At 37.9% G+C, this 72,089-nt stretch overlaps 2 protein-coding genes across 2 annotated transcripts; one reads left to right on the top strand and one right to left on the bottom strand.

Annotated features, from left to right (window-relative positions):
* Positions 1-16,970: 16,970 nt before the first annotated feature.
* Positions 16,971-62,537, bottom strand: GPR141 (G protein-coupled receptor 141). Its single transcript, XM_043589274.1, has 2 exons — positions 62,440-62,537; positions 16,971-19,233 (listed from the first exon to the last, which is right to left on the bottom strand). Exon 2 carries the CDS (start codon positions 19,217-19,219, stop codon positions 18,314-18,316), a length of 906 nt encoding a protein of 301 aa, XP_043445209.1. The 5' UTR covers positions 19,220-19,233; positions 62,440-62,537; the 3' UTR covers positions 16,971-18,313.
* A 2,434-nt stretch (positions 62,538-64,971) lies between these two features.
* Positions 64,972-67,275, top strand: LOC122488109 (60S ribosomal protein L10-like). Its single transcript, XM_043589276.1, has one exon. It carries the CDS (start codon positions 66,505-66,507, stop codon positions 67,069-67,071), a length of 567 nt encoding a protein of 188 aa, XP_043445211.1. The 5' UTR covers positions 64,972-66,504; the 3' UTR covers positions 67,072-67,275.
* The last annotated feature ends 4,814 nt before the right edge of the window (positions 67,276-72,089 follow it).

Here is a 72,089-nt window from a genome sequence, read left to right as displayed (position 1 = left end):
CATGCAAGTTTAGTTTTATTAACTTGGGAAATGAGAAAATATGAAGGGAAAATATGTGGTAGAATATAGGAGGGGCATAGAGCTGAGACTCAGAAGACTGAGCAATCCGTCTTGCCTCAGAATTATAATCTAATCTCCTTTGTTAGGCAGAAGCACATTACTGGGTATCATCACAGAAATGCATTCCTGAAGACAAATACTGTAAACAAAGCCTTTTACTGAGAAAGACAGCAAAGCCAGTCCAAGGCACAGTGAGGTAAGCTGCTCCTTCTTTAGCAATAGCAAAATACTGAGGATGAAGAGACACCATTACTAAGAACAGAGAGTGGAGCATTTGGTTTTAACAAGTAATGTTTGGCACAGGAGAAATTGCTTCCAAATTTAGATTAAGTATTCCCACAAATCTCCCCTTCCTGTCTTTCTTTTGTTAATCTGGGCAGAACTGAAACAAGAACTTCATGGGTGGTGGGGACTATGTATCACTGAAGAACCAGTTGCAATGTCACCTTTTCCATGTGGACACACGTACACACACACACCGCTTAGTTTTTCACTCCTCTGTCTTTACAAACTCTATATCATTATAACTAGATAATTCTTTGTTGTAATTACCACCTTACATATCAGGTCTCTCTGATTACATTGCAAGTTACTAAGAAGTGGAGATTAACACTTACTCATCTTTGGCACTATAGGGGAGGAAAAAATTTCTCTGCCTTCTTAGATTGAGTGTGTGGGCCTGTGAAACAAACTGACAAGAGAAAAACAGTTTATTAGCACATTAACACGTGCATGGCACATACATGTGGGATAACTCAGCAATGGGTAACTAAAACGGGTGGTCAGAACTTGGGGCTTATATAGCATCTTAACAAAGAGAAGTGAGGGGCACCTGGGTGGCTCAGTTGGTTGAGCGTCTGACGTTAGATTTTGGCTCAGATCATGATCCCAGGGTCGTGGAATTGAGCCTTGCATTGTTGCAGAGCCTGCTTAGGATTCTCTCCCTCTACCACTCTCACCCACTCATTCTCTCCCTCTCTCTCTCTCTCTCTCTCTCTGTCTCTCAGGTAAAACAAAAAAACAAAGAGCAGTGTAAGACAAAGGTAGAGGGGTTTAGGTCCGTAGGGATGGCAAGTTATGGCAAGGTAAATATATGGAGGAAACTTAGGGAAGATAAGGGTTGTTTTAGTAAGTTGTTTTATGTAGCTTACTCTGATGCTGGTAAGTCTAGAGTTGTCTCTGGTAATTACGAATTATCCTGTTCTTCCTAATATAGGAGAGAGCCAGAAGGTTTTGTGTGTGTGTGTGTGTGTGTGTGTGTGTGTGTGTGTGTGTGTCTGCTTCTTCTCAGTTGTCCTCAACTGAAAGCAAAGTGATATGTTTTGGGGTGACATAATCTGACCCCCTTTAGCACCTAGTAGGCCCTCAATTAGTTTTGGGAAAACACAATAATATGCTGTCTCTTGTGGCTATATTTGAATGACGGATGGTGGATAAAGTATATAGCATTATGCTTATGTCTAATTACTTTTAAATGCTATAGAACACTAACTTAATAAGAATTTTAAATTGCTCAGTTTCAAAGCCTATTCTAATTCAGTGCTGGCTCTTTTGCCCTAACGTGTATCTCAAATTTACCTGTTAACAGCAAATAGAAGTTTAAGATAGTTAAGAATAGGGATATCACTCTTTTCAATTTGAGGCCTCATCTAGAAAGTCACAAAATATTTACTCCAAGATTTCAGTTTTCAATTGCAATATGTAAAATGATTTAAAAATAAATAAGACTCAAAAATCTAAAATCTAGTAGTGCTAAAGATACCTTACTGGTGATTACTAAATCTTCCTTATGTTGGATTTACCTAAAATCTAAGTTGAAATTTTTTAAGTCAAGACTTTAATTCTTTATTAATTATCGTCATCTTAAGTAATTTACCTCTTGATTTAGATTTTATTTTATGAAGTTTAAACTTCACCTACATTTATTCTATAACTTCAAATATATATTATTTCTAGAAGTGTTTATTTTAGTCCGTCTTGATTTTCACAACTGAACTGAGAGCATATTAAGTGTACTTTGTTTGAGCTTTATAGAGAACCTGCCATTTGGTCTTGTTGCCATGGAATGTTTTCTACCGACTCTCTTAAAGTGACACATATTTACTGTTTATGATTGTTCTGGGAACTACACTTACCTATTTAGACATGAAAAATCACTTTCATTACACTATAATAGAATATGGATTTTCTGAAACCTCATTTTAACCTGAATAATACTTTGCTTCATTTGCTTATCTTAAATCTTGTATCAGTTCATTTTCTGGAGTAATTCAACTGTTTTGTCATTCTTAGAAGTGTGTCTATTTTTTTTAAATATAGCATCAAATCCCACATAAACTATGGCAAGTTACATTTCTTTGAATAAGGCAAAATGAAACCAAATATAATTTGGAATTATCTTTCCTGAGACATGTATCTAGCAAGTTTGACTATCTCTTCCTCCTAAACTTGTTTTACTGCATTTCCTGTGTTGGTTTTATTTATTTGTTTATTTGTTTGTTTATTTTTAGAGACAGAGAGTGCAGGAGCATGCATGAGAAAGTGGGGAGGGGAGGGTGAGCAGTGGAGGTGGTAGAGGGAGAGAGAAAATCTTAAGTAGAAGAAAATCTTTACGCCCAGAAAGTTTGTTTCACACTCATTCTTACAACTCCTTTGGTTTTTTGTCTTTTGTTTTGTTTTTTTTTATCTTATTTTAATGTTAATGACCTTTTTTATTTAGACGATTGAAAGTTTTGGAGCACCTGGATGGCTCAGTCAGAGCATCCAACTCGTGGTTTCGGCTCAGGTCATATGATCTCATGTGGTTTGTGGGTTTAAGCCCTGCATCGGGCTCTGCGCTAACAGAGTGGAGTCTGCTTGGGATTCTCTCTGTCCCTCTGTCTGCCCCTACCCTGCTCTCTCTCTCTCTCTCTCTTTCTCTCTCTTTCTCTCTTTCTCTCTCTCTGTCAAAATGAATAAATAAACTTAAAAAAAACCCTGAAAGTTTCAATTATGGATTACCTTATTTTCTCCCTTTAATATTTGGTTGCAAAATTCCCTGGACCTAAAGGTTTTGTTTTGTTTTGTTTGTTTGTTTGTTTGTTTGTTTGTTTGTTTTTAAAGAGGTTTCTGAGAACAAATTCATTTTTTTTTAATATTTATTTATTTTTGAGAGAGAGAGAGACACAGAGCATGAACGAGGGAGGGGCAGAGAGAGAGGGAGACACAATCCAAAGCAGGCTCCAGGCTCTGAGTTGTCAGCATAGAGTCCAATGCAGGGCTTGAATTCACGAACCGTGAGATCATGACCTGAGCCGAGGTCAGGCGCTTAACCAACTGAGCCACCCAGGCACCTCTCAATTTTTAAAATAGAAATGAGGCTATTCATATTTTCTTTTGGTCATGTGTTTGTTTTGGAAAGATCTGTTTTTCAAAGGTTTTGTCCATTTCATCTAAGTTGTCAAATGTTTTGTTCATAACACCCTTTTATTATCTTTTTGATGTCTGTAGGATTTGTAATGATATCTAACCCTTTTTTTATTCCTGTTATTGATTGACCCCTGCATTAAGTAACATCTTTAACCCCCTTTACATGTGGGAAAATGAGCCCCAGTGGTGACTTACATAACTTGCTGGCTCAAGATGGTATGGTTTGTTATTAACCTCTGATTTGCGGTGCACTGTGTTTTTCTGTATATATGTTTACCTGAAATATCTCACAAAATTTTATTTGACAAGCAGTCAAAACTATAGCTGGGATGAAAAATAACATGAAGGAAAATTCATGCCATGTAAGTCTTGGATAACTGTTGGCTAGAACAATTCAGTATAGCTATCAAAAATACTTGGAAATATTTCAGACCTAGAATTGAAAAACTAAAGATAACAGTTGCTATAAGTTGCAGAATTTTAAAGATAACTTTTCTTTTGGAAAGTAATCATTTGGTGATGGACTGCTTGGCATTGGTCTATAGTCATAATGATTCTAGTACTATCATGATGGTAGATGGCTATCATCAATTTTTCCCTCTCCATATAAGCACGTCATACTCCCATCAAGAAATAGCAGATAGAGCCTATTCCTTACCTTCCCTTGAATCTGCGATGGCCTTAGTGACTTGCTTAATGAATAAAATGTGACAGATGCAATGTTCTGGGACTTGCACAGCTAGGGCATAAAAAGCCTTGCAGCTTCTGCTTGGGCCTCTTACAACACTTTGTCTTGGGGAAACCAGTTACAACATAGGAAGTCAGAGTATCCTGATCTCACCACATTCTAGAAGCTATATGAAGGTACTTCAGTTAATAGTCTGAGCTTAGAGTTCTGGCCATACCCACCAAGGCACCAGACATGTAAGTGAATCCACCTTGAACCCTCCAGACTGGCCCGTCTGCCAGCTGAATGCCACCAAGTAACTTCAGTCAATGCCATATGGAACAGAAGAAACCAAGCTATGCCCGAATACCTGACCCATGAAATTTTGAAATGTAATAAAATGCTTATTGTTCTAAACCACTAAGGCTTAGGACTGTTACACAGAGGATAACCAGAACAATGACTATTATGTAAATGATGGAAAACATCCCTAACATTTAGCTTTATAAAGACTTATGTGAGACTCCTGATTAGTTGAAAGAGAACCTAGAAAAATACCATCAAATCTGACATGCTAAGTGGTATATCCTAGACAACTTTGTTCTCCTCCACAGAGCTAAGATGACAATACAGTTTCTAAAATTTATAACAGTTCTTGCCAACACAGTTATTTCAATTTAATATTATTGACTATTTCTGGTCTTCAGCCAGTAAAGACTTGTTTTTAGGGGCAGCTAGGTGACTCAGCCACTTGAGTTTCAGACTCTTGATTTCGGCTCACATCATGATCTCGAGGTTAGTGGGTTTGAGCCCGCATCAGGCTCCATGCTGACAGTGCTTGGGATTGTCTCTATCTCCTCTCTCTCTGCCTCCCCACCCCACCATGTTCTCTCTCTCTCTCTCTCTCTCAAAATAAATAAACTTAAAAAAGAAAAAAATAAAAAGACTTGAAGGGCACCTGGGTGGCTCAGTCGGTTAAGCATCCTTTGATTTTGGCTCAGTTCATCATCTCCCAGTTCAGGAGATCGAGCCTCACATGGGGCTCTACACTGACAGCATAGAACCTGCTTGGAATTCTCTCTGTTCCTCTCTCTCTGCCCTTCTGCATGCACATGTACACATGCTCACTCACTCTCTCTAAATAAATATATTTTTAAACTTGTTTTTATGTTTAAGATATTAAAATTAACAAGACTTTCTGATTATTCGTTGTCATCTTGGAGAGAAAATAAAAACATCTTCATGTGTAAGGATATATTCGAGTTGTAATGTAAGGCTTGAGCTTTTAGATTTTGGCTCTAAACATACTGGACTAGCTCATATTTCATGATGCTTTGAAACAAATCTCTGTGAATGAATGGATCTGTAATAGAGGATTTGCTTTCTGAGATAATTATCTCTTCCTGGAGTGTTAAAAAGCTTTATGTTGGATATCCATGGTGTCTCATGCAACTTAAGATTAGTCTGTGCTTTGCAGCCCCTTTAGCCAATAAGATCATAAACAATATAACAAAGGTTAACATATAAAAAGCAATGACTGCTAAATTTAACCAAATATCTAGTGCTTTTTAAACAACATCCTGGATCATAAATTACTTTTAGTAAAAGCCTCATACCTAATTTGGCTTGGTGAGAATTTAATTGGAAAGTGTATATAAAGTAATTCAGTGTGTCTGTCCTGAGTTTTTAATCCTTCTTTTTATTCTTTAATGAAGAATAATTGTATAGCAACAGAAAACACAGTCAATATCTAAAGTCATTGATTCCTTCTTGGCTCAACCAGGAATCATTCTCATTAAACAAACAAAAATACATGTGGAGAAATAGTTATTAAAGAGTCCTTTCCTTGAGGCATATTAAAAATCATTATAAGCCTTCAATGAATGCCACATTTCTATATAGCTCTTTTTATGCAGCTTTAAAGTGCTACTATCATAATTGTTCAGATCTGAAGAAAATAAGAGAAGGTGAACTGGCTCACATGCCCACTGAAAGGAAACAGCTGAATGACTGAAATTTCCAGCCTTGTTTTTAGCTCATTAGGCAATTGTTAAAGTGTTTTTCCATTGCCATAACAAAAGTAATTAAATCCAGGACAGACTTTTTAAAGAAAATGGCTTGTAAACACTAAATCATATCTATCCCAAAGCCCAATGGCTTCATTAGTTCATAATAGTCACCATAGAATACATCCATTTCTCAGGATACACAAAGGCCCATATCAATAGTCAAGTGGCTTGTATTTGACAACTGTTGTTGGCAAATGAGTAGAAAAGCTATCTTATCACTTAAGGCTAGTAAAATATAGATATACTTTACTTACTGAGCAGACCAAATTGTTTCATGGCTTATGATTACATTGCAATGCAATAAAAGCCATAATAAAAGCTGTTACTTCTGGTTATTTATGTATATATAAAAAGGTACATTATGGATTATTCCTGTGCATTGTGGAAGCTATTGCTCCCTCACGCACCCTGGAGGATTCATTAATTCATTTGTTCCTTTATCAACATTTAATGAGCATGTATTGCTAAAAACTGTTCTATATTCTGAGTTTGCAACAATAAACAAACCAGAAAAAAAAAATTCCTGTTATCTTGAGGCTGACATTCAATCTAAAGAGAGAAAATTAACTTAAAATTTCAAATAAATGAATTATATAATGCCAGAGAGTAAGAAATAGTGTGAAGAAAAATAAAGCAAGGTATGGAATAGAATGTAAAAGGACTACATTTTTGATGAGATGATCAGTGAAGGTCTTTCTGGAGAGGGGACACTTCTTTTTTTAGATATTTGTGTGTTTTGTTTTGTTTTGTTTTGTATGGAAGTAAGCTCTGTGCCCAATGTGAAGCTCAAACATACAACCCCAGAGATCAAGAGTCACATGCTCTACTGACTGAGTCAGCCAGGTGCCCTGAGGTGACACTTTAGACGAAATGTAAATGAAATAAAGGGGAAAACTCTGGGAATATCTGGGGAAAGAGTGTTTCAGGCAGGAACAGCAGGTGTAAAATCCTGAGGCTGGAACTTGATTGGTAAATTCAAGGAATAGCAAGACCTGTGAGGTTGAAGTGGCCTAGGGAATGATCGCCATGATGCTGGAGAAATGCCCAGTAGCTTTGGATTTTACTGTGTGATAAGAAGCCATTAAAAAGTTTTGAGCAGAGAAATAAAAGATTCCTTTAACTGCTACATAAATGACAACATAGTGGCAAATGAGAAAACCCTGAGAGCAATCAAGAACCTGCAGGAGGCTATGGCAAAAGAAGATGGTGCCTTCGATAAAGGTGTGTTCTAGATGTTTTCTGTTTGCTTCTCCAGATTCACTTTCCATCCTTCACCATGGTGTTTTGTGCCCTAGGAGGCTGGTTTGATTCAGCCAGTGGGGGACACTGGCAGAAATTGGAGAGCAAGAAGAGAGTGAGGAGGGTTATTTATTGTCCTGATTCACTTCCTGCAGGGTCACAGGAATTGATGTGTGCCTCTATCCATAGCTCCTCCTAGGCAACCCTCTTCAAATGCCTTTGCTTTCTAGGTTCTATAATGTCTAACATTCACCCCTTTAACCTATGCTAATGAGGGCTCTGCAAGGTTGCTAACCCTGAGATTTCATACTATGTCTTGTTGAGTTTTCTAACTCAATTTATACCTTTAAATAGTGCCTTTCATACACCCTCCCCAAATTACTGTGCTTTAATGAGCGACCTGTTTCTTGCTGGGCCGCGATGGCACAGAGTGATAATGGTGATAAGAAGTACTTGGATTTGGGATATATTTTGACAGGATCTGCTTAAAGATTGGTTGTGTGCATACAACCTGAGATATGAAGAAGGGATACAACTTGCTTTTTTACCCTTAATAATGTGGAGGTTTTCTTCCAAGTCAAAACATAGACTTCTGTTTTCAGTTAATTCACACAATTCCAAAACATGACTATGCCATGGCTTATTAGTTAATCACCCCACTTGAAGACATTTAGTTCCTTTCTGGCTTTTTGCTAATATAAATAATGCTGCAGTATACTCTTGCACTATACATCCTGTATCTTTGTGCATTGTGGATTTCTTGAGGACATATTTATAGAAGTAGAATTACTATACTAAGAGATAGGTACCTTTAAAACTTCTATAAATATTTCCAAATTGCTCTCCCAAAAAGCAATATTAATATGCCCTTCCAACAACAGTGACTTTTACCCTCACAATGAAGAAATATTATTAAACTTTAAAAAATCTGATAAAAATGTTTTTTGCTTTTCTCTGAATGCTAGTGATATTGAGCATCTTTCCATGATAGTTGGCCATTGTTTGATGAGGAATATGATTACACATAGATTCAAGATAGCTCCCACAAAATACTTAATTACAAAGAGAAAAAAAGGAACTTCACAGTGGAGAAATCTGGCGAACACTACCTTAATTAAGTGACCAAAGTGACTGTCATCAGTAATGGTGATGTGGTTTTAAGTGTTGGGGTTCAGAGCTGACAGTCAAGAGAGAATTCTTGAGACATCTTTGTTACAAAAAGGTGATTTTATTAAAGCATGGGGACAGGACCCTTGGGCAGAAAGTGCTACACTAGGGTTGTGAGGGGTGACTGATTATATACCTGATTATACAGTTGGGGGAAGTAAAGATAAGGGGAAGTTTTCAAAAGGACTTTCATATGCCAAAGACTCACAGGATCCTGAGGGTTGTGCTAAGATTTCGTTTTGTCCTTAGCAAAGTGTCAGCATCAAGGCAGCTACGGTCCCAAAGGAAGGTTGCTCTGCCTGTTTCAAGGATTTGTCAGTGGGTTGCAGGCAGTAAGGTAATTTAATTTTTCATTTGCCTTTGTTTCCCACATCAATGGGACAAGTCAAAATTGTAGACCACCTCATGGTAATGAGATATAATAAGAAACAATGTGGTACTGTTATGCCCAGAATTCGTGATCCCCAAAGACCACCAGGGAGCCGAGTCCGATGCAAAAGCAAAGAGCCTTTATTCGAGCTAGCTCGAGTTCAATCCCCTACCTGCACCGACGCAGCGGTGAGATGCCCGGGAGAGATAGCGAGTTTCAAAAGCACAAAGGTTTTATTGGGGTCTAGGGGCAGTTGGTGAGGTAATGGCTGTGGCCTCAGCCGATTGGCTGGGGAAGGGTCAGAGTCCTGTTACACAGGTCGCCAGGCGTGTTTCGATCGGGAAGTTTGATCGGGTGAGCGGGAGGTTACTCAAGGGGAGGAGGCGTGGTCTGAGGTTTCTGCGATTTTCTCGGAAAGGGGGCAAGTCGGGGACGTAGTCACTCAAGGTGGAGGACACAGAACAAGATGGAGTCAGCGGTGTAGGTCCGCCCTTTCAGTACCTGGGTGAGTCAATCGGTTAAGCTAAGTGTTCAACTCTTGGTTTCAGCTCAGGTCATGATCTCACAGGTTCGGGTTTGTGAGACCAAACCTGGTGTTGGGCTCCTCACTGTCAGCTTGGGATTCTCTCTCTCCGTCTCTCTCTCCATCTCTCCGTCTCTCCCTCTCTCTCCCTCTCTCTCTGCCCCTCCCTGGTACATGCACTCTCTCTCTCAAAATAAATAAACTTTAAGAAAAAAAAAAAAAAAAAAGAAAGAAAGCAGCAGCATTTCTGTGATATTACTACCAAAGATACATAATCTGAATCTAATCATGAGGCAAACCCAAACTAAGAGACAAACTACAAAACACGTGTTTGTATTAAGGTCGTGTAAAATAAGGAATGACCAAAGAACTATTCCAGAGTGAAGGAGACAGAAGCAGTGGGGTCTTTGGATTAGATAGTCATGAATAACTTCCTGATTTTTAAGCTTGTATAATCATTTGTAGGAGAAACAGACCTTGTTGGTGAGAAATTCTCACTAAAACATTAGGAAGTGATATGGCAACAGGTCAGTAACTTGTCCTGAAATTGTTCAGGAAAAAGAAGTTACTTATATTTTATTTGTAATTTTTCTTAAAGCTTGAGATTAAAACAACAACCAACTTTTTCACATCAGAAGTCACAATACATATTCCTCAGGAATACTTCTCTACTTGGCATCCAATGGACACCATATATTTATTCTTGTGACAGAGAGGATAAATCTTAACTTGCTTTCTCTTCCCTGGATTGTTTTTTTTCTGATACAGGTTTCAGCAGTGATAAATCATATCATAGTAGTTAGAGAAATATCTCATCACACTATCTACAAGTTAGAAAAATAAAGGTTCTGAGAGCTATTCAAAGGCTGTGTCATTGGAGAGAAAGACTTAAGTAAGGTACTGGCTTGCTTCTCATAAACTCTAGCCTTTTCAGGATTTCAAATGTAGGGGAGTTTCCTGAAACTCTGTCTTTTTTTTTTTTTAATGTCTTATTTTATTATTTTTGAGAGACACAGTGTGAGCAGGGGAGGGGCAGAGAGAGCCCCAGACACAGAATCTGAAATAGCCTCCAGGTTCTGAGCTGTCAGCTTAGATGGTTAAAAGACTGAGCTACCCAGGAGCCTGGAAACCCTGTCTTAAAAGCATTCAAATGTTTTGCTAATTGGCAAGCATTCAAAACAAAATGAAACAAAAACAGGTTACCAAAATCCCAATCCTCTACAAAAACAATGGTGTTTTGTTTGTGCTCTATACATTATTTCTAAGAATTAACTTAATTTGGGATCAAAAAATTAGTTGCAACAAACCATTATTAAAATAAAGTACTAAAACCTCTAAATATGAACTAAGAAAAAAAATTTGCTTTCAGAATTATTTTTGCTCTTATAGCTAGAGATACATTTTAACAGTATCTTCTCAACCAACCTGCTACAAAAAAAACACAAAGTTTTTATGAAATAGTTTTTTTTAAGAAAAACAATCTTTTGTGTAGGGTTCTGAAAATGCTAAAAGTTTATTTTTCTTACTTAATTTTCTCTTCTCCCCAACCTCCTTTTTTTTTTTTTTTTTTGGATAAGTAAATTAAGCTTAAAACAAGTAAACAAGCTTTGAAAAGCAGATACAATTGGTTACTTTGGGCTGCCATCTAGTGTTAAAGAAAATATTTACCTTTTTTATATTGACAGTGGTTTCAATATGACAAAAGGTGAAAAGCAAATACTATCATTAAAATATTAAAAAAATTTTTTTTAATGTTTATTTATTTTTGAGAAAGAGAGAGACAGGGTGTGAGCAGGGGAGAGGAGAGAGACTGGGAGGGAGACACAGAATTCAAAGTAGGCTCCAGGTTCTGAGCTGTCAGCACAGAGCCAGTTGCTGGGCTTGACCTAAGGAACTGCGAGATCATGGCCTGAGTCCCAAGTTGGATACTTAATTGACTGAGCCACCCAAGCAGCCCCTTTTTTTTAAAGTTTATTTATTTTTGAGGGGGGAGGGGCAGAGAGAAAGACGCTAAAAATTTTTTTTTTATTTGTTTTAATGTTTATTCATTTTTGAGAGAGAGAGAGAGAAAGAGAGAGAGACAGCACAAGTGGGGGAGGGACAGAGGGAGACAGAGAGAGACAGAATTTGAAGCAGGCTCCAGGTTCCAAGCTATCAGCACAAAGCCTGACTTGGCTCAAACTCACAAACCATGAGATCATGATCTGAGCCAAAGTTGAACACCCAACGGATTGAGGCACCCAGGTGCTCCCAGGATAAAAGATTTTTTAAATAAAAATTAAGTATATTTGAAGTATATAACATGTTGATTTGATACACATATACATAGTGCAAGATTACTACAGTTAAGCCGGTTAACATATCTCCTCACATAGTTACCACATTTGTGAGGAGTGCACTTGAAATCTACTCTTTTAACATATTTCCAGTGTTCAAAACAAAATCAAATGTACTCATGCCTTTACATTAGATCTCTAAACTTATCCTATCTAACTACAAATTTGTACCTTTTGACCCACATCTCCCCATTTCCCCACCAACCACCATTCTACTCTCTACTTCTATAACTTTTACTTTTTTTTTTTTTTCTAACTTCACACACATTTGACCCTTGAACAATACAGGGGTTGGTGCATTAACTCCTTGCCTAGTCGAAAATGCATGTATAATTTTTTAACTCCCCCAAAACGTAATACTTAAAGTCTGCTGTAGACTTGGAAGCTGATGAGGCCACATAAGGCAAGCTGACCCCCATCCCCCAAATCACCTCCCCCCAGGTGGGATGTGTGTGACATTCCTCAGGCTCTCCTGGCTACCGAAGAACAAAGGAAAGGAGAAAACAAATGGTTAACTGGTTAACTGATAGAGATCACAGTCCTGCAAGGTATGAGTCTCCATCAGTTTACAAATGTCTTAGTAAATTACAAGAAAAAGGCAATCTTATCAATAGCCTAATCTCCAGGAACTCCCTACTGTCTTAATGATAGTGCTTTGTTAGAGGGAAAAACAGCCTTAGCTTGACAATAGTAATCCAGTAATACTTGAATCTTCTTTAGCATATGGAAATCCCATTAAGAAACTTCCTCTTGACTTTATCTGCCCCAACTCCATGTGTATAACCAGTCACTCTTCACAATCCCAGTGCCTGTCTTTCTGTCCACAGGCCCTGTCCCCTGTGCTTTAATAAAATCACCTTTTTTGCACCAAAGACATCTCAAGAATTTTTTCTTGGCCATCAACTCTGGACCCCCATTACTCTAAAATCCCATCAGAAGCCTCACCAATAAAAAAAAAAGTTGATTAACACATATTTTGTATATTACCTGTTTTATATATGTATTCCTACAAAAAGTAAGCTAGAGAAAAGAAAATGTTAAGAAAATCATAAGGAAGAGAAAATACATTTACAAAACTGTACTGTATTTATTGAAAAAAATCTGTGCATAAGTGGACATACCCAGTTCAAATTCACGTTGTTCAGGGGTCAACTGTACATATCTTTTTTATCCATTTATCTGTTGATGGGCACTTGTGTTGTTTCCATATCTTGGCTATTGTGAATAATGCTGCAATGAATATGGGAGTACAGATATCTCTTTGAGATCTTGTTTTCAACTTCTTTGGATATATGCCCAGAAATTGGATTGCTGGAACGTATGATAGTTCTATTTTTAATTTTTTGAGGAGCCTTTGTACTTTTTTCCATAGTGGCTCTACCAATCCACATTCCAGCAACAGTGCACATAGGTTATCTTTTCTCCACATCCTTACCAACATTTATTATCTCTTGTGTTTTTGGTGACAGCAATTCTAACAGTGCGAAGTAATATCTCATTTTGTGGTTCTGCTTTGCATTTCCCTGAAGATTAATGACACTGAGCATCTTTTCATGTACCAGTTGGCCATTTGTAAGTCTTAATTAGAAAAACATCAATTCAGTTCCTCTGCCCATTTTTAATCAGATTGGGGGGGGTGTTGCTATTGAATTATGTGTTCTTTATGTATTTGGGATTTCAATCCCTTATTGGCTATTTGATTGCAAATATTTTCTTTCATTTGACAGGTTGCTGTTTCATTTTGTTGATGGTTTCCTTCACAGTAAAGATGCCTTTTAATTTGATGTAGTCCCACTTTTTTATTTTTGCATTTGTTACCTTTACTTTTGGTTTCAAATTGAAAAAAAAAATCATTGCCAAGACCAGTGTGAAGGAGCTTACTTCCTATGTTTTCCTCCAGGAGTTTTATGGTTTCATATCTTAAATTTAAGTCTAATCCATTTTAAGCTGATTTTTGCACCTGGCATAAGATAAGAGTCCCATTTCATTATGTTGCATGTGGTGGTCCAGTTTTCCCAACCATTCACTGGAGATTGTCCTTTCCCCATTGTATATTCTTGGCTCCTTTGCCATAAAGTAATTGATTATAAATGCATTAGTTTATTTCTGGGCTCTATTCTCCATTGATCTATGGGTCTGTTTTTAAGCCAGTATTATGCTGTTTTGATTACTATAGCTTTGTAATATAGTTTGAAATCAGGAAGAGTGATGCCTCCAGCTTGGTTCTTCTTTCTCAATATTGCTTTGGCTTTTGGGGATCTCTTGTAGTTGCATACAAATTTTAGGATTGTTTTTTTCTATTTCTGTGACAAATGCCATTGGAGTTTTGATTTTGCATTGAATCAGTAGATTGCTTTTGGTGGTATGGACATTTTAACAATAATAATTCTTCCAGTCCATGAGCATGGAATATCTTTCCGTGCATCTTCCTTAGTTTATTTTATTAATGTCTTAGAGTTTTCTTTGTACAGCTCTTTTACCTCTTGGTTAAATTTATTTCTAAGTATTTTATTCTTTTTCATGTAATTGTAAATGTGATTGTTGTCTTAATTTCTTTTTCTGATAGCTTGTTGATAGTAGATAGTAATGCAACTGATTTTTGACTATTGATTTTGTATTTTGTAACTACTGATTGCCTTTATTGTAACAGTTTTTGGGGGGAGTCTTTAGGGTTTTCTTTTTTGGCATTATCCAAGCAAATCCACCATCACTGTGCCCTGTTACCATAGGGCTTTTGTTACCAACTATCTCCAAAGTGCTATAACCAGCCCCTATTACAAAGAGAATTTCCTGTTCCTGTCACCCCCAAAAGGTGTGAGAGTCCTCAGTCCATGCCTCATCTTATTAGAGGTTACGTGAGCAAAATCTGCATAATCTAATAAATGGCAATTTCACAGTTTCACCTCACTGACCTTCCACTCAAGAGTTGATGACTGAGAATGTCTTGGCTCAGTGCCCTCCTTCACAACCCCTTTATTAGCTTAGGAAAGCAGTTTTACTGGCAGCCCCAATGAGGAGGATTAGAGGAGGATTTACTTATTTTCACCACTTGTTGAATCATTCCATACAAAGATTACAGGCAAAATAGTTTCTTTCTACCTAATCTATGTCAGGTTAAGGAGGAAAGGGACCCAAAGACCTTTTCAGAGGAAAAATAAGAAATGAACAAAGCCTGAGTAGAGAGCTTTTCTTGACGGATGCCAGAAACAATCTTTCTGTCGGTGCCTCAAAAATTGTCATTATCCCTGGGTTTAAAATCTGGTAGATATTGACCATGAGCCAATTTGAGAGTCGTGAGTTCCCTCAAAGGGAAGTGCCTTTGTCTTATCAAAAAAGAAAATACACATATATATTTTCTAAAAAGTTACATTTACTCTTTTAATCACTGCAGAAATGAAAGAAATAGTTTAGAATTGAATCAACCTGAGGTTTAAGTATTCCTGAAATATAAGAATATTTTTTCTGTTCATAATGTCATAATTGATAAATCCGCCTTTTAAATTGACTCTGTGCTGGCTCAGTTGGTCTCAATGATTGCAGACCCCAAACCTTACTTTTTATTGCAAATATTTGGTAACAACACTTTTACCATCTTAAAACAAAATTCACAGATAATATAACCTTCTTACAGTGTTAAATATATAATGTTCTAACTGTAACAAATGAATAACGAAGAAGACAGTTATTTGTAATAAAGTAGTATATATATATATATATATATATATATATATTTAATATATTTCAATGTGTAAATGCTCAGACATGATCACCAAAGGAGACAAAATCAGGCAGTCTGATGTTGGCACCTATTTCTAGTATCTACCTGAATACAACAGCTACAAATATTGTTTGCAGGTTTGTTCTGTTGTATTTTAATGCCATAGATGGTGTCACCATTGATAATGTGATTTTCCAAAGGAATGAACAACTCTTGGTAAAGTTCTGAGGAAAACATAATAAAATCTTTCCTCAATATCCATGCCATGGTAGCTACCTTTCTGGAAAATTCAGAAAATTAAAACTATACCTAAAAACACTATGCGTTTATGAAAATAGAATAAAACCTGACTAACTGCCCTAATTATTATTTACATATGTTTCACTTCATAAATGTCTGGAAGAGCATTCAAATACACAGTGAGACCTGGTAATTATTTATTATGCAGACAGTTGTGTGCAAGACAAAATGTCTCTGACCCCAGCCACAATTGCCAGTAGTATACTCTTATGATTTGGATATTCAAAAATGGCCAGAGAGGCCAGTAATGCCCCCACTCCTGCATGAGATTCATTTTCATAGTAATGAGAAACAGCAAACAGACAAATTGAAAATGTCCACTTATTTTCTAAATATTGATGATTAAGTTATTTTATGTTATGGAATATTGCATTTCTATATTTTGGGTAATATTTCATAGAGGTCCACAGAAATAGGCCCTTTATTATGATATATAATAATATAGGGAAAAGCATAATGTCTGAGCTTAACATATTAAAAACCTGGAAGAGGTTATAACACATTTATTTTACAAGCTAGCAGATATTATGATAGTAAGACATAGATATATAAGAAAAGAAATTTGATGTAATTTCTGTAAATAACTGTTTGGAAATTTTAATGTTTTACTATTTGTATTATTCTATGCTATTTATTTTTGTTATATTTTACTAATTATTTTCCTACAAATTTTATGGATGTAACAGATTTTCTTAAAACTTTTGTAGATCTTAGAAATTTCCTTACAACTTTTATGAGTCATGAGAAGGAAAAAAAAACTAAGAAAAAATGGTAAAAGAAGGCAAATAAGAAATAAAGGAAATATAACCTTAAAAAAAAAAAAGAACAGATAAAAGAAATTTCAAAACAGGAAAATTTTGGTAACAAGTCATCGATACAGCATGTTGCTCCTTTGTCTTCCTCAAAATTATTTTCTATGACTTAGTAATTTTAGTGATCATAGAAACTCACAGGGATATTTCTTATTCATCTGATAAATTTGTGGATCCATAGAGTATAACAAATTAAGAGAAATCTTTAAATTCTGAACTTTATTTTGCTGGGAAAAAAACCTTACCTTAATTCATTCCATTCTTTTATCCCTAGCACCAATCACTTTAGGTTTTCTGAAACATTAAAAATGAAACTGCATCAGTTCCTTGGAGAGTTTCAAAATTATAAAACTTTGGGGAAAATAGTAGAAATATGAGCAAGAAGGGAAAAAAACCCACAAACCTATGTATCAACTTAGCAGCCTAATCTCATAGTCTAAATTAATTTTTCCTTTTTTTTTTTTTTTTTTTAAGTTTATTTATTTATTTTGAGAGAGCATGAGCTGGGGAGAGGCAGAGAGAGAGAGAGAGAGAGAGGATCCCAAATAAGTTCCATGCTGTGAACGTGGAGTCTGGCTTGAACTCAGGAACCATGGGATCAGGACCCGAGCTAAAGTCAAGAGTCAGACAAGGGCCAACTTAACCTTCTGAGTCACCCAGGTGCCCCTTAAATTAATTTTTATTTAGATTTCTCAAAAGGTCTTTTTTAAGAATATCGTTTTTGTTTAAAGACTTGTAACTTTAAGGGTAGAAGGTAACTCTAAAAAGTATAACATTCTGTTTCCAAGGAAAATCTAAATTAACTGTGGCTCAAGACATCTAGAATTATTTTCAAAAAACATAAAGGGGAAAAAAATTAATCATTTCCTTAGGAACTCATTTTAATGCTTACCAGCATATTGGTGAGGAATATTATTTAACTTATAGTTTCACCCTCATTTATATATGTTTAGTAAACTTTTAAATGATTTTTGGATTTATTAAGGATGTTGATCCCATGTTCTTAAACTTGACTTTTTAAAGGACAAATCTAGATAGCCTTGTTACCGCAGAAGGCTGCAAGGAGTTCTGTTTCTCTTTATTGCTAGATAAGTGACTTCCTACCAAAGTTATGATAATCTAGAAAAATGTCTTACTGCTCTCCACCCTTATCTATTATTTGTCAGGGTGGGAATTGAATGGACATCTTATCTGGTTAACCAAGTAGAGTTTGTGCCTTTGGGGCTGATTCATTGCCAGGCTTAATTTACCTAAGGTTAAGTGGAATGAAAAGAACTAGAGGGCTAAATCTGTCCAAAGCCTGAAAAAGACCATGTTTCAAACTGATGAAACCAAAATAAGCTGGTGAAACTCAGAAACCATTAAACCCATGGTACCTACATGGGCCAAGTAGACATTTTATACTGGAAAATAATGCTGTAGTGCAGCTCCAAGAGGACTGAACATCACTAGTCTTTCTATAGACATCATTTAGAGATGGCAGGGATTAAATAAGAACTGTAATGAATGCTCTGACATTTTATAGTCTTTTTGTTTGGCTGCATCAAGGCATGGTTTTAATCAAGTAAGGAAATAACGCTTCCTGCCTCTCTGTGCCCATTTTTACTCCCAACATAAAGGGATTCTGAATACTGTGGTTTGTGGCTAGCGGCACAAAAAGCAATTCCATAGGTCAATTATCTTTTGTTTACAATGGCTTCCCCCAAGAACAAAGAGCAGCAAATCAAAGCAGCTAATTGCTGTTACACTCAAGAAGATTTCATTATAAAATGCAACAGTGTTGTTACAGTCACTTGACTGTGCCACCACATATAAGTAATAGATCCTAAAGAACTGGTAGGGAAGGAAGCAAACAAGGATGACTCCTATAAAAAAAAGGTTTTTCAGCTGGGCCCAGAACTCCTGGTGGGACAACAAGGAGTGGCGTAGCTTCCGCACCATTGACATAATGATGAAGATCTGGAAGACCAAGAGAATCACTGCAATGGCTATAACAATAGTGACTATCATATAGTTGATAACTTGCACATGGGCACGAGCAAGTTCTTTGTGGAATTTAAAACAGTGTTTCTCATCATATGTCTCAGAATTTCCATACTGAGAAACAACCAGGGGTACCACAATGACAATCACCAGCAGCCACATGCCAGTACTGGCCGCCACAGCATGCAGTTTTCTGTAGAATTCCACTTTGTCCTTGCGCTTGAAGAAGATGAGGTACCTGATGACCAGGATCACCACATAGAACAGGAATGTGAGGTACATGTGGATGTGTAGCATGGCGCTCACAAATTTGCAGAAGGGCAACCCAAATGTCCAGATGTGCTTGATGAGATATGTCAAGCGAAAAGGCACTGTCACCAAGAAAACACTGTGGACCACCACCAGGTTAACGACTGCTGTGGTAGTCACCGACCGCGTGTTCATTTTCACCAGCAGGAACAAAATAGAGATGATGCCCATCAGTCCTCCAATGAGCACTATGAAGTAGAGGCTGGTTAAATGGGGTGTCAATATAGGACTGCAGGAAGAATTGTTGTGGTCAGCCATATTTCAGAAGTCACCTAGAAGAGACAAAACACCAATATAACTGACAAAGCTTCCAGAGCTTTGTTCATATCTCCTTCCTAGCATTGGCAATATGACTTTGTCACTTATCTGTGTATATGATATAAACTTTATGTACCTTAAGAATAAAGACTATGTCATATGCATATCTGTATACTTGAGACTGAAAACATAGTTAAGTCATTGATTGTTAAGCTTTAATAGGTTAAAGACTTCATCGAGAGGCCCCCAGAGACATGTATGTATGTACATAGTCAAAACAGTTTGCATAAAACTGGATTGCAGACCATCTGAAGCTGACACATGGATACTATGACAGCCAGTGGGGAAAAATTATAGCATGGAAGGAAAGTTGAGTAGATGCATTAAGTGTACAAAATATTTCTCTTTTAAGTATGATTCTAATTCTCTAATTCCTTCCAACTCATCAGCAAATGATGCAAGAGTATTCATAATTCATTAGGATGCTAAATAGTTTGGCCAAGGAAAATCAACTACATCGAAGCAGCAATAAACAATAGGAGTGCATATGTGAATTTCTCACCATAGTTATGTTGTAATCTAGCAATGAGGCCTTGGCTAAATTCTCATGGGTCCCACTGAAAACACAGCATATCTCCCAATTCTCCCATTCCCACACCTTCAAATTTGTGGAAGAACCACTATCACTTTTCCTCTGAAAAGATCCTTTCCCTAAATAGTCTTAGTCGCTTCTAACCCATTATCCACATTCTAATTTATTATTTATTAAATGAAAGAGTTAGTAATCCTTTAGTTACACTAAGTCATTTCTTTTCTTACTTAAATTCCTTCAGTGGCTTCCCATTTCTTTTTTTTTTTTTTTTTTAACATTTATTTATTTTTGGGACAGAGAGAGACAGAGCATGAACGGGGGAGGGGCAGAGAGAGAGGGAGACACAGAATCGGAAGCAGGCTGCAGGCTCCAGGCTCCGAGCCATCAGCCCAGAGCCCGACGCGGGGCTCGAACTCACGGACCGCAAGATCGTGACCTGGCTGAAGTCAGACGCTTAACCGACTGCGCCACCCAGGCGCCCCTCCATTTCTTTCAGAGTAAAAAAATCCTGGGGCTCCTGGGTGACTCAGGTCATGATCCCAGGGTAATGGGATCCAACCCTCCATCAGGCTCTGTGCTAACAGTGTAGAGACTGCTTGGGATTCTCTCCCTCTTTCTCTGCCACCACCCCCCTCTGCTTGTGCATGCATTCTCTCTCTCTCTCTCTCTCTCTCTCTCTCTCGGAATAAGTAAACACTTTTTAAAAAATCCTTCCAGGGGCGCCTGGGTGGCACAGTCGGTTAAGCGTCCGACTTCAGCCAGGTCACGATCTTGCGGTCCGTGAGTTCGAGCCCCGCGTCAGGCTCTGGGCTGATGGCTCAGAGCCTGGAGCCTGTTTCCGATTCTGTGTCTCCCTCTCTCTCTGCCCCTCCCCCGTTCATGCTCTGTCTCTCTCTGTCCCAAAAATAAATAAATGTTGAAAAAAAAAATTAAAAAAAAAAAATCCTTCCATGTCTGCAATGTTCTGGGTCATGGCAAAATCTGATCCCTTGAGACCAGATTTTAAAAATGATCTAGAGGTGAAATTGACAGAATTTAATGGATTGTATATAGGGAAACGAAGGGGGGGGTGGGGGGGGAAGTATCTCAGTCACTCCCCGATTTCTAACTTGAACAATTGTGTGATTAGAGATCTGTTTACTAACACCAGGAAGACTGAGGATCATATCTGAGGAAGAGCAGTAATTGAATTATACTCTTAGTACCTGACCTTTGTAACACATTTGCAGTTATTCTTACTCACTTCACGAATGTCTCTTCATATAATCAAAATTACCCAGCAGTTAAAATGAACCACCGATGAATTACAAAAACATTATACTGGTGTACATGTAAATCATATATTCTCAGAAGTCCATTCTTAAGGTGTGAAAAAAATCTTTCCATGTATGAAACACAAATATACATAGGTACACAAATGGACAAGAGTATATCTATGGCATGAAAACTTCATAAAGAGGGGAGAAACAATTAGGTAACAAATGGCTAAAAATGTTCTTTAAAGGGGAGATGATTTTAAAAGTTAAGGAAACACTGTACTAAATAAAAGATGGCAGCCACAAAAGACTACATAGTGTACATTTTTTTTTCTAGAAAATCAAAATTAATGAGGCAAAAGGTGAGTGTAGTCCAGGACACAGGTAACAGGGGTAGGATTGGCTTCAAAGGGGTCTGGGAGAGTTTATGCAGAGATGGAATGTTTTATATCATGTTGGTTACAATTCTAGTTATTTGTCAAAGCTCAACAAATTGCACACTTAAAGTTGGTGAATTTTCTGGCATATAACTTATACCTTAATAAAACTAATTAAAAAAAAAAATGATAATAACCTGACCCCAGGAAACCTCTGCTTTTGTGGGCATGGAATAGAATTTCCATGTGACCCACTTAAAAGATTCTTTCATGTTATACTTGTTCTATGTGCTGTGTAATCTTTGTATTTCCCTTTTATTCTTCCCTTTGAAAAGTAGTTCCTTCAAGTAAACATTTAATTATATTGTGTTTGTATCTGAATTAATGGTAAATGTGTCACTGTAAGTTCTGTCCATCATTTTCTTCAGCTATTGAACTAGAATCTGGACTGATTTCTGAGAGAAGAAATTATAATCAGTCTTATTTGAGTCATTTGTCTCAAATACTCCTTCTTTCTTATGTATAAACTGCTATGATCTCTGTTCCCTAGTTCCCAGACATTACAAGATACTGTGTAAAGTATTACAGAGTAGACACCTGCTTTTTTTTTTTTTTTAATGTTCATTTATTTTTGAGAGAGAGAGACAGAGCACTAGCAGGGGAGGGGCAGAGAGAGAGGGAATCACAGAATCTGAAGCAGGCTCCAGGCTCTTATCTGTCAGCACAGTGCCCAATGTGGGACTTGAACCCACAAACTGTGAGATCATAACCTGAGCTGAAGTTGGACACTTGACCAACTGAGCCACCCAAGAGCCCCTAGACACCTGCTTGCACCAGCTAAAGTGGATTTTGTTGTCTTCAGTTAACAACCCTGGCAAAGCTGATCAATTCCTTTTTCTCCTTTAAGAATCCGCTGAAGCAGGGGGACACCTGGGTGGTCCATTTGGTTGAGCGGTTGAGCCTCTGACTTTGGCTTAGGTCATGATCTCGCGTTTGTGGGTTCAAGACCCACAAAGGGGGTCTGCTTTGGATTCTGTGTCTCCCGGTCTCTCTTCCCCTCCCCTGCTCATGCTCTGTCTCTCTCTGTCTCTCAAAAAATAAAATAAAACATTAAAAAAAATTTTAAAAAAGAATCCACAGAAGCAGGGTGTCCTTCAGGAAGCATTTGATAATCTCCATTTGCAATTCAGATAGTGTGCCATTCCTCTTTGGCCCCATGGAAAATGCACCACGCTTGCTTCTATTATGGCATTTATGACATAGACCATAATTCTCAGTTACGCTCTCTCCAAACAAGACTAACTACAGAAGAATCATGTTTTCCTTTTATCCACAGAAACTAATGAATTTTTAAAATGAATGTAAATATCGTTATTGAAAACTAACATGCATATATAGTAGAGTGCTCAGCTGTATGTATATAGCTCAATGAATTTTAAGAGTAAACATAGCCTCACCAAAGGTAACCTCTATCTTCATAACTAACACCATAGAGTAGGTCTATGAACTTTGAATTTTATATGAGTTTAATGTCCTTTGTGTGTATCTAGCTTCATTCACTCAACATTATGCTTTGAGATTCATTCACGTGTATAGTTTTAGTTCATTCTTTTTGTGGTATATTAGATTCTTGTATGAATATGTCACAGCTATATTTTTGATGGATAATAGTATTATTTCCAGTTATAAGGCTATTATAGATAATGTTACTCTGAACATTCTTATAAATATCTTTTGTAAAAATAAGTATGTATTCTGTTGGAAATTTACCTAGGTGTGGATTTGATGGATCAGAGGGTATACCTATTTTCCTGGGGTCAAAGTCTTTACACCTGGAAATTATACAAATGTCTTTATTTACCTAGTTGATTGTCTAATATAATATGAACTGTTGTTAAAGAGTGCAGCCGGGGGTGCCTGGCTGGCTCAGTCTGTTGGGTGTTGACTTCGGCTCAGGTCATGATCTCATGGTTTGTGAGTTCGAGCCACGTGTCGGGCTCTGTGCTGACAGCTCAGAGCCTGTAGCCTGCTTCGGATTCTGTCTCCCCTCTTTCTGCCCCTCCCATGCTCATGCTCTGTCTTTCTCTGTCTCTCAATAATAAATAAACATTAAAAAAAAAAAAAAAAGAGTGCAGCTGATCTCTTTAAGACCTGAAAGAAGGTGGAGCATTTGAGTGGCTCAGTCAGTTGGCCTCAAGTCATGATCTCATGATTCGTGGGTTCAAGCCCCACATCGGGCTTTTTGCAGACAGTGCAGAGCCTGCTTCAGATTCTCTATTTCCCTCTCTTTCTGCCCTACTCTGCCCATGCGTTCGCTCTCTCTCTCTCTCTCTCTCAAAAATAATTTTCTTTTTTTTTTTAAAAGGACCTGAAAGATGGTAGGGGATATAGTTGCACTTCCATGGAGATAATCCATTACTAGTACAAGGAGTCAGGAAATTTCTTTAAACAACATCTATAACATTTATTTGCTGATGCTATTTAGATATCTCATCCACATATCTTCATCATTTTTCCTCTTCTCGAAATATTCTATCCTATTTAATCCCCTTTGTGTATCCTTGAGATCTAAACTCAGATTCCATTTCCTTCAGGACTCCTTCCTGCCCCTTAAACATTTCAGCTGCTTTCTCAAAATGCTTTACTTAGGTGCCTCATTCCTTTCTTCACTGCTTTATTAATTCCTAGTTTAATTCTTTATTTTAGGCGTTTGTGTACTTGTTTTAGACACTGGATTTCTTTCAGAAGTAACATTATTTTTTTAATAGTAGGCATGAGTTGTTAATTGAATGAGTGAAATAATGGTAAAAGACTGCTTTGACTTTATTAAACATATTCTTGATAGGGCCCCATTTGGATTTAATCCAGTAACTAATGTCAAGATCCCAGAAATAAACTATAGACCCAGAGCAAACTCTCCTAAGGGAGTAAGATTGTCTCCCTGTTTCTCCATGAACCACCTTGCCTTGGCAGGGATCTCTTCTTTATCTGTGATTGAACCTTGATGCTCAGCAAGAAGCCTGGCCTCAAACCAGTCTCCCTCTGCCCTCTTTCATTCCCCTCTTTAAAATCCTTCTTCGTTCCTTTTAGTGAAAAGAATGAAGTATGACATCTACTATGCCATAAAACCTTTTGCAATCTGACCCCAACTTATGTTTCAAGGTGAACCTCCTATTATGACCTTCCCCCTACCCCTGTTTCCTCATCCTGTGCCTTGGACTTACAGACCTTCATGCCGTTCTTAGAATGTTCTCTTTTAAACCTCCAGGTCATTTCTTCTCTCCACAGACCCCAAACGTACAGCTGGACACTGACACTGAAGTCTAGGTTGTATGATAAACGGTTTTATATCTCTTATTTAAAAACTTCCCCTGGCCTCCCGTTGTCTCTTGGAGGTGTATAAACTTCTTAGCATGTCATGCTAGATCCCTGCCACTGGCCTTTTATCATTCTGTACCTAGCTTCTCTGCCACTAGAGCACCAGGATTCCCCTGCTCTGCCTGAAAGATTTCTTCATTGTTCTGTTTTGACCTCAACCCACGCATAGCTGAACTCCTGGGTTTACCCTGTGGTTTGCCTGGGGGCTGTTTCCTTGTGTCTTGGCATTTCCCTTCCCACATACTTGCTTGGGCCTCATTGGTCATTGCCCAAGGCTCGAGGACTACTTTAATATCAAAAGTGAGACATGGAAGTGTCCTGTGTGGCTATTTTATAAGGAATCCATGGTAGAGCCAACATCAGAGACCAATCTCAAAGTGAGAGTCCTAAAAAATTGTTAGAGTCCTACAAAATGGCATTAATTAGTCCACATCCTCATGAGTACATAGACATCAGGTCCCAGATCCCCTTCTTTCTAAACAGAAAAGCAGCTATAATCAACTTGGGATTTTCCATTTCATTTAAGGGACTCCCTGCCACAGACTATAGATTAAGTAATAGCATCGCATCGATGTTTCTTATGTATGTATAGTACATAGTGAAGATTCTGAGGTGAATAAAACACACCTCTGCATTTAAATCTCTTTCTATCTGATAGGGGAGAAGACGTACATAAATTATTCATAACACAGATATATTTAAAAATGCACCAATAATTCAGAAAGGGGGGTGATTAACACAGTGGAGACAGAATGTAGTGGCAATAGAGTAGTTCTTGGGCACAGATGTACAACAGATGCTGCATCTTGAAGGTTGTTTTGAAGTTCCAGAAGCAGAGAAGAGGTAGGGCACTCCAGGTGTAGACAAGAGGCTGATAGAAAGCATGGATCCATGTTCAGAGAATCACCTGTAGTTTGATGTGCCTGGAACATTAGGCAAATAAGCAGAATACGGGCAAATGTCTGTAGATGACACTTGTCATCATGTTGCCCTCATGTTGCCACTCTGAGGATTTCCTATTTTATCCTGAAAATTATGAGAGATGTAAATTTTAAAATGTAAAATGCCATTTAATATTTCAATTCCAAAAGCTGGGTTTTGGCAACAGAATGGAGAAAAGATTGAAGCGGGGCAAGACAAAAAGAGTGATACCATTAGGAGGCTATTATGATGATCAAGTTTAAATATCATAAAGATTGGTGCAAGTTGGTACCACCCAGGGGAGTTTTGGGGAATTTTTTGCACCCAAACTAAACAGAATTGAAGACTCTGGGGTTGGAGAAGACTTTGTGTGCTTCAGGTATGTCCGTTAGCAAATAGTGACATCTTCATATCAAATCAATGATAAAAGGACAGGAATAGTCACTGAATATTTTAAGAGAACAAATGCCGTATTAAAAAGTCATTAAACCCCTCAGGCAAAGAACTGAGAGTCTAGTTAGTTTTCTGAAAGAGAAAAGAGGAAAAAGTAACTTTAAATGTAATTGATACTGTCAAAGAGAAGAGAATGATGTGAAATTCAATTATAGTTGTTATTGAATAAAAGATGTACTGAACCAACACAATTAGTGAGCTTGTAAGAATGTTCAGAAGGATTCCCACAGCTGGAACAACAACAAAAAGCCTAAGAGATAGGAGATTTAAAAGAAATTCTAAGAGGGGTGCCTGGGTGGCTCAGTCGGTTCAGCATCCAACTCTTGATTTCGGCTGGAGTTGTGATCCCAGGGTTGTGGGATTGAGCCCCATGTTGGGCTCCGTGCTGTGTGTGGAGCCTACTTCAGCTTCTCTCTCTCTCTCTCTCTCTCTCTCTCTCTCTCTCTCTCTCTCTCTCTCTCCTGCTCCTCTCCCTGGCTCACTCTCTGTCTCTCTTAAAAAATAATAAATAAAAGAATCTAAGAAACACCTAGGGCAAATCTAGAAGTTCCAACATCATCTGGAAATAGCAGAATGGAATGAAACATTCAGATAAATAGTCGAAGAACATTCCTTACACGTAAAAAAAGATGATATCTTTATGTTGAAGGATCTAACTAGTGCTTAGCTGAATTAATAGAAAAGACTCACATTAGGCACATAAGGATAGAATTTCAGATCACAGAAGACAAACTCACATATCCACTTGGATGTCTAACAAACATTTCAAATTTAGTATATCTAAAGCTGAACTACTGTGCTTTCCTCCCCATCTCCCAAACACACATACACCATTCTTCCTGATACCCTCCCAGGCTCAGGTAATAGCAACTACTTTCTCCAGTTGCTTGAGTAAAAAACCTGAAAGTCATCCTTGATTCTTCTTTTTCTCCCCAAATTCACCTACACTCCTTAACCAACCCTAATCCTTCCTCCTTAAAAATAATCTACTGGACCAGATGTTTTTCTATAAAGGACATTACTGAGACAATTGGCAAAACATGAACGGTCTCTAGATTAAATAATAACATTGCATCAATGTTTTTTCTTGACTTTGATCATTCTATGTCATTATATGAGTATGTCATGTTCTTAGAAAATATACACTATATATCATAAAGGCATCATGTCTTCAACTTACTCTTAAATAGATCAAAAAAATCGTAATAATAAATATATATGTATCTATATATGTATATATACATACACATACATGCATGCATAGATACATATATATAAATTGAAAAACAAATGTGATAATTATTATAATTGGGGAATCTGTGTGAAGGGTATATTGGAGTCCTTTGTACCATTGTTATGCTTTTAATAGGTATAAATAAAATTATTTCTGGGGCACCTGGGTGGCTCAGTCGGTTAAGCGTCCGACTTCAGCTCAGGTCATAATCTCATAGTTTGTGAGTTCGAGCCCCATGTCAGGCTCTGTGCTGACAGCTCAGAGCCTGGAGCCTGCTTCAGATTCCATCTCTTCCTCTCTCTCCCTGGCCCTCATCCACTCACACTCTGTCTCTGTCTGTCTCTCTCTCAAGAATAAATAAACCTTAAAAAAAATTTTTTTAATTATTTCTAAGTTAAGGGCACCTGGCTGGCTCAATTGGTGGAGCATGTGACTCTTGATCTTGGAGGCTGTGAGTTCAAGCCCCATGTTGTGTGTAGAGATTACTTAAAAATAAACTCCTAAAACATTATTTCTAAGTTAAAATTATGAAAAGTAGAATCTAAAATATGTCTACTCTTCACCACTTACATTGCTATAACTGTGATTCAAGTTGCATCATCTTTCCCTAGGAATATTAGACAAACCCATAAATTCTCCTTTCTTTGACTCTTGTCTCCCTTGTTGTCTATTCTCAACTCAGCAACCAGCATGCTCTTTCAATGTCATTCTTCTTATCACAATTTTCTAATGGCTTCTTATTTCACTCAGACTCAAATCAAAATTTCGAAAATGGTCTATTAGGCCCTACAGAATTTAACCCCACCTCCTCCACATTCTCTCTTTGATCTTATCTCCTACAACTATCACTTTCATTGGTATATTCCAACTAAGCATAATAACTCCTTGCTTTTTCTCAAACTTCCCTGGAATGTTCTCACCTCAGGGCCTTTGCACAATGAAGTTTCCTCCTCAGGAGTATTCTTCCCAGATATCTGCACAGCTTGATCTGTCCTTTACCCCCTTCATGTTTCTGGCCAAAGGTCATCTCAGTAATTTCCTTCCTCACTTTCATATTTAGTATGTCAATACTCCACTTTCACACAGCACACCTCATCTCCTTTTTCTATTTTGTCATTCTCCACAGCATTTATCACTGACCCACCATATGTTTTGTTTGTTTGTTTGTTTGTTTGTTTGTCTTCTTGTTGCCTCCACTAGAATCAAGTCCTTGAGGACAAAGAATTCTGGTTTTTTTCACTTTTTTACCTCTAGCATCTGTAATAGCGCTTTGTGCATAGTAGCTTCTTAATAAACAACGATCGAATGAATGGAACCAAACATCCTAGAAGTTCCCATAGAGAAAAAAAAAAAAAACCCACAGATAATCTATAAAAGAATTAGAAACAAACCAGCATTAGACTTCTGACATATTAAATGCTGGGGGGAAAAGAATCTGAATGGTTTTGAAAGATGATTTTGAATTTAGAATTCTGCTTGCAACCAAACCCGCATTCAGAAGAGTAGAAAAGCATTTCCTGTTACATGAACACTCAGAACGTTTACCTCTCTCAGATCTTCCCTGAATTATTAATGTAAATTCCAGCAAAATGAGAAAGGATGTATGGGATACCAAATATAGAATAGTGAACCAAAATATAAGTGAAACACAGCAAAATCTATAATGTTACCACACAAAACTAAAATATGGTTTCAGCGTGGTGGGGGTGGTGAAAATAAAAAGGAAAAGTTCTATGTTAAGATTTTTGTTTTATTGGGGAAGGGATTAAAGGTAGTATTTATCAGCCAGGTCACGATCTCGCGGTCCGGGAGTTCGAGCCGCGTCAGGCTCTGGGCTGATGGCTCAGAGCCTGGAGCCTGTTTCCAATTCTGTGTCTCCCTCTCTCTCTGCCCCTCCCCTGTTCATGCTCTGTCTCTCTCTGTCCCAAAAATAAATAAACGTTGAAAAAAAAGATTAAAAAAAAAAAAAAAGGTAGTATTTAACTGCAGAGAATCCAAAAACTATGAGTTTAAACTTTTGATGAAATTTAAGAATGGTCAACTTGGTGAATAGATGTTGGTATGCCTTACAAATTATAAGGAAAAATGAAATACAGTAAAGCCAATAAATCTAAGCAAAGGAAGGGAGGAGAAACAATAAAACAGAAAACAAACAAGAAAAAATGGTAAGTAGACAAATTTAAAAAGGAGAAAATTAGTGCAGACACCTCTGAAATCACTATATTGTTCCTGCCTCTACTTACTAAAAAGAATTGTATGCATTTCTGTGAATATACTAAAACCCACTGAATTGTACACCCTTTTTTAATGTTTATTTTATTTATTTTGAGAGAGAGAGAGAGAGAGAGAGAGAGAGAGAGAATTCCAAGCAGGCTCTACACCCAGCACAGAGCCTGATATGGGGCTCAATCCCATTACCGTGAGATTATGACCTGAGCCCAAACCAAGAGTTAGATGCTCAATTGACTGAGGCGCCCAGGCACCCCTGAGTTGTACACTTTAAAACAGTGCATTTTATGGTATACAGATAATATCTCAATAAAGCCATTATTTAGAAAGAGAGAAACTATCTGAACTGAGTAATGAGATAAGAGAGAGGAGAAGGAGAAATGGTAATGAGAAGGAGAAAGAGAATTATTACTGACAAGGTAAAGAATTAAGACAGAAACAATGGTGCTAAGCAACTTACTCCCTTCCTGTTGGGAGGAGAGAAGAGAAGTGTAACGTAAGAGTCCTGGCTAGACAGATAGCTCAGTGGCCTGGTCCCTTTGACCCTACACTTCATTCCTCTTTGCTTCCCATTCCATCCCTGGATTCACTTCCTCCTACCGCACTGCACAGATGGGCCTGTGGGTGAATCCATTCAATATGAGAGAACAAGAGCACTTGTCACTGTTGTCTCGCTTTTTCCTCATTATGTTTCACACCCATCCTTGTCCCCAGAAATGAAGGATCCACAAAAGATGTGTGATTTACCACTGTGTCACCAGGGCCAGAGGGATACCTGTACCAGGGATCAGAAGACAACATCACAAAATCTTAGAATCAGAATGAAATCTAGAGATCACCACCATTTAAACAGAGGAAGACACTGCAAACCACACAGGGACTTTTCGTTAATCTAACAAAGCAGTCACTATCTAAACCTCAGGTCTCCTGTTCTAGTCCAGAACTGTTTTCATGACACAAGACCACTATGGAAAGAGTACAGAGGTCCAGAGACATTAAAGACAGCTTCTGAGTGGCAGAGCCATGATTGAAGCCCTCCCCCAAGGATACTTCTTCAAGGATATCAGTTAGGAGCCAGGATGAATATTCTGCCCAGGTAGAAGAGGCGGAACAATGAGAAAAGGTTGTTGATGGACAAACAGCTTCCCTGCCTGTGAGATATCCTCGGAACAAATTACATTTTGTTATGTTTATTGAAAAAAAAAATAGGAGCATTCACTTTAATCACTCTGGGAAAAATCAAGCAGCATTTTATCCAAAATATTTTGAGAAAAGACTCTGGAATGAGAGCTCCACATTAAGGATAACTTCAGGGTAGCTAAAAAAAAAAAAAAAAAAAAAAAAATCTTTCCGAAAATACCAGAGGCAGTGTGAAAAACAACAAAACATAAATGTCAGGTCAACAGAAATCCATTTGAGAGAATTATATGCCTAAGTAATATACATGAAAAAAAAATCCCCCTACATTTGTGTGTGTATGTTTGCCTTCTCTCACAGTCCTCATCTTTGCTATTCTATTTCTGTTTGAAAGGAGTCTCCTGGGTGTTCAACTAAAATTATAAAAAATGCTTGCTTAGGCAGTGTCAAATAAAGTTACATCTGTAGTCTCACTAATCAAAAAAATCAGTTCCAGCCAACAATAACATTCTGGGTTTGAGCTATTATCTCTCCAGTTAATTGAGTTGTTAAACATTGTTCCTGACTTCACAACTTCTGGTTACCCATAAAGGAAGTGAAAGCTGATGTCAGAACCCCATGAGGTTGAAACCCAGAGGTTTTGTACAGAGCGAGAGTTACACTGCTTAGTAAGCCATCTTGGCACACTATTTACCACCTATTTTCTCCCCAAATAAGGAGAAATCTGTGAGGTCTTTCCATTCCTGGGGAGAACTTTGCATACATCTCTAGGCCTATACGTATTAAAATGTGCTATGAATTCTTGTCGTACACTATACTCTCAGCCCTCAACGAGCAAAGCCAACAATGAAAGAAAACTGTCAGAAGTTCTACAGTTCTTCTGTTCAAACCATGGCTCCCCTTCATATCTAAATAGAGCTCTGGGAAATCCTTGATCTCAGCTGAATATAATCTACCAACAAGTCAAGATGCAATGGCCAACAGAACACCTAGGAGGACCAGGAATGGAAAATTACTTTAGAGAATGTTGAACCTCTTCATTAAGGGAAAGATGGCATTTCATTTGGGAATTACCAACATCTGTGGTAGGAAGGTACCATAGCTTCAAGGGTAATGGAAAATATAAGCTTACTCAGAAGAACTTTCCTCAAGTCAAAGCTGCTGAGAAATTAGCCAGACAATTTAGTCAGAAATTAGCCAAGCCTCACTCTCCTCCCTTTTTAGTCCCAGGTGCCTCTGAATGTATGCTTTTTTATCAACAACGGGTGTGTCTGTTCAACACAGTGTGTTGGTTATGATAGCTGCCCTGCCTCCGTTCCTGACACTGATGGAAATTTCACATACATTATTTATAATCCTCCTGAGAAGTCTAGGACATGGGTATTTTCTATCCCAAGTATCAGATCAGAAATTGAGACTCAAGAAGGTTAAGCAACTTTTCCCAGGTTACTCAGCTAACAAGTGGCAGCACTAGAGCCCAAATGCTGAGTGTCACTTCACTGGATTGTTGCAGTAGAGTCCTCCTGAACAAAAAAGTGGGCATTCCATTGCTGCTGCATCGCTGCTCTCTGAGTTGGGGAATCTGCTAGACAGTTGATCCTTGTTTCTCCACTGCATTTGTTTATGTCTTGTGACCAGAGTATTTAAGGGCAATTAATTTGAATACTAGCAAGAGACTTGGAGAAGTAATTAAAATAGGTCCACTCAACATTCTCTAAAGTCAATATTTGCGAAGCAGTTCATCAGATTGCAATATAATAGAAAAAGCTGAATTAAAATTTAATTACTAAAATTTAATTTGTCCTAAAGATAGACTCCTGAAACTTTTTCTTAATTCCTTTTTACTTTTTGAACTATGTCCTTAACCACCCCGCCCCTTTTGAGATTGAAAATCGTACTGAGAGACTGTTATGGAGGGCCTTGTCAAACTGCTCAACCCCAGACAGATCTAGCCGAGGGAAGTCCATGTGTAACCATCGATGGGCACAAGGGGCTGGTATCTGCAAGTATCTGCTGCTGTGTGCCCAGGAATCCCTGGATAAACAGCTGGGACACACCCCTCCCCTGGGAGTGCCAGGCTCGAATCATGCCACATCTTTCCTCTGACTCCCTGGTTCCTAATTAACTTCACAGCCTCCCTAGATCTTGAGCTTCCCTGAACCCCATCCATTTCTCCATGTTCTGGCACTCCTTTCTTTCACTCCATTAATTCTTTTCACCCATTAATTTAGTTGTAGCTTTCAGATCAATGACCCTCCCAGGACCAGCCAACTCTTCAGATCTTGGTTCAGCCTGACTATAAAGTTCTTTAGGCCCTACTTCCTCTATTATTCCTGCTGGCCCCTGTTTCCAAGGGCTGTTCCTGCTTCTCTTCATCCTTAACTTATTTCTAATAGAATCCCTGGAAGGATTCAATCTTTGCCTTAAGTTCTTATTTCCTTACCACTTCCTTTCAAAGTTTATTCCCCACCCTATCCCACAGGGGCTGGAATAGTATCCTGCTGAAATCCCCAGAGTAAGAGATACCACTAATTTCCTCAGTTTTGTGCTTAAATCTCAGCTTCTTTGTTCCTGTTTTGCTACCCAGCTGCCCCTGAACTGCACATTCTAACCATGGCCAAGGTGAACTCTAAGATTAGACAATTTTAGACCCTTCTTACAACAGTGACTCATGAGTCTCAGATATGTGTGGCAAATGGTAAATTTCAATATTTTTTAAAAGTTTTTTTAAGCTTACTTAGAGAGAGAGAGAGAGAGAGAGAGAGAGAGAGAGAGAGAAAGTGTGCACATGATGGAGAAGGCCAGAGAGAGAATCCCAAGCATGTTCCACACTGCCAGTGCAGAGTCAGATGTGGGGCTCAATGGATGTCACAAACTGTGAGATCATGACCTGAACCGAGATCAAGAGTCAGATGCTTAATCCACTGAGCCACTCAGGTGCCCCAAGTTTTAATATTTTTGAAGAGAGGAACTAAGTCACTAGGATCATTTTGGCCCTTTATACAGGAAAATGAAGGCCAGTTTGTCTATTAATAAACAGAGGGTAAAATCCATTTTATAATAGAGGAAGCTATTATTAATGCTGGATGAAGGAAGAGCCACCAGATATCTAACTATGGATCAGAAAGCTTCTTGGCAGATTGTTGTACAGAAGACTCATCACTGCATCTGATGGTCAAATAAAATGACCAATCTTGAGATCCTGTGACTCAACAAAGACCTGGCTTTTTCAGTCATGCCTTACTCCATCTCTTAGCTCATTCGGACTTCCACCTTAATCTCAAACAACAGAACTACTTTGTAGTAGTCCTGGTTACCAAGCAGCCAAAGGCATTTCTTTGGGGCTTTCTGGTTCACTCTTCATTTTCTTAAAGGTACCTGATAGCAAATCAGCAGCTTCTCTGGATTCTGGCCACAGAATTAACCTCAGTCCTGAAGGGCTTTAAAATAGAATATTCAGAAAGGACTTAGACCTTAAAGTTCCAAGGCTGGCTGAGGGGGAAAGGCAGAATTCACTAGAGATCTCAAACTTGTGTCATTGACTTGGCTTAAATATTTTCCCGTGGATGATGTTTTGTCATCACAGATGACATGCTAGTATTACTGTTAATATTCTATATTCATTTATTTATGGCTAAAACTGCCATGTACAATGAGAGTAGAAATGCCTTGTCTTTCCCATATTTTCTGAGTGAGATGGGAATTGAATGTTGGCCAGCCCCCAAAGATACATATCCAAGTCTATGAATGTGATCTTATTTAGTAAAAGAATCTTTGTAGATGTGACTGAGGATCTCAAGATGAGATTATCCTGGATTATCCATGTAGGCTCTAAATCCAATGACAGGTGTCCTTAAAAAAGACACACAGTGGTGGGGCGCCTGGGTGGCGCAGTCGGTTAAGCGTCCGACTTCAACCAGGTCACGATCTCGCGGTCCGTGAGTTCGAGCCCCGCGTCGGGCTCTGGGCTGATGGCTCAGAGCCTGGAGCCTGTTTCCCATTCTGTGTCTCCCTCTCTCTCTGCTCCTCCCCCGTTCATGCTCTGTCTCTCTCTGTCCCAAAAATAAATAAATGTTGAAAAAAAAAAATTTAAAAAAAAAAAAAAAAAAAAGACACACAGTGGAGAGACAGGAGAAGAGGAGAAGGCCATGAGAAGACAGAGGCAGAAATTGAAAATGTGCAGCCATAAGCGAAGAAGTGCTTGGAGTCAATAAGAAGCTGGAAGAGGCAAGGAAGGATTCTTCTTTAGAGCCCTCAGAGGGAGTATGACCATACTGGCACCTTGATTTCAGATGTCCAGCTCCAAAGCTGTGAGGGGATAAACTTCTGTTGTTTTAAGCCACCAAGTTTGTGGTAATTTGTTATGACACTAATACAGGTGGCCATAATTTTAATGTTTACATTATCACAAGGGGAAGAAATCTTAATTCTGGCAGAACCTCTGGGTCTGTAATGTCAGAATCACCCAGATCTGTGGGGACATATTCAAGTACAAATTGTGCTACATACCACAGCCTTCCCAGATTACAGGAGAAAGTTAAGATCATCTGATGAAACTCCCCATTTATAAATAGTAAAGCTTACTCTTCAGGCCTCTGTAATGTCCCCCACAAAACTTACGAGGAAAACTTAAAATACAAGAGTGTTATGGAGGTGCCCGGGTGGTTTAGTCAGTTGAGCATCCAATTCTTGATTTTGGCTCAGGTCATGATCTCATGGTTGTGAGATCAAGCCCCATGACAGGGTCAGCGCTGGAGATGGATCTTGCTTGAGATTTTCTCTCTCTCTTTTTCTCTCTCAGTCTCTCTCTCTCTCTCTCTCCCCCCTTCTGACTGACTTCTTGATCATGCAGATGCACACTCTGTCTCTCAGCAACAACAAAAGAGTATTGTGAATTTGAGCTCTGCTTGAGATACTGTATCTTCAAATTCCATGCTGTGGTAGGCATCTGAAACTTAATATCCTCAAAGTATTTTCATATACTCTCTCACCCTTGTTATCTCAGAAGAATCCACATTAGGTAGATGAGGTTCTAGCATTAGTTCATCTCTCATTCCTGCTTAGGGCAAATGTCATGTTTCCTTTGCCCATGAGAGGCTTTTTCAAGAAGTTCCATGAATGCGTATGTCATCATTCCATTTACTTCAAATCAAGGCTCACTAGCAGAAATGATTTTCTAACCCTCATTTTTTCCTAAAGCTTCTATTTCATCCTGAATCACCATTCACTTTCTATATAACGTTTAATGTAGTATCTAACTATAAAAGTGCCTGTTGTTTTGTATATTGATTGACCATTTCCCTTACTAAGCAAGAATCTCCCATAGGGCAGTGACCATAGCTATTTAGTCCATTACTAGTCTGATGCTGGATACATAGTAAACACTAAATATTTTGTTAAATATTTGTTGAATTTAAGGCTTTTTACCTCCCTTACTAGGTATAAATCTATTAATGGTGGCAACTTTCAATGTAATTAATCTATTTTATCCCAGAGAGAAGAAACAATGCATTGCAAGGCTATGAGAGCAGAAACTGATTTCCTGGTATATTACCTTTGAACAATTATATTTAAGGTGCATATATGTTCCCAAGAGATGTGTAAAGATTATATAGTAGTGAATTAGGGGCACAAAGTAAAAGAAGACACAGTCCTGCCCTCAAGCAGCTTATCCTCTCCTGAAAGAGGCGGATACATGTAGTAGAAATACATGAAGGTAGAATGAGAGAGTGCCTTGAGAGCAGAGTGATGAGAGAAGCCAAAGTGGGAGAAGGAGAAATCCAGGAAAGCTTCACGGAGAGGCTGCTTGTGAAATGGAATTGAAGGATGGAAAGGATTTGGTAGACAACAAGAGAGTAGGGGACAGAAGAAGAAGACAGAAAATGTCAGGGGATGAAACAACATGAGCCATAAAAGACAGACACCAAACTTTGAAAGGTTTGTTGATGAACAACTTGGTCTTCTTCATTAAAACCATGAACACATCAATGAGCAAATATACAACCTCTCTGTAAGCTTTGATTATTTAGTCCTTGTTGTTCAGAGATGTCCTCAATCTACTTAATTTTGGAGGGGGAGGGAGGTGACAGTAAAAGATATATTTGTATTTCTCTTTAATTGCTTCTATTTTAGACCATATACTGTAGACTAGAGGAAAGAAGCACAGTGTTTCCTTTTTGTAGATTTGAAAGCAGCTTCTCATTCTCACAAGGCCTCAATCTATATTTTCTGGCCACATTCCCTGCTGAGAGGTATCATGTGTTTAAGAAATGACATAAATGTTAACCATAGTCAGACACACATAATTAGGAAGGTCCATCTGTAATCAGACACCCCCCATGGTTTAGACAGGGCCTTGTTCCCTTTTAATCATACCCATCATGAAAAATTGAGGCTCATGACCTTGGCGACCTTCCGTATACCTTCCTAGGCACCTTCTATAGAGCTGGGCTCTAATAAATGCTCATAACACCCTTGGCCCCTTGGGAAACACTTTATCACTTTATCAATCTCCAGTCTATAAGGGAAAACTTCACTTTAATGTTTAGATACACAGCTTGGGTTGAAAATCTAGCCAAAATTTCAGCAACTTTACGTGCTCTTTTATAACACATGAGACACAAGCAAATAACTAAAATGGAAACTTCATTCTTTTTTTTTTTTAATTTTTTTTCAACGTTTTTTATTTATTTTTGGGACAGAGAGAAACAGAGCATGAACGGGGGAGGGGCAGAGAGAGAGGGAGACACAGAATTGGAAACAGGCTCCAGGCTCCGAGCCATCAGCCCAGAGCCTGACGCGGGGCTCGAACTCATGGACCGCGAGATCGTGACCTGGCTGAAGTCGGACGCTTAACCGACTGCGCCACCCAGGCACCCCAGAAACTTCATTCTTAAATAGAAACTCTTAAGAAGGCAGGGAGCTCCTAGATGGCTCAGTTTTGTTAAGCATCTGACTATTGATTCATAATCTCATGGTTCGTGAGATCAAGCCCTGCATCAGGTTCCACACTGATGGCGACAGTGTGGAGCCTGTTTGGGATCCTCTCTCCGTTTCTCTCTGCTTCTCCCCCACACATGCATGCACATGCTCTCTCTCTCTCTCTCTCTCTCTCTCTCTCTCTCTCTCTCTCAAAACAAATAAATGAAAAATTTTAAAAAAGAAATTCTTAAGAAAGGAGCCATTTAAACAAAACAAACAAACAAACAAACAAAAAAAACAATTTGTACTGGCTTCCTGAGCAAAAGAACTAACTCAACTAAAGAATATAGAAGTTACCACTTTAGGCCAACAAGAAATCATACTTTGATCCACATACTTATTTTTTTGACCGTCTTTATTAAAAACACTAATCCCAAATAAAACAATGAAATAGGGTAATTTTTGTTTTTTAGGGTGTTACATTTCTACTAAAGCCCTGACTATTACTTGTTCTTCTAATTTCTCTGTCCATCCCATTCCCTAACAAAGCTGACTTTTTCCTATGTCCTGATTTTTCCCAGCAATATATCACACATGACCCAAAAAATTCCTAACTAGTCCTTTATGTTTTAAGTCATCTTTCAACTCCCTCAAGAATTTTCTGTTATTGCTCCAGAAACGTAATGATTTTTCCCACTCTAATAGTTGTATCACTTTTGATTCACATCATTGCAAGTTTTAGTATAGCTTTTTGATTTGGCTCCTCCCTCTACATAATAAATATATAGATACCCAGAGAAGGAACTATGTTTAATTTTTTTTAGTTTTCCCCTCAGTTCTTAGCAAGACTGGTGTCTGCATGGCTCATTGAAAGAATGAATGATGTTGTGGATGATTGTGTTTGTCTGCCTCCTCAGACATCAGTTCTGCCCTCCTCAAAACCCATCATTTCCATTTTAGGATCTGTGTCATTCTGAAGACGTTGACTCCATGTCTCAACTCCAAAGATGGGACTCTAGCCTTGGGCTAAGGTAAACTGAGCAGTACATTTCATCCCCCAACTCACACCTAATCATAATTATTGCTTCAAGATGGAGGTATGACCTAGGATGGTCCAGTTGGAAAAATTTCAGGACTCTTTCTGGCTATGCTGGGCAAAGGCAAATTCTCTTGTTTAGAGGTATGTATATTTGAGACTTAAAAGTGCTGTGGTCATTTTACTGGCATAACAGAAGTCAACATTACAGTAAGCTCATGTTGCTGATACGGCTTGGCAAGAAACAAGCATAGGTATCTGGTATAGGAAATATGTTCTTATATAACATATAGGAACAGGAGGAAAAGAGAACAGGAGGAAAAATCCCAAATTTTGAGCCCATCTGATAACAACAACAACAAAAAGTCAAATTAGAGTTCTCTTCAGTTTGCATTACTAAAAATGTCATTATTTCCTCATATGTAATATGGGACCAAGAATGAGATAAGTTATGTAAAGCACCCAGCATGGAGCTAAACACTGAACAGCTACTCCATATATCTCAATAATTTCCCTTTCGTTTCCTCCCCATCTAGAAGTCTTTAAAAACAAACAAACAAATAAATTCCCAAAACTGAAATATATCAATAATGAAAACTTCTTGTAATAACATGTTTTGAAGAACTCAGGATAAAACTAGATAATGCTCAGGAAAGAAACTTCATCTTCCAGCTTTTGCAAGGAGAAGACTAACCAAATCAGGACTCATATACTTTTGTGAAACTTTGTCATTACAAATAAGGTAATAGCTTACATCCTGTTTCTACACATCAGAGTAACAAACCATGGTGCAACAATGCTTGCTACAAAAATGGCAGATGAAAACACAAAGAAAAGTAAACTCTTGATTCCTTGGGCCAGATTTTTACGTTAAAAAATGTTCATTGGAAAATGAGGATACTGTAAAGGAAGAAACTTCAATTTGATTTATATAAGGTTATTTGGAGAAATTCAAGTTTGCTTGGCTTCTTTTAGGATTATTCTTTAACTTTAATTGTCCAAGAAGTTATGTAACCAGCAATTAGCTACCAAGAGTTCCAAGTTATTACAAAATTCTGTTACAAATATAACACTCTAGAACCTAGTAGACTATAAAACTGCATAGTAACTGTCTTCTACCAAGATATTTGTAATTATTTTGTTACAGTGGGAGGAATTCTCACTATTATTATTCCCAAATTCTTCTAGAACCTTATAGGAAAATATAGTCCTTTGGAATCAAGTTATCTGGCTAGTTCTATTAGCAAAAATGTATACTATCATTTTTTCCAATTACCATGATTAAATGTAGTAATTTAGGTGATATAAGAGAAAAATAGCCTGAGCCTAGGTCCCAGCTCTGTGGATTATTAACTGTTTAAATCTCTTTACTTCAAAGTATTAGCCCTCTCAGCTTTATAGAGGATAATGATAATAGTACATGCCCTGCCAAACCCATGGGCTCTCAAGAGAATAAAAAGGATTCCCAACAATATTTGCCACCAAAATACCTGGCATAAAACCTAACCTTAACTGCATCTAGAACTCAGGTTGGGGGTAGGTGGCAGGTGATGGGGGAGGGGGAATGAAACAAAAGTCATTCAGAAAATAATAGGAAAGGGGCGTCTGGGTGGCTCAGTCAGTTAAGCATCCAACTCTTGATTTCGGCTTAGATGATGATCTCATGGTTCATGAGTTTGAACCCTGCATCAGATTGGGCTCTGTGCTGTCAGCGTGGAGCCTGCCTGGCATTCTGTCTCCTCTCTCTGCGCCTCCCCTGCTTGCTCTCTATCTCTCTCTTAAAATAAATTTTTAAAAACTTAAAAAAAAAAACAAAAGAAAATAGTGTGCCTGCTTGGCTCAGTTGGTAAAGCGTCCCAGCTTTTGGTTTCGACTCAGGTCATGATCTCACTGTTCATGAGTTCGAGCCCCACATCGGGCTCTGTGCTGGCAGCATGGAGCCTGCTTAGGATTCACTCTCTGTCCCTCTCACTGCTCCTCCCCCCACTCATGCTGTCTCTATCTCAAAATAAATAAGCTTAAAAAAGAAAAGAATAGGAAAATCATTAGCTTTGCAGCTGAACACAACCATATTTGAATTCTTACACTATTACTACTTTGATCTTAAGCAATTTATTTAATCTCCCTGGGTTCAGTTCCCCCATTTATATAATGGAATATTATCAATATTGCAAAAGTGTTAAATGAGACAACAAAGAGATATAAAGGGCTTACTATAGAGTCTTGCTTTAGGAATTTGTTAATAAATTGTAGCTGAAATTACACAGAATATTCAAGTAGAGAAATAAGGTTTCAGTCATGAAAATATATAACTAATGGGTACTTTGAGCCATGAATTGGAGGTTCTTTAGCAGCAAGACAGCATATACTGGAGATGGCATATACTTAAAGTGATGGATCAATTGAAGCTATGAAGTTGGGAACTTTCATTAACTCATAAGTCTCAACACAGACAAGTGTAACATTGGTACCATGTGGAATACAGGAAAAGAATTAAAACACTCTAGGCAGCAAAAGAGGAAGAGAAATCTAAACAAGAGACCTAACAGATACCCTTGGATATATTGGCTGAAGTGTTTTTTAACAATTTACCCATGAAAAAACATTATAGAGTAGCATCAGAGTCCAATGGAATTTTATCTGAATTTTTAAATATGTAATAATGTTGGACTTAATTATTGATAACGTGCACACACTATATTTGTGGCAGGGGCATTATTTGCCTACCTCCTCACTCTCCCACCCCATGTGCACACACTCTGACGTGTGACTTTGCAGTCCCTCCCACTATAGGACCAGCTTGTATTTCCAGCCCCCGTGACTTTATGTTTGGCCAGGTAACTTGCTTTGGCAAATAGGCTAGGGTAAAAGTGACAGCGTGCCAGTCTTGAGCTTAGACCTTAAGAAGCAATGTCTCTGCATATTCCCTGTGTCTCTGGCATTACCAGGAGAAGAGCATGCTGGGTTAGCCCCTGGTCCCAGGAGGAAGGTGAAAGACACATGAAGTGGAACTAAACCATCCAATAGAGCCCAGCTTTTGTCAGCAGACACCAGAAGTGGGTGCAAGCTGCAATGGGATCTGCAGAGCCACCCTGCTAAGCCTAGACCAATTGGCTGACCCTTAGCCAGTACGTAGGTCCATAAAGATAAACGATTGCTTCTTTATGCTTTTGAGTCTTGGAATGACTTATTGCAAGCATTTTGCTGGCAATAGCTAACTGACTACACTGTTCTTAAGAGGCATCTTGCTTTTTAAAGTATTGTCCCTATCTGCTTATTCATTGCCATCAGAAAGGCAACCACTGTTTGCCATCCTTCAGGTGTCAAGGTATGCTTTAAAAAAAAAAAGTCCTTTGATTCATGACTTATACATTATCTAGAGAAGAAGAGAAAGGTGATATGAAGAGTGAATGGCAGTCTAGTTTTTATGGTCCAAACAAAAGTAATATTAAGTATGGAAAGTCAATCACCATATTACCCTTTTTGTTTTTGTTTCTTCCAAACTTTTTGGTACCTCTCTTATTGACTCCCCACTGGTAAACATGTGAGTAACCTGAGTCTCTTAACCACCAGTACTAACCCTTGGGTCCTTCTCCATACAACAACATATGCACCTATTTAGGCAAGCCTAGGAAATTTGGAGGTGAATAAGTGACTGTTATCAAAGGGACCACAGGCAGGAACTCAGTCACTCCTCTCTTGTGTCCCACAACCTATGGAAACTTGTAATACAAAGCCTCTAGAATCTTGAATAAGGTGGCCTTATTAAAGAATAAGGTAGTTATTCTGAGATTGCTGAGTTGTTATGAATTAATGGTATTTATCCTGCCTTTTGGGTATCTGTCATCTATTTTTTAAAAAGTGTTTATTTATTTTGGGAGAGTGTGTGCACGCACACGTACATGCGCACATACACATGTGGTGAGCAGGGGAGGGGTAGAGAAAGAATCCTAAGCAGGCTTCGTGCTGTCAGCATAGAGACTTACTTGGGGCTCAATCTCACAAGCCATGAGATAGAGACCTGAGCCAAAATCAAGAGCTGGATTCTTAACCCACTGATCCACCCTGTGAGATCATGACCTGAGATGAAATCAAGAGTCAGATGCTTAACCCACTGAGCAACCCAGGTGCCCCTCTATCATCTATTTTCATCATACACAGAGGACTGAGATTTCCAGACCTCTGACACTTCTGGCTGTATTTAATCAAACCTTGAGGCTATTATTCAGGTAAATAATTTTATCTTTATCTGGAGTTGGAAATTTGCATGTCTAGGATAGCTAGTTTGCTAGATCATACCTCATTGAAGAAGATCTAAACATATCCTGCAGAAAGTTTTCAGGGCCAAGAAAAGGATACAGGCAGAAGTTGTGAGATTTCAGAGAAAGATTTTCTGCAGTTAGGAGACTCATATAAAATTTCCTGGTGGTATTTCAAATAGGCTTAAATTCAAATCAATGGCTTAAATTTGCTAGCAGAGGTAGAATTTTTTTGGGGGGGGGGAATATATGCTACTTTTTATTTTTATTTTATTTTTTTTTCAATATATGATATTTATTGTCAAATTGGTTTCCATACAACACCCAGTGCTCATCCCAAAATGTGCCCAGAGGTAGAATTTTAAGAACCAGATTTTTAAGGAGAAATTAACCTAGAGGAATTAATTTCTGATGAAAAATTGAAGATACCCAGTAGATTTGGGGAGGTATCTAGCCAATTCATAATTCATCTGCTCCGGGCCCTATGACCTGATTTTTCCAGCATGTGCTCACAGCGTTTTTCCATGTAGCTCACCGTGAGTTCATCTGTACTTTTAACAGAGCTGTAGCCAATGAAATGCTCACTTTGGTCATTTATCAGGGAGCCTCTAGATTGGTGCCACTCAAGGTTAGTCTATGCATTGACAGCATCAACTTCACTAGGGCCCTATCCAGGCTGACTGAACAAGAATCTCTGGGCTGAGGCTCAGCAATTTTTAAACCAAGTTTTCCAGAGGGTTCTTGGCCATGTTAATATTTGAGGACTATTGACTTAATTCACCTTGAGCAAGTCACCCCTCTGTCCACAAAATGAAGAGGTTAACTTGGATGATGTCAGTAGAGCCTTTGGAGCTCTGTCATTCTGCTATTTCACTCCAAATAGTATTAATCTCTCCCCCGGCTTTTTGTCCCCTTTTGATTCATGACTGTTATAGAGTGTAAAGAAGACTTTGAGAACCAGATCTATGGTAAGTCATCTCCACTTTCACCCTAAAGAAACTAGAACACCACTAGTTATAATAAACACATGGGATATTTGATGAAACAGGTATGGCATTCTGAAACTCAGGAGGAAAAAATTTATCCTGTTATATACATAAGTAAATAGCAATCAAAATTGTGTAAGCAAAACAAAAATACCTTCCTACTACTTCATAGCTCAGTCCAGAAATAATGACCATCACAACAACAATAAGGATCTCTGTCACCCAGATCATGGGCTTTAAATATAATTTCCCTCTAGAAGAAGCCAGAGCTGCCTGTTGGAGAAAAGTGAGGGAGAGAAGAGAATTCTAGATTTTAAAAGATGTAATAAACAGATCAACAAGGGCAGTGTGTAGGCCTTGTTTGGAGCCCAAGTCAAGAAACCAACTGAAAAAAGTATGAGGTGATCAGGAAAATTTGAACAATAACTGGCTTTCTATAACACTAAGGGGATTATTTGGAGCAAGATAATTGTATTATAGTTATTTTTTTTTAAAGGAGTCCATGGGGCTCTTGGGTGGCTCAGTCAGTTAAGTGTCCAACTTCGGCTGAGGTCATGATCTCGCGGTTTGTGAGTTCATGCCCCGCGTCGGGCTCTGCGCTGACAGCTCGGAGCCTGGAGCCTGTTTCAGATTCTGTGTCTCCCTCTCTTTCTGACCCTCCCCTGCTCACATTCTGTCTCTCTCTGTCTCTCAATAATAAATAAACGTTAAAAAATTTTTTAAAAATAAAGGAGTCCTTATCCTTTAGAGATACATATCAAAGTATTTATGGATAAGATATTACATCTGGGGTTTTCTTCAAATTGATAGAGTTGTAGGGGCTGGGAGAGGAAGAAATCAAACCAGAGCAGCTGTGAGCCAAGTCGTAGCTGGGTAATGGGTGCATGGGGGTTCATTGCTCCTTACTGTGCTGTGTATTTCAATTTTTCTATAATCAGTAATCTAAAAAGAATGAAGCCAGAAAACATTCCCTCCTCCAAAATACAAACCATGAAAGATAGATATGCTTCCATTTTCTATTATGAAGAGTGAATATGGTTAAGTCCAATGCTTCCAGAGGAAGCATTGCCAGTGGGAGAGGGGGTCTCTCCAGATCCTCAAGTGCCCTCACTTTGTCTACTTGGAGCCAACCCTTGTTTTACCCCTTGCAGAGAGGGCTTTGTGAGCAGAGGACCCATGCTGTGAAACAAATGCCTAGAGAGTGTTAGTGCTAGCTTTGTGGGCACACCATAGGCACTCAACAACTGCTTGCTCAATAAGAAATACTTCCAGCAGAAGTACAAGTGGCCAGCTGACAGACACAGATGTACTTGAGTCCCTGCTGCTGTGCTCCCTGCCCTCACATTCAATACCCAAGCCTCCCTCGCCCTTAGCCCTTAGCTACTTACCACGCCCACTGGCAGCTACTTGTGATCTGATCTTCACTTTTGGTGGGAAACATCTAGTTTAGGATTGCCCTTTACAGATACTTCTTTCATCTGTGCCTTTAATGAATTGTGTTGACAAGGTAAAAAGACCTGACATCAATGGTTTTCAAATAAGTGAAAATTAAAATGGTAAGATCTTGGGGTGTCTGGGTAGCTCAGTCAGTTAAGTGTCTGACTCTTGATTTCAGCTCAGGTCATGATTTCAGTTTTGTGAGTTCGAGACCCATATCAAGCTCTGTGCTGACAGCATGGAGTCTGCTTGGGATTCTCTCTCTCCCTTATTCCCTGCCCCTCTCCCACTCGTTCAAGCTCGTGCATGCTCTCCCAAAATAAATAAACTTAAAAAAATAATTATGCTACACCCACATGACCTAATAAGCCTCTGAAATTATGCTTATATTAAATAAAATAGAAGATACGTGTGATAAAGAAGACTGTTTATACACTGATCTCTGCATAATCTATCTATTTATCTATCTATCTATCTATATATATATATTTGTTGAAAATTACTGTATCAAATATTTAAGAGTAGTTGGTTTGGGCAGTTGTATTGTGAATGATTTTAATTTATTTCCGTACACTTTTGCAGTGTTTTTTGTAAACATTTTTTGTAATAAGAATACTATTTTCATAATCATAATTTTTTTTTAAACATGAGTTCTATAAATGTCCCTATATTTCTTAATTGCCTGATGTTAATGACTTTGACGATAGAAACAAAACAACAGCCATAGATACACTCAGAATAGGTACTATCGCTTGTGCATTTAATATAGTTTTTCTTGGCTTAGTTAAAAATATAGTGTAATAAGAACTTCATCTTAAGGTCATTTGGATGATAAATGAGACACCATATAGAAAGAATCCTTGTAAGCCTTTAGGTTCAGTTTCCTTTGTATGTAAAACGTTGGAAAGGCTGGGGTAAGATACTATATTTGAACATGCATTATAATCTATGAAATGTAAGAATGGTAGCCATTGTTATTACTTATTCGAATGTACTTTAACAAAGGCATTTGGGTTTTGCCATCTTATTCCTGCTCTAACCTTGCATAATGACTCCAGTGGTTCTGCAAGGAAAGGACCCTGTTTGCATGGGTTTAGTACCCTACACTTGCCTCCTTGTTCCCCCTCACCATTTTCCTAAAGTAATCTGTCTTTTGCTGGGGGAGACACATGACTTTCCACACACACAGTGTTCCTCTCAGACATGACATTACTACTCATCTTCCCAGGTCTTATGAGCTCAGTATTAGCTTTCACTACTCCCTGCAAATGACATCTCCTTTTGTTACCACCATTAGTACTCCCATTAAACTGTGGAGAAAGAAATGTGTCTTCCTAACACAAAAATAAATTCTGGAAGAACAACAAGTCCTGCTTAATTGGAACACAGGCTGCTTTTGACTGGCTTTTTTGCCAGGTAATCTTTCAGGAGACAGTTTGAGGAAATGCTGATAGAATCAGAGACTAGATTCAGATTCAACCATTTTTCCTCATCATGTTTAAATATGGCCACTTATAAAATTACAACCTTCTATCTGTTCTATCTGCTAGGCTGCTGTGATGGTTTAAATAAGCTGACTCTTAGATCCAAAGCATCTTAGAGGTTACATATTATCTAAGAGGTAACGCACTCTCCAGTGTTCTTTTCAATTTAGGAAATTTCTTTCACATCCCCAAACTTCCACTGCCATAGAATCCATACTCTTGTTTTGTGTGGCAGTCTGTAGCATTATTGGACAAAAGTAATTGCTGGAAAGTTCTTTATTATATTGTACAGAAGTCTACCTCCCTATAACAACCCCACCATAGTTCTAGTTCTATTCTTGGGAGGTTTACAATTTAAATTTTTTTTTCCTTTCTAAATGATATTTCTTCATCAACCGAAATATTCCTATCTTCTTTCTTTCCTATCAACCTCTATACCCTTCTGTAGAATTACAAGCTTTGGCACTGGAGTCCTGCCTTTATCATTTACTAGCTGGGCTGTCTTGGGCAAGTTACATAATTAATATCTCTATACTTCATTTTCCTCATCTGTGAATTGGATTGTTATAATGTGGCATATTTCATAAAGTTCTTGTACTGTTTCACTTGCATGCAGATAATCTACATAAAATACACAGGAGGACTAGGTATAGAGGTGGCACTTTACCACTTTATAAATGTTCATCATTAATGAAGGTGATAAAGATGGTATGGTTTCCTTCCTCATGTGGCCAGACTATTTGGACACTCTAGTCTATCGATGTCCTTCTTAAGTTATAATGCCAGGATTGGAGGAATAATCAGGGAAACTGAGAATTAGGTGGGATGTGTACCACATGATCTGGATGTTAGCTATTTGAAACTGAGCAACTTACTTTATTTCTCTAAATTTTTATTTCCTCATCTATAAAATGAGAATTATAAGATTATATGCTTTGCAAGTGTGTTGTGAAAATTTAGGGATGATACTGCACTAAGGTACTAAATATGTGTCAATCATGGTTGTAAGCACCGTATTTAAACACAGTACCATCACCTTGGCAAGCAGTAAGCATTCAATATTATTATGACAGGAGAAGGTATAGGAGTTTCAGGGTGCAGCTGTCTGCCTCTAGGGTAATATTTTTGCCCTGGACACAGAATCTGTGGTCACCCCACCCCTGAGAAACCCCACACATATCTAACCACATTTCTGCCCAGCTCTACTTGCCAGATACTTTGACAGGAAGGAGATAAAAGGAAGAAGAAGAGAAGAAGCTTGGGGAAGCATAGGAGACAAAGAGGAAGAGGGAGAGTCTGTAGGAGTGAGAGAGAAGTAGGAAACACACCAGGTGGGTGGTCGCTCTCAGAAAGAGGGAACAGGAGGAGAGCCACCAACATGAGAAGGGGCCTCTCTTATTTTCCTTCATCCATGCCCAGTTTCTTTGCAAGAGTCTGTGCTCAATGATGATTCATGTGAAAAATGAAAAAAGAACCCTACAAAATTCACACCATCACTTGCTTAGAAAAAGGCAATGGCATGAAGAACAAAGAATATGAGCTTTGGTATCAGATGCATTTTCTTTTTTTTATATAGTTGCATTTTCACGGTACTCATCATTAAGCCCTCCGTTTGAATACCAGATTCAAAGTGTTGCCTTTAATTTGTTGACTTAGATTCTTTTTTTGCCCTTTATTTGTGAAATCTTTAGTCCTGCCAGAAAAGTTAAGGCACTGTAGGGGGAAAAAGATATTCCTACATCCTCTTGGTACCTACAGGGATCTGGAGGATCAAGAAAAGTTCTCTCCACTGGGAGAGTTTAACTTTGAGCCTTCTTCTTGAATCTGGAAAAAAATGCTTTTGGAGACATTTTGATGTCCAGAGTTACTGAGAGCCCTGAGCACCTCTGTGCTCTGAGCTTTGGAAGTTTACTTATCACAGTCCAGTGATTCCCAATCTGGTGACCGGTTTGCACCATTAACCCCCTGCTCTGTATCTCCTAGACTTCCTGGCCACAGTTTAGTGTTAGATGCTACTAGTAAGAAGGCGTGCCCCTGTGACAATCTGAAAGTGAAACTAAAGAGAAGCTGTCACCTTTCCTTTGGAAACAGCATGCAGGCCCAAGGGCTTCTGTAGAGAGCAGATAAGCCATTCTGGAGGAGGATGTTAGTCTTCCTCCAAATCACCCTCCTTGGATCAAAAGCAGCTGTAGTTTTCAATGGCAGTTTTCTGAGATTCCTATTCCTGTGCTATATCTTCCCTGAGGTTTTCAGAAAACAAAACAAAAACCAGCAACTGCCCCTAATCTTTACTCTCTAAGCCCTCCCAATGGTGCTGTAGCATCTGATCCTCTGCACGATGTCCTTCCCTGTTTGGAACGCCTGGAATGGTTTCAGGGTTTCTTTTTTCATGGTACTCTGGTTGTGCCAACTGCACAATAGACTTGCCTGGACAGTTGTGGGAAAACACTGACGCATGGCTCCCACTTCTAGAGACGAGCTTCGGCACCCATATTTTTAAAATGCTTTCCAAATATTTCTAATGGGCATCAAAGATAAAAACCACTGTCTCAATCTCAAATTGAACACCTGACCTCAGCTTCTTGTTTCTTTTTTTGTCAGACCCACATTTCTTGGTCATTTCAAATCAGCTGTATCAAGTGAGAGAACTTGCTCTATCCCTTCCCTCAATATGTTTTCCCAACACATTGAGGATAGGCCAATAAAAGCAGTTTTCAAAGTGGCCTAGGGTTTCTTGGTGTCTCACAGAAGGTACCTGGGAGAAGCAAATGTCATTGCAAATATAAATGTGTAAAGACATACAAGAGTAAATTAAAAGTAAATGATTAAAAAGATTTACCAGGCATTTTGAAAAATAACCAACATTGTACTTTTGAAAATGAAAAATATGCCAATAGAACCAGCATCCCAAAGGACATATTTGACAAAGAAAGTAAAAACTGGTGAGCTGTATAATGGATGTGAATCAATTCCTCATCGTACAGCACAGAAAGAAAAATAATAAGACAAAATGGACTGTATACCTTTTTTAGCACTTTAGATATAATTTATTTTATAATTCTCATAATAATCCCATAAAGAAATACTATTGCTTCCTTGCCTTAGAGATGAGGAAACTGAGGCATAGGGAGGCTACGTAACTTGCACAAGTTTCTATACCTAAGAAGAGATAGAGCCATTATATTTGACCTAGAGAGCCTGACTTCAATTTTGTTACTCAGCAACTATGTTATGTTATCATCAAGAAAATTGAAACCACAAAAAAAAAAGTTGATGTGGAGGCTGAATTTGTTCTAGAAGAGAAGATAGAGCAAAGTAAAGGCAGGTTTTTTTTGAGAGATAATTACTGAGACTTTTCCAGAATTGATGAAAAATAACTATCATCAGGTTCAGTAAGTTCAAAAAAGAATGAAAAGAAAAAGAGATAAATCCATACTTAGACACAGCAAAGTGAGAATGCAGAATGCTAAAGAAAAGGAGCCACTGATGTTAAAGGCAGCCCATTAGAGAAGATAGATCACCTAAAAAGAAAATCCTTTATACGGACAAGTGGGCTCTTATAAGCAGCAGTGGAGGTCAGAATACAGTAGGATAGTATCTTAAAAACAATGAGTAAAAATAATTACTGATGTACAAAGTATACCCAGCAAAATTCTTTCAAGGATGTGGATGAAAGAAAGACTTCTGTACAAATAAAAATTGACAGATTGTAACACCTAGTTCTTTACATTAGGAACATGTAGAAGATATATTTAAGGAAGAAGGAAATTTATACAAGAAGTGACAGAGGAAAAAATTTCTAATCAAAGAAACTGCAAATATATGGGTAAATCTAACCAGATTTTATATAAAACAGCAATAATAATATCTAATTTATTGGGGTAAAATATAAGACAAAACTAAAATACTGGGCAAAAATATAACGAGAGGAGGTTTTTGTCAATGTGTTCTAGGATCTGTGTTTGAGAGGAAAATATGATATTGTTTAACTTAGGGCTCTGAAAATAATATGAAATTTCATATTTCTTTGAAAGCACTAAAAGAATAAAAATATAATGTGTATCTTCCAAACCAGTAAGGAGGAAAAATGAAATGAAGAAAAGGCAAGTTCAATTGGTTAAAAAGGAAAGAAAACAAGGAAGGAAGGAAGGATGGACAGAAGGAAGGAAAGAAGGAAAGAAGTGAGGAAGGAGGAAGGGAAGGAAGGAAAGGTAAAGGGAAGAAGGGAAGAATGAAGCCTACAAAAAGATACACAAATAACACACTGAAGAGTAGGAATAGATGCACATTTCAGTAATGATTTATTTCAGTGAACAAACTCTGTAGTTAAAAAAGATTATCAGACTTTATGTCTAAAAATCCATTAGAATCCCATTATTTAGACATACCTTAAATAAAAGAACCTAGAAAGTTTGAAAGAAAAAGTACTAAAAAGCTACAGCAGGCAAACACTAACAAACAAACAAACAAAAAAAAAAAAAGAAAGGGAAGAAGGAATTGATATGTCTGTATCATCATGATTATAAAACAGGCCTGCAGTTCTATGCAATGAATGCTGTAATAGAAATAGGTACAGTCTATTGTGAGGGAAAAGGGGAAAAAAACCTCTTATCAGAGAGTTTAGGGGAAGATTGAAAGAATTTGAAGGAAGAAAAGGAAATAAACATTTGGCCAATGTTTGTTGAGCAGCTGCCTATTCCTGGCCGTGACCTGAGTGATTTATTTGCACTCTCTCCTTGTAATCCTTATGACAACTCTCTACAACATGAATTATTACCTTCAGGTTAAGTAGGTTGACTAGGGCTCATATGTGGCTGAACAGGACATTGAATTCAATTCTGTCAAACCAGACAACCCACCATGTGAAAACTGAGCCTTAAGTATTTATGTGTAGAATCACCAAATAAAATATAAGATAACCAGTTAGATTTGAATTCCAGATAAACAGCAAATAATTATTTTTGTACAAGTATCCCATGCAATATTTGGGACATACTTATACTAAAAAATTATTTATCATTTATCCAGAATTCAACTTTAACTGGGAGTCCTCTATTTTTGTTTTCTAAATCTGGCAGCTCTAGGTGAGATAAAAGGGAGGCCAGAGGTGAGCAGAGATATAACGGTGCTTAGCAAATGTCCCCCTTGTGTCCCAAAGCAAGACTCACCTCCTTTCCTCCTGTGACAACACATTTAAATAAATCAAAAAATATTTATGGTGTGCCATTTTCTTAATTGTTATTTAAGGAGGGGGGGTTAAACCAAGCTTGTGGGAGAAGAAGAACATAGGCTGGACTCTTCTTAAAAGAAAGAATATTATCTAGTGGGCTATATCCATAGAAATATATAGGAGCTGGGTATAAATTCATGTATAAGTTTTATGACTGTTAATTTGCATGAAAAATGTCATTGTGTGATATTCTATTTTAAACATAAAGTCATACAAATGCTCATGTGCCAGTTACCCATACACACTTGTATTTTTTTCTGCACATTTGGGGAATGGGAGATTCTAATTGATAATTCCTTTTAACCAAGAGCAGCGGCATAGCGTGTCGTTGGAGAGGTTCAGAGGGGAAACATCTCCTGCAAGATGCCCACCCCATCTTTCCACCTACAAGTCACAGATAGAGACAACCTGATACAGTGGTGATAGGTGACTTTTGCTTTCAACTGGGACACGATGTTATGCCTTACTAAAAGAGAAACCTATAAAAAGGGAATTGGGTGCTGAGGCTGGACATACTATGTTTTTCCAGTGCTTTGGTACTGAATTCCAGTTTCTGCATTTATTCCCAAACCCTAAGTTTTCAAAAGGTCAAACTGTAACAAAATGCCTTCTGCCCTATGTTTATTCTGACCCTATACTCTTTCTCTTTCTCTTTTTATGCCCCTAAGTCACCAATTCAATAACTTACTAAAATTGAGGCATAGGGTATAATGAAACAAATAAGGCTTAACACCAGCTCTACCAGTATCTGGATAACTGAGGACAAGTATTCAACCTCTCTGAGCTTCAGTTTAGCTACCAAGAGTTTTCCTTCAAGGAGCAAGGAAAGGAAGCACAGAATAATGGTTAGATAAGCCCTCTGGCCTCTTGAGCTCCACTTCCCACTATACAGGATCACAGAAGCAAATGATAGGAGGCACCGTCCTGATTCTGTCATGCTCAGAAACTGGTAGTTTATTTCAAATGTTTTTGGCAGTTTTATTAAAATAAAACACAAATTTATATTTACACATATTTTCCTATTATACACATTTAACTATTCAAAATATAAAATACAGGGGCGCCTGGGTGGCTCAGTTGGTTAAGTGTCCGGCTTCAGCTCAGGTCATGATCTCACAGTCTGTGAGTTCAAGCCCCGCGTCGGGCTCTGTGCTGACAGATCAGAGCCTGGAGCCTGTTTCAGATTCTGTGTCTCCCTCTCTCTCTGACCCTCCCCCGTTCATGCTCTGTCTCTCCCTATCTCAAAAATAAATAAACGTTAAAAAAAAAAAAACAAAATTCAAAACAAAACAAAACAAAATATAAAATACATTAAAAAAAATCCAAGTTGATTTGGGATTTCTGACTGCTTATAATCTAGATAAAAGGTTTTCAAACTACAGGTTAAGAGCCAAATCCCATCTGCCAGCTGATTTTGTAAGTAAAGTTTTATTAGAACACAGCCACACATATCTGTTCATGTATGATCTGTGGCTGCTTTCCTGCTACAATGACAGTTGAGCGATCATGGGAGGGACTATATGACCTACAAACTCAAAAATATTTACTATGTTTTTTAACAAAAAAAAAAGTTTTTTCCAGTCTCTGATTATAAATTGAAGGACTTATTTATTTATAAAGATTTTATTTATAGGGAGAGAGCATGTGCACACGGGTGAGGACATGATGGGGGGAGTGGCAGAGAGAGAGGAGACAGAGAATCCCAAGTGGGCTCCACGCCAATAGCATGAGGCTCGAACCTACAACCCCAAGATCAAGAGTCACACACTCCACCAACTGAGCCAGCCAGGCCCTGTGAAATCAATTTATTTAGATGGGCAGGAATTCATTCATGGGTTCCAGTGGTGCCAACAAGACAACAGCATATAAGACTGGAAGCTTTTATAATTAGAAGTCGTAGCTGATCTGGCTTCTAACCCCACCTTATATAGAATATGTACTGTGAGATAGAGAGAATTAAAGCTTGGCATGATGTCAAACATAGGCAATGTCAATAAATGTTCAGTCTCTTCGTTTAAACAGGTATTAAAATGAATATCAGCTTTTCCTCTATACTCTGTTTCATTTCAGAAGTGAAAAAGAGCAAAGGAGAGCAGTCAGGAGTGTCAGTCTGATAAAACGAGACAATGAAAGGCCTCTGTATAATTTTGTTTAAACACAGACAAAAACAAGGTCGCTGGGCCACACATGAAGTAGCATACATCCCCTTCCTTAGTTAAAATTAATGACCGAAACATAAAATGGCCTTTGCTTTCTGGCAACATCCAGTATAGCGCCAACCCCTACTTCTTGACACCCTCCCCTAAATCACTCCATCAAAGCCCAAATTCTATGATAGATTGTTTCTAACACTATCTTATTGAGTTAGCCCGTGGTCCCCCATGGTGTGTTTTCTCCCTCCCTGCAATGAGGGAGGGAGACCAGAGTTTAATTAAACTATAGGTATCCACGTGGTCTTTGATTGAATGTCATTGACAGATGGGACAGTGAGATGAGAATAGTTTCAGATTTATTGTAGGAACTATAAACTCTACAGTGGTTGTAGGAGGGAAGAAGGATGATAATTATTGAATAATACTGTGTCCTAGGCATTTTGCATATGTCAGTACTTTGGATCCTTACAATTCTCATTTGAGTTAGATGTGATCTCTCTTTTACGGACACAAAAGCTGAGGCTTGTTGGAGTTGACCAAGGTGTGGGGCGTGGCAGATGTGTTTGCCACTTAAAAGTATACAAAGGCCGAAAGACTCATGATTTTTTACAAAGAAAGCATAGCTAAAAGGAATAAGGCCTATATCTCCCCCTATGATAGCCTCTCTTGTATGTATGCACAGTACTGGGTATTGGGGCCAGGATGCACAGATCGTCTCTCTGAATATTCCTTCTCTCAGGCCACTGGATCGGAATCTATGGGGAGACTTAGCAATTGGTGCTTTTAACAAGTTGTTCAGGTGCTTCCAATACAGACACACCTGGAGAATCACTCTGTTAATGTAATGGACTGCCACATTCCTTGCCAGTCCTTCAAATTTCACACATCAAGTCTCAGTTGAGAGTCCCAACCTTCTGACCCCTCTGTCTTCACTGACCTTCCTACTCATGAAATTATCCCAGCTCTTAGAGTCCACATCATGCAACTCGTGCCTGAATACAGAGGCTGCTGGAGAAAACTCAAACAAAATTCACTTCCCTGACCTGCAACCGTATCCAGGTGACCTTAATCTTTGATTTTGTCATTATCAACATAAAGTAAAAATTATCTAAACCTAACCTGGAACAGAGCTTTTCTGTGTAATCCACTTCACTATGTTCTTTTGGGAAGCAATTAGTATTCCTGATAAAATGCTTTCAATTTTTTTCTAATAAGTCTTAATGGTATTAAGACCTGGTATAGAAAACTAGCTACTTGTACAAGCTACCTATACATCATCTGGCTAATGATTTTTACTCAACATTCTTTTTCTTTTTATGCAGTCTAACAAAAATTATCTAACCACTTTTTTCTTGTTAATGTCTCTGCCAAGAGCAACATCTTAGAATTGGCCTCTTTTAGATCTTTTTCTCTGAACAAAATTTGACATTAAACTTTCAAGTTCTTTTCATTGAATTTTTTTTCAATATACGAAATTTATTGTCAAATTGGTTTCCATAAAACACCCAGTGCTCATCCCAAAAGGTGCCCTCCTCAATACCCATCACCCACCCTCCCCTCCCGCCCACCCCCCATCAACCCTCAGTTTGTTCTCAGTTTTTAAGAGTCTCTTATGCTTTGGCTCTCTCCCACTCTAAACTCTTTTTTTTTTTCCTTCCTCTCCCCCATGGGTTTCTGTTAAGTTTCTCAGGATCCACATAAGAGTGAAACCATATGGTATCTGTCTTTCTCTGTATGGCTTACTTCACTTAGCATCACACTCTCCAGTTCCATCCACGTTGCTACAAAGGGCCATATTTCGTTCTTTCTCATTGCCATGTAGTACTCCATTGTGTATATAAACCACAATTTCTTTATCCATTCATCAGTTGATGGACATTTAGGCTCTTTCCATAATTTGGCTATTGTTGAGAGTGCTGCTATGAACATTGGGGTACAAGTGCCCCTATGCATCAGTACCCTTAGGTAAATTCCTAGCAGTGCTATTGCTGGGTCATAGGGTAGGTCTATTTTTAATTTTCTGAGGAACCTCCACACTTTTCATTAAATTTTCTTTAAAAATTTAGTAGTAAAATAAAGATTACTATACCTATCTCCTGCTTAGAAGCCATAAAAATTTTGACAAATACAGATCCTCATGATGACATGATCTTTGCATTTGTTTTACATGGATAAATTGTAGCTTTCCAAATATATTATTGTCTCCTAGACAGAAGGGGTCATAAATATCTTTGAATATTTCCACATGCCTCTCTACCTATAATATTAACAAAGAATGAAGTAGATAATAATCCCTATTTTACTCTTCATTTTTTTTCCTGAAAACAAGAAAAAATTTTATTTGACATTTGCTTCATGGGAAGAGATCTGAAACAGGCCAATTTAGCAATTTTGTTCTTGGTAGAGATATTTTTAGGATATATTGTAAATAATGTGGTGTATGGAAAGAGAGACTGGGGGAGTGGATTGATGAAATTTTTTAATTTAATTCTTGCATATCATGTGCAAATCCCAACTAAAGCTTTTCTAAGTCAGGCTCCTGCATAGAATAAAGTCTGTGCTAGATATGGTCAGTGCTCTGCAAAGAGATTACAACCTAGGGGAAAGAGAAGACTTGCATTAAAATAGTCTTAGGCACTGTGTAATAAATTACATGAGTGCCATTGTACAGGTGTGAAATAATAAGAAACACATATATTTGTCTCTGCCCCCAGTCCCTGACACAAAACTCCTAACTCCTTGTAAAACCCTAAGTGATAAGAGCACTCAGAACATGGTGACTCCGGGTGGGCTCCCAGATGGTTTCTGTATGGGGGGGGGTAGTCACCAGAAAGACCAAATCCCAAATTTTCAGTCCCATCCCATCCTCCAGAGAGGGGAGAGGGACTGGAAATGGAGTTCATAATTGATCAATCCCAAAAGTAGGGGCTTTGGAGAGCTTTCAGGTTGGTGAACATATCCATACTGGCAGGGCATCTCCCCTGACTCAATAGGGACAAGCTCCAGGGCTCAGGGTCCCTCCCAAGACCTTGCTTTATGTATCTCTTCATCTGGATGTTCATTTGTAACCTTTATAACATCCTTTAATAAACTGGTATACGTAAGTTAAGTGTTTCTTGAGTTCTGTAAGATGCTTTAGCAAATTAATCAAATCTGAGAAGGGAGTAGTGGAAGACTGTGTTTTGCAGCCAAATCTGACAGAGTGATGTGCACCATGAGGACCTACTACTTGTGATTGGTATCTGAAGCAGGCTGGGAGCAGTTTTTTGGGACTTGGCCTTTACCCTGTGGGGTCTGACTCTATCTCCAGGTAGACAGTGTCAGATCGAGTTAAATTATAGGTCACAGCTGGTATTGTGGAGAAATACTTGATGTGGGAAGAGAAGGCTCTGTACATTTGTTAACCAGAAATGTCAGAATTGAGGTATTCTGTATTAGTAGTAAAGGACACACCCATAAAAGGGAAAGAGTGGGTGGTTTTTCTAATACATCAGGTGATACAGAAAGAGGAGAACATTTCCATCTGTCAATGTCAGTGAAGGCCCTAAGACGTAGTTGCTGTGCTGGTTTTGACAACTAGGAGTCCCAGAGGGGAAAATGAGGCAGCAGTGGTCTAGGTATGGATCACAATTTTACAAAGAAGATAATGTGTAATATGCATTTGGGGAAAGATGAGATATTCTAATAATATCTCAGGGGGAACAGATTGGAGAATAGTGGGAGATAATTCATGTCAGGTGTTCTCAGACTAGACCCCAATATTTTCAAACCAGAGATCGCTGGGAGCCAGAATAGACAGGTGATTTATTTTTTCATGTGATTCTAACAATAGAACCAAGAATTTATCTTTCCAGAAAAGAGCAGATACTGTGATTCCATTTATCTGAAGGATTTAGAATAGTCAACATGAAAGAGACAGACAGTAGAATGGTGGTTACCAGGGTGTGAGTAGAGAGTAGGGATTTATTGTTTAAGGGGTACAGAGATTCAGTTTGGGATGATGAAAAAGTTTTGGAGATGGATAGTGGTGATGGTTGCATAATAATGTAGCTATATTTAATGCAACTGAACAGTACACTTAAACATGGTTAAAATGGTAAATTTTGTGTATTCTTTAGCAAAATAAAAATAAGAAACAGGAAAATAATTTGTCTTTAGGACAGACACTTGCTTTAGTCAAGAAAGGATAATTTTGGTGAGCTTTCTCATAGTACAACTAGAAGGTACTGAAGATGCTTCATATGTGGATGGACTGCATTTCTGTTCAATGGGCCTTGCTCTTTAGAGATGATTATGGAACAAACTTATTTTTGATACACTCTAAACAGAGCTTCACATAGGAAGGGAGAAACCTGAATTTGTCGATGTGAAGGTAAGGAGAGAAGTGTTCTGCCCCAGAATCATGAGTAGGCCTCAGTAGCATGGCCACACCCCAGGGCTAATGAGAGGTAGCTGTTGGATACCTCCACAAAGAAGTAGTAATGCCCACATCAGGTGATCCTAACTTTAACTTTTTCATTTCCTTCTACAAAATTGTAATTTTTAAGTTATCATCAAGCCTTCAATATAGTTCACAGGCCAGCAAACCACAGCCGGTGGACCAGCCACCTGTTTTTATAAGTAAAGTTTTTATCTCATCACAGATACTTGTTTATGTATTATCTGTGGCTGCTTTTGCATGACACCTGTAGAGTTGAGTAGTTGTGGCAGAGATTGTATGGTCTATGAAACCTAAGATGTTTATTATCTAGTCCTTCCAAGAAAAAGTTTGCAGAAAAATTTGTTACAGATTCAAGTCAGTTGTGTTTGAGAGGGAACCAGAGGTGCCTTGTTCACTTTCTGGAATGAAGCCAGCCAGAAAGGTGCAGAGGTGGGGTGCCTGGCTGGCTCCATTGGTTGAGAATCCAACTCTTGATCTCGGCTCAGATCATGATTTCATGATTCATGAGATCGAGCCTCACATCAGTCTCTGTGCTGACAGCACGGAGCCTGCTTGGGATTCTCTCTCTCCCTGTCTCTCTCTGCCCTTCCCCTGCTTGATCACTCTCAAAATAAATAAATAAATATTTTAAAAAAGAAAAGAAAAGAAAGAAAGGTGCAGCAGTGATCTGCAGATAGATCCCAGGGCAGCAGTCAGATGAGAGGCACCCGCTGCTTTGGGCTTATAGAACACTGAAGCACAGCCCAGAATATCTCAAAAATCCTTCAGGAAGGGACGGAGCTTCCTGTCATAATTTAAGCCAGACCTTGGACCTTAAATATAATTGGGTTATATATTTGAGATCCCATTTATGAAGGTTTGGAATTTTGGACTCTATGTAGGACTAATCTCAATTCCTAAGGAGATCCAGGAATATGACTTTAGCACAACCTCTAACAGTTGAACAAGTGGTGTTATTTAATGCAGCATGACACTGCACAGGCATGCTCTGTAATTACATCCCAAAGTGAATAGTTTGTTGCTATTTACCTAACAGCTTTTGCAATGGAGGGGGAGTGAAAGCAGGGAAGGAGGTGGGATGCACTTTTCTGAATAAGGACATTTCAGGCATAACTCCAGATGTACACAGGACTGCACAGGCTTTTTATTAACATTTCTTAAATTTTTTAAATCTTAAGATTTAAATTTCCCTAGAGTAGTGAATGAATCACTAGCCAGCTATTGTAAATTGAATTCCCCTTTCATAAAATGAAATTATTCCTAGATAGAGAAGAGAGGTACATTTCAATTGCAAGTCATTCTCTACCCTGTGTAGCTGTGGGGAATCCCAAGTGAATGGTGCTCAGATTTTGGCATCATCATTTGGCAAGGCAATGGAAATCAGGCTGAACTTCTTTATCAGAGAACGGAGTGTTACTGTAAGTACTATTAGATCTGAGTTTTGGATTGCCTGTTTATGTGTAATGCTCTAGCTGGTACAACCAACTACCTGGTCTTAGCAGGAAGGGCTCAGACACTGAGCATGCTGCTATTCCTTAATCAAACACCACTCTCCATCACTCCCTCCCACAGACTAGGTTACTGGAACATCTGTAACATGTGAATTAAATTCAACAAACTTCACTCTTGTTAAAAAAGATGACTTAATCCCCAGGAACTGCAATCTTTAGTTGACCAAGTATTTTGAAATCACGGTTATGTCCAAAGTTGAAAAGAGAAGCAATCTTTGGCCTTAGCAATGATTGTTTTTAGAGCATTTTGGGTGCTAGGCCTTCAATGTGTCTGTAATTATGTGCCATAATAGGATTATCTTTTCATTCATTCATTCATTCATTCAAATATACATTCCAGAGATGTTGAGCACTTAGTATGTGACATTGTTCCCAAATACAAGGATGAAAAATGCATAGTTCCTGCTCTTACAGAAGTCATATTTTTAGGAAAGAAACTCTGCTTAGGTTAAATTCGATTATGGTTATCATGACTAATACCATTGTCATCAAAAATAAGATAAGACCATAAGAATATTTAATTAATATTTTGACATAATTCATACCAGATTTGAAGACACTTTGCAAAGTAATATCTCAAAAAATGTCTGACTAATTGCAGAATTTTTGTCAAAGCTATTATTTGGAAGGATATTACTGATTTGTGCATATTACAATCTTCTTTAGTATATTTTTGACATGTTATTTTGGTCATAATGTGCTCATAACATCTATTGTAGTGTTAGCACAGTGGCTTAGACATAGTAGACATCCAATAAACATTTCATTGAATTTTAGATTTGGAAAGCATCTTTAGGAATCATCTAGTCCTGTGGTCCTTGACCTTAAATTGGGTTTCGAACCCCTCAAAAATCTGATGAAATATGTGGGCTTTTTTTCTCATTAAGAAGCAGCATATTTACATACACTCAGACTCTTGTATACAACTTTAGGGGATTGGTGGATCACCCTACGTATCATCCACAAACTCCTACATCTTCCACTTTATAATTGTTGGAAATCATTGCCTAGAACAGGAGTTGGAAAGCTATGGCCCTGAGGCCAAATATAGCTCATCTCCCATTTTTGTATCGCCTGTGAGCTAAAGATGGTTTTTACATTTTTGAATGGTTTCATATTATCTTCAATTTTGCCTCCTGGATGGCAAAACCTAAATTATTTACTATCTTGTCCTTTATAGAAAAAATTTGGCAAGCCCTGGCCTAAAATGGTTAGAAAATATTTTCTAAATCACTCAGCCAATTACTAGAAAACAGAAGACTAGAATTCATACCACTTGATTCCTCATTTATTGTTCTCATTACTCCTGTTGATCAGTTAAAATATTGACTGATTGATTGACTTAAACCCAATAAAAAATATAACAAGGAGTTGTAAATCTGGAATCCTTAATAAAATTTCTTAGACAAATAATTATGCAGTTGTATAGGAAGTTGAAATCCAGGAATTAAGTGACTCATCCAAAATTATATTACAAATTTGTTAAGCAAGATTAAACTCAAACTCAAGTTGTATATTACTGACTTACTTTTTTAAAGTTTACATTATATTTATTTCACATATTTGAAGTGCAATACTTCTTGCAATTCTGTGATTTTAAAGTTGTTTTCAGATTCCCTCTGTCATGTAGTACTGCAAAAATAGGATAAAAGAATCATAATAACCATTATTACACATGTTACTTTGAATATACTTCTTTTAGAAATTTCAAAGTGCCTGACTGCTGTTGATTGTTTTCTTCTATTGATTAAGGCTGCCAGAATAGTTTTAAACCATATGTGAGAATATTACCAATAATAGAGCTTAAAGATTTTCAGAGGAAAAAAACACTTAAAATATAAACATTTTAATAATATGTAAATGCAATATCAAATGCCCAAAGGCCTCTATGATGGTTTTAACAAGACTCTCTTTTTTTCTTTTTTCTTGACAGATTCCGAAACCACTTTTGTTCATTTTTGACCACATATAAAAACTGGGTGTCACCTTCAGAGCAGTGTGTACTACATGGCAAGAACTGGACAATTCCTTTTCTAAAGGAGGAATTGTGATCAAGAGGAAATAAGCTTGCTTTGTACAGCGAGACTGAAGATTCTGAATTAGAACTTCAATGGTAAGTTCAGTATGTTCTCTTCGCGCATAACCTTCATTCATGAGCGCCCCACTCCAGGTCTTCCGCACTTACCTGAAAAAGCCAGATTTCTCAGGGAGGTGCTGAGATGGGCCACCTGTCTGAATTCCAGATGGGATTCTTTTCTAGTAATAAGTCTGCTTGGGCACTTCCACAGACTGCGTGCATTCGAAAGGCCCAGCCAGTTCACTAAACCAAAAGGAAACTGGTGTGTTCGAAGTTCCGCAAGAGCGTCAACAGCAACCACAAAACCTCAAAACTATTTCAAACACACTAGCGTTGAAAAACCAGGACCTTAAAAAGATGAACAGTAATCCAAGTTGCAAAATGACAACAAGGCCAACTGTCAAGAAATATTAAGGTTTTAGGACTACTGTAAGAATCCATTAAGGAAAAAAAATGATATTATCAAAAACAAAAAGGGGAGATAAACTGTGTGTTGTGTTTGGGATGAAAGATTGTATATGTAGTATTTCCCTTCGAAAATTGACAGAGTTGTTCTGTCACCCACTGGGGACCTAGAACTACTATTCTTATCATGTATTTTGGTGATTAGCTCTGTCATGGATATATAATATTGCCTATGATATGACACTGAACAGTTGATTTACTTAGAGTGAGAGAGAGGATGGTTCAAGCAGAGACCATTAGAATGGCAGAATAAGGGAGTACATTTGTCCACAGCCTTGCTTTTTAGACTCTTAACATTATCTCCAAAAGAAGATAAGCACACAGTCACAGAGATAAACGGCAAGTATTTGAAAGAAAAATAAGTTCCTCAAACTGCTCTAATTTGTCTAGCTTATTATGCAGCACTGTAATAGTCTAGAAATATTATAATTATTGTGTAAATTACATGATAATTTTGCATAGAAATCTGTGAGTTAAAGTGTTAATTTATTAAATATCAACATTTTATTTTTTTTTTAATTTTTTTTTCAACGTTTATTTATTTTTTTGGGACAGAGAGAGACAGAGCATGAACGGGGGAGGGGCAGAGAGAGAGGGAGACACAGAATCGGAAACAGGCTCCAGGCTCTGAGCCATCAGCCCAGAGCCTGACGCGGGGCTCGAACTCACAGACCGCGAGATCGTGACCTGGCTGAAGTCGGACGCTTAACCGACTGCGCCACCCAGGCGCCCCAAATATCAACATTTTAAATATACTCCAGTTTTTAGCTCTAATTTGACATTTCTGCATTAAAAAAAAGAGAAAAGCGAGCATCAAACACACCATCCCTGGGTTCTCTCTACTTTCAAGGCCCTAATTAGAATTATGATTTTGGTAATTTCTGATGATTTCCGGTTTCCTGTCAAATGCTGAAGAATATTCTAGGCAAACAGTTTGCAATCCCTGTTTCTAATTATTCACATTTCTTGTTTTACGCCTAGTATTATTAGTGCATCTGACTATTGTTTTTTAGTTTCAAGGGAAGGCCTCTTTGTCTGGAAAGTCTTCAGCTGCAGCAGATGTGCCCTTTTTGTGTTATAGGAGTAAAAATGTTATATGTTTCAAAATAACTCAAACTGCAGGAATTTTAATTTTTAGTAATGGTAGAGAAGACTGTTCCAGACACACCCACCTTCTAAGAACAACTAAAAAAAAAAAAAAAAAGGATAGAATATAAAACCTATTGGTTTGAAGGCTATAGAAAGCTGGCCAGGTCATGAGAACCTGAAAAAGCAAAATCCCCAGGAAAAGAGAAGTACAAAAGGTGAACCTGATTTTTAATTCTAATTTTCACTCAAGGTGTTTCTGATTTGTAAGTGGCCACTGAGAGGCAGAGAAATTGAGCAGAAAGGGGTAGTTAGGAAGCTCAGATGTGAAGGATACCTGTTTAGGGGCAAAATTAGGGTCCAGGGACCACAAAGAAGGTGGCACCCTTATAGTTAAGCTTTCAAGTGGGACCTTTACAGGACTTCACCTTTGGAGAAGGCATGAACTAGAAATGCTATGTCATCACAAGATTAGAGCCAAATTTCTAATCTACTAAATTAGTTAGGTAAATAGATAATCAGTGAATAGGTTAAGGGATTCATCATCATCTTAACAGCCTCCCTCTTACCATGAGCAAAAGTTATCTCTGGAGGGGCACCTGGGTGGCTCAGTCGGTTAAAACCTCCCACTCTTGATTTTGTCTCAGGTCATGATCTCACAGTTCGTGAGATCACATTCTGTACTGGCAGCATGGAGCCTGTGTGGGATTCTCTCTCTACCTCTCTCTGCCTCTCTCTATCTCTCCCCTGCTCACACACACTCTCTCTCCCTTTATAAAGAAATAAATAAACACTTAAAAAAAGTAATTTCTGGAGCCAAAAAAAAAGTCTAGAGAATGATAACACTTTCTAAATCTGTAAATTAGCTCTGAAAATTTTTGCATGTATTGTTCAAGGTTCTGTAAAAAAAAAAACAATATATATATATATATATATATATATATATATAATTTGAAGATACAATTGGCTTTATTTTTTAAAGTTTATTTGTTTAACTTGAGATAGAGATTGGGGGAGGGGGGCAGAGAGAAGGGAGAGAGAGAATTCTAGGCAGGCTCCACACTGTGCTGTCAGTGCAGAGCCCCATGTGGGGCTCAATCTCATACTGTGAGATCGTGACCTGAGCCAAAATCAAGATCAGATGCTTAACCCACTGAGCCATCTAGGCACCCCTATAACTGGTCTTATTAAATGACCCATGAATCAGGCAGCATCGCATCTAGCAAGTAGAGGGGAGTTCCTCAAGTTTCAGTTGATATTAATAGGCTACTTATGTCAGAAGATAAGACCTAATAACCAAAATCACAAAAATAAACCTAAAATAGAAACAAATGCATAAGGAGATACAGATTGAAGGACTTTAAAATAACTGATTAATAGTTTGAAGAAATAAGGTGAAATGCAGAGAATTTTACATTTCTTTTGGGAATCTAGCTTTTAAAATTCAAATGGAAATTCTGAAACAGAAAAATAAAATAATAAAATTAAATACTCAACTGATGGGGCTAATAGAAGATGAGACACAGAAAATGGAGCTAGAATAAATCAGAAGAAAATATCAGATTGAAGAACAGAGGAGGGAAGAAAGGATAAAAATTACACAAAATCACATGAAGACACAGGGGAAAGTCCTAACATGCCCAGAATTGGTGTCCTAGAAAGAGAGAAGAGAAAGAATTAGGCAGAACCAATATTTAAAGAGGTAATAAGATAAAGAATTATACAAGCCCCCTAATATAATAGTATCTAAATGAGTGAGCAATCACAAACAAAGGTTTTAGACTACATGAAAAAAAGTACATGACACTAAACGTTGATTAAGAGACACACTTGAAATGCAACACACAAAAAAACTAAAATAGATGAATGAAAAAAAATTTTAAGGCCAATATAACTATCTATATTTTATATATTTATCAGGTAAATTAGACTATAAGGCAAGACACTTTATTGGAAATAAACACAGGAAATTTTATTATGATAAAAGAGTTAATATTTCCAAAATATTATAGTTGTAAATTTGTTACACTTAATAATGAGTTTCAACATATGTAAAGCAAAATAATGATGCAACTAAAAGGAAAATGGACAAATCCATTATCATAGGGAGATTTTTAACAGATGTCTCTTAGTAACTGATACACCAAACAGACAAAAATTCAACATGGATACAGTAGATTTGAACAATGCAATAAATAAACTTGACCTTATTTACATACCTTATACTCAGCAAATGCAAAATTCATATCAAATGCCAAGCCAGTTAACCAAATGATGAATCTAAAAGAAACCTTAAAAAATATCAAAAAGTAAAATTATACAGAGCACATTTTCTGACAACAGTGAAGTTAGGATAGAAATCAATAATGAAACAAGATAATATTAAAAATTTTATATTTGAAAAGTACTCAATAAACTTTTAAGTAATTCAAACACTAAGAGAATGAATACAAATGAAAATTAGGAGACATTTTTCTTTGAATTATAGTGAAAGTTCAATGTATCAAAACTTTTAGAATACAGCTATAGACATACTTAAATGCTTTAACTAGGAGTAAAAAGCTGAAAATAACCTCTTTTCCTTTGGCTTGCCACTGGGCCCATGGGCCCAGTCGTATTGCCATGGGCCACCACTCATCCCGGTGTTACTGGTATTGTAAGAACAAGCAGAGTCCAAAGTCTTGTTTCTGCAGAGGTGTCCCTGATGCCAAGGTCCGCATCTTTGACCTTGGGCAGAAGAAGGCAGAAGTGGAGCAGTTCCCACTGTGTGGCCACAGAGTGCCAGAGGAATACGAGCAGCTCTCCTCTGAAGCCCTGGAGGCTGTCCGTATGTGTGCTAACAAGTACATGGTGAAAAGCTGTGGCAAAGATGGTTTTTGCATCCAAATGCGGTTCCATCCCTTGCACGTCATCCTTATCAACAAGATGTTGTCCTGTGCTGGAGCTGACAGGCTCCAGACAGGTGTGTGGGGTGCCTTTGGAAAGCCCCAGGGCACAGTGGCCAGGGTCCACATTGGCCAAGTCATCATGTCCACCAGTACCAAGGTACAGAACAAGGAGCATATGATTGAGACGCTATGCAGGGCCAAGTTCAAGTTCCTTGGCTGCCAGAAGAGTCACATTTCCAAGAAGTGGGGCTTTACTAAGTTTAATGTGAATGAATTTGAAGACATGATGGCTGAAAAGTAGCTTATCCCAGATGGCTATGGCTTTGGTCAAATACATCCCTAATTGTGGCCCCTTGGACAAATGGTAGGCTCTGCACTCATGAGAACCTTGACACTGCCTGCTCCTTATTCACGCCCACAATAAACCCTGCTTCCTGTCAAAGAAAAAAAAAAAAGCTGAAAATAAATCATCCAAGTATCCATTTCCACTAGTTAAAAAAATTAGGCTGAGGCAACAGGCACATGAAAAGATGCTCAACTTCACACCTCATCAGGGAAATACAAATCAAAACCACACTGAGATATCACCTCACTCCAGTCAGAGTGGCTAAAATGAACCAAATAAGAAGACTATAGATGCTGGAGAGGATGTGGAGAAACGGGAAACTTCTTGCACTGTTGGTGGGAATGCAAACTGGTGCAGCACCTCTGTAAAACAGTGTGGAGGTTCCTCAAAAAGTTAAAAATAGATCTACCCTATGACCCAGCAATAGCACTGCTAGGAATTTACCCAAGGGATACAGGAGTACTGATGCACAGGGGCACTGGTACCCCAACGTTTATAGCAGCACTTTCAACAATGGCCAAATTATGGAAAGAGCCTAAATGTCCATCAACGGATGAGTGGATAAAGAAGTTGTGTTTTGGGGCGCCTGGGTGGCGCAGTCGGTTAAGCGTCCGACTTCAGCCAGGTCACGATCTCGCTGTCCGTGAGTTCGAGCCCCGCGTCAGGCTCTGGGCTGATGGCTCAGAGCCTGGAGCCTGTTTCCGATTCTGTGTCTCCCTCTCTCTCTGCCCCTCCCCCGTTCATGCTCTGTCTCTCTCTGTCCCCCCGCCCCCCCCCAAAAAAAGAAGTTGTGTTTTAGGGGCTCCTGGGTGGCTCAGTCGGGTAAGCAACCGACTTCAGCTCAGGTCATGATCTCGCAGTTTGTGAGTTCAAGCCCTGCCTCGGGCTCTGTGCTGAGAGCTCAGAGCCTGGAGCCTGCTTCAGATTCTGTGTCTCCCCCTCTCTCTACCCCTCCCCTGCTCACGTTCTGTGTCTCTCTGTCTCTCAATAATAAATGTTAACAAATTTTTTTTTTAAAGTTGTGGTTTATATATACAATGGAATACTACTTGGCAATGAGAAAGAATGAAATACAGCCTTTTGTAGCAACGTGGATGGAACTGGAGAGTGTTATGATAAGTGAAATAAGTCATACAGAGAAAGACAGATACCATATGTTTTCACTCTTATGTGGATCCTGAGAAACTTAACAGAAGACCATGGGGGAGGGGAAGGAAAAAAAAAAAGTTAGAGAGGAAGGGAGCCAAACCATAAGAAACTCTTAAAAACTGAGAATAAAATGGGGTTTGATGGGGGGTGGGAGGGAGGGGAAAGGGGGTGATGGGCATTGAGGAGAGCACCTGTTGGGATGAGCACTGGGTGTTGTATGGAAACCAATTTGATAATAGATTTCATATTAAAAAATAATAAAAAAATAAACTTATGGTAAACATAAAAAAAAATTAGGCCAAGGAAGAGCAAAAAGAAACAAATAATAAAATTAAAAACATATATCAGTAAAACATAAAACAAATGTGCTAGAGAAAATAAATCTAATAATACATTTTAAAAGACTAATTAATTTCACAAACCCTGGAAAGACAGATCAAGAAAAAAAGAAAGTGCACAAAATACCAATATCAAGAATGATTTTTTTTATAACAAAGGGTCTTAACTATAGATCCCATTGTTAAGGAAATAAAAACAAAAGGATATCATATCAGTTTGGGGGTAATAATTTCGATGAAATGATTTAGAAAGCCATAACTTAGGGGTGCCTGGGTGGCTCAGTCAATTAAGTGTCTGACTTTGGCTCAGGTCATGATTTCATGGCTATGGGTTCAAGACCCACATTGGGCTCTTTGCTGATGTCTCTGACAGCTCGGAACCTGGAGCCTGCCTCAGATTCTGTCTCAGTCTCTCTGTGCCCCTCCCCCACTCGCACTCTGTCTCTTTCTCTCTGTCAAATATAAATAGATATTTTTTTTAAAAAGCCATAATTTACCAAAATGGTTAAAGTGGCACAAGAAGAAATATAAAATGCAAAGAATTTAGTATCTACTAAATGAAATGAATCTGTAACTAAAACCCTATGAAAGAAATTTCCATGTCCATCAATTTTACTAATCAGTTCCTCCAAATATTTAGAAATAAACTCAACCTTACATATACTATTCCATAGCTCAGAAAAAGAGAAAAATTTTCCAAGTTATTTGTTGAGGTCATCATAATTTTCATAGCAAATACTGGTAAGAACATTACAATAAAGACCTAAGAGAGATTAACTTTCATTTATATAGACACAAAGCCTATACAAAATATTAGCAAAGCAAATCCAGTGATATAAAAAAAATGATAATATATTATGGTCAGGTGAGAATTATTCCAGGAAGGCAAGATAGTCTAACGTGAAAAATCAATGAATGCAATTTACCACATAAACCAAATAAAGGAGAACAATCATATGATCATCTCAAATAGAGACCAAAACACATCTCTGAATAAAATTCAACATCCATCCATGATTTAAAAAAGAAAAATGACAAACTAAGAATAGAAGGATATTTACAAAATCCTATAGCAAACATCATGTGTCACTGAGAAACATTGAAAGCTGTCCTCTTGATATTAGATGTTCAGTTCAACATAGTATCCTCGCCCAGTGTGATGAGGCAAAACAGTCAATGAAAGGTATAAATATTGGAGGGGTGCCTGGCTGGTTCAGTTTGGTATGTAGAGTGTGTGACTCTTGATCTTGGGGTTGTAAATTCAAGTCCCACATTGGGTATAGAGACTACTTTTAAAAAAATAAAATATTTTTTAAAAATGGTATAAGTATTAGAAAGAAAGAAATAAAACTGTCTTTATTTGCCAGTGGAATAATTGTATACATAAAACTTCCAAAGACTACAGGCACACTAATAGAATAAATTTATTAATTTAGCAAAACAGTTACATGTTAATTTGCAAAAAATCAATCATATGTCATGATTGCAACACACAAGCAGAGAATACAATTTTTAAAATAATACCTTTATTTATTTATTTATTTACTTACTTACTTATTTATTTTTAGAGAGAGAGAGAGAGTGTTCAAGCATGGGAAAGGAACAAAGGGAGAGAGAGAGAATCTTAAGCAGGCTCGATGCTCAGCACAGAGCCCAATGCAGGGCTCAATCCCATGACCCTGGGATCATGACCTGAGCTGAAATCAAGAACTGGGCACTCAACTGTCTGAGCCACTAAAGTGCCCCTAAAATAATACCATTTAAATTAGGATCAAAGAATATTAAAATAAATCTAACAGAATATCAGCAGATCTTCTATGTAGGATACTGTATAACATTGAGAGAAATTTTAAAAAGACCTCAGTGAATGGAAGACTATATATTACTTTCAGATAAAAAAATTCAGTATCGTGAGGATGTCTGTTCTCCTCTAAGCTACCTATATTCAATGCATTTCCTTTTTTGTTTTCATTTTAATTCCAGTGTAGTTGATGTACAATGTCATATCAGTTTCAATTGTCCCATTTAGTGATTCAGTAGTTCCATATATTGCTCAGTGCTCATCAGAGTAAGTGCACTCTTAATCCCCTTCACCAATTTTACCCATTCCCCCACCCACCTCCCTCCTGGTAACTATCTGTTCCCTACAGTTAAGAGTATGTTTTTTGGTTTGTCTCTGTTAAACTTCTAATCAAAATTTGAACAAGTGTTTTCTGTGGAAATTGACAAGATGATTTGAATGTGTATATGATAATGTAAAGAGTCTAAAATGTCAAAAACAATGACAAAAAAGGGACATATTTGAAAGATTTAAAATATCAGGTATCAAGAGGGGCACTTGCATGGTTCAGTGGGTTAAACATCTGATTCTTGATTTCAGCTCAGGTCATGATCTCATGGTTCATAAATAAGATCAAGCCCCGCATTGAGCCCTGTGTCTGAGCTCTGCACTAACAGCCTGGAGTCTGCTTGGGATTCTCTCTCTCCCTCTTTCTGTCCCTCCCCTCATGCGTACAGGTTCTCTCTCTCAAAATAAATAAATAAGCATTAAAAAATAATAATTTAAAATACTGGGTATCAAGATTTATTTTAAATCTAAAATAATTTGGACAATATAGTATTAGCAGAATAATATACAAATAGACTAATAGAAGAGTATACAGTCCACAAACTAATTCACACATGTATGGACACTTAATTACAAAAAAAGGTGGTAATATAGAACAGAAGGAAATAATGGTCTTTCAATAAATGGGGCTGGGTCAGCTGGACATTCAAATGAAAGAAAAAATGAATCTTGACTCCTTACCTCACACTATACATAAAAATCACTTCCAGATAGAAAGTTGATCTAAATGTGAAAGGTAAGATAATAAGATTTCTGAAGATAACAAAGAAAAGTATCTTTATGACCTCGGGATATAGAAAGAATTTTTTTTTCTTAGCATATAAAAATCAATAAGCACTAAAGAGATACTGATAAGCTGAACTACACTGAAATAAGATTTTTATGCCCAGCAAAGACATCATCAAGACAGTAAAAGGGCAAATCATGGAGTGGGAACAGATTTTAGTAGTTCACAAACTGACAAGACTCACATCAACTAAGTACCAATAAGAAAAAGATAATAACATGAAGTTTACGTATACAAAATATACGAATAGATAATTTGCAAAAGATTTCCCAATAAACACATATTAGTGATTTGGGAACTGCAAACAAAAACTGCAGTGGAATACCACTAACTGTACATCAGATAGCTAAAATTTAAATAGAATTTAATACCTCACAATTAAAATTTAAAATTTGAATAGAGTTTAATGCCTCAGAATATCAAGTGTTGCAGAGGATATGGAGTAAATAGAATTTTCATACGCTGCTAGAGGGAGGGGAAAAGTGGCACACTAAAGCTGTGTTTTTACAGCTGAATATCCAAATGACCATGAACCAGCAATTGCATTCCTAGATATATAACCAACAGAAAA

This window comes from Prionailurus bengalensis, chromosome A2, assembly GCF_016509475.1.
Source record: "Prionailurus bengalensis isolate Pbe53 chromosome A2, Fcat_Pben_1.1_paternal_pri, whole genome shotgun sequence".
Classification (NCBI taxonomy): Eukaryota; Metazoa; Chordata; class Mammalia; order Carnivora; family Felidae; genus Prionailurus; species Prionailurus bengalensis.
Note: the sequence above shows the minus strand (reverse complement) of the source record. Positions and strands in the feature narration are given on the sequence as shown.

Coding starts and splice junctions, on each gene's coding strand:
- GPR141 (XM_043589274.1), bottom strand. CDS start 19,219: ATGGCTGACCACAACAATTCTTCCTGCAGTCCTATATTGACACCCCAT.
- LOC122488109 (XM_043589276.1), top strand. CDS start 66,505: ATGGGCCACCACTCATCCCGGTGTTACTGGTATTGTAAGAACAAGCAG.